This window comes from Zea mays, chromosome 5, assembly GCF_902167145.1.
Source record: "Zea mays cultivar B73 chromosome 5, Zm-B73-REFERENCE-NAM-5.0, whole genome shotgun sequence".
Lineage (NCBI taxonomy): Eukaryota > Viridiplantae > Streptophyta > Magnoliopsida > Poales > Poaceae > Zea > Zea mays.
Genome location: NC_050100.1, coordinates 163,863,662 through 163,934,718, shown reverse-complemented (window position 1 = coordinate 163,934,718; position 71,057 = coordinate 163,863,662). Strand labels below are relative to the sequence as shown.

The window sequence follows — 71,057 nt, the reverse complement described above, 5'->3', positions numbered from 1 at the left end:
GGGCACGCCCACTTGGCGCGGTTGCATGCCGCCTGCATGGCTGCCCGCCCTTTCGCCCGCTGGTCTGGGCGAAAGCGGAGGAATGCTCGTAACCGCCGGGCGATTGCATGCACCGCGCGCGGCGGTTTGGCTTCTTCTGCTCTGGGCCAGCTTGCATGACGCGTGGGACCCAGCCCCCGCGCCGTAGGGGGAGGACCTTGGAGCGCGTTGGAGAAGACTCAGGCCACGATGGCTGGGGACGCAAGTAGGGAGAGTCGCCTTTAAAAGGAGGGTGACCCCCTTGAAAGGCGACCATGTCTTCGCGCTCCCTTATGCATCGTGTCTTTCCACCTTCCGAGCCCCCGGATGGGGGACACCCGCAATCCTTCCGCCTTGTCGTTGGAGGAACGCGACTCCGTGGGAGTTGGTACCTTTCAGCCATCGTTCGGCTTCAAGGATTTTCATCAGGCAGCCCGGCTGCACCCCTTCGCCGGCGGTCACCCGAGACGGTGACCACCAGCCCCTGGATGGGGAGAAGCAAGCCGGGCTGCGATCTTGGTCCCGCCCTCAGCTTCAAGGATGTTCATCATCCTCGCTGGGGCGGGGGCCGGGCTGAGCCGGAGCTCTACCTCCCATGCGGGTTCGTGGGTCAGCCTCTCCCTCATCATTCAAGGGAGAGGGCGCTCACCGGCCTAGTGGGAGGATCGGACTCCGATAACGCGGGGCCGATCGACGACGAGCGTCGTCAGCTTCAGCGCGTTGGGCTCGCTGGCTCAGCTGGCTCTGGCTCGGCTCCCGGTGCCCCCTCTCCTCGCGAGGGCAGTTGTCGCGCCGTGCGCACCGGAGGACCGCCCAAGACGTCGCGCGCTGCTAGGACGACGTTCGTGTTCTGGGGCTGTCCTGCCTTTGAACCGATACGACGCCTCCACGCGGAGGTCGGTGCCCCACTCGTTCGGGAGGATCTGAGTGGGGATCTGTCGGAGGGCTGACGGCTCCTGTCGTCGGTGCCGAGGTGGGGGCGGCTCGAGAAGTCCTCGTCGCCGACGGGATCACCGCCACCATCCGTGCTTCGGGCCTCCGGCTCTTTGTACTTGTCCTCGCCCCTCGAGCGTCGGCGTGGGCGAGGGCAAGGTTGCAGCGGCGTCCGCCCTGAGGCCATCGCTGCTGCAGTTCGGCCACCCGTAGAGGGGGTCGTTGTCGCCGCTGCTGGAGCGGGCGACGGTGAGCCGTCCGTCGGCCTTCTATTGCTCCGCAGGTCCCCCCATCGGGTGGGGTTGTTCGTACCTGCGGAGGTGGAACCGGGGTTCCGTTTGTAATGGCACCTTGAATGCCGGTCTTTTGTTCATTGTGGCTGTCGGGGCCTGAACGTGTATGTATTTTTGGCGCGGAGCCGTGTTTTTTCCTCATTTTTGAGCACTAAGACTCGCCTGTCGGTTGTCTGAACCGCTTCACCAAGCGTGAGTCGCCCCGTGCAAAGGTGACGAGTGAGGTATCTGTATCCCGGAGGCGTAGGAGTCCCTCGGCTCGGTTGGCCTTGCTGTCCGAGGCTTCTCTAGCTTAGTTAAAGGGACCCATCGACCGCTCTTCGATGAGCCGAAGCCAGGGGTAGCGGTGTCAGCACGGACAGAGGCAGAGTTGGCTCGAAAAGAAGACTTGGTCGGCCGGAGCCTGGCCGGGTCGTCCGTTAGCGGGACCGACGCCGGAGTTGATCTGCCGAGGCCTCGGGCCGGGCTGATGTCTTCGGGGGACAGCCGGCCGAGGCCTCGGGGTGACCAGCCGAGCCGCCTGCTCGAGCCGGATTCTTGGAGAAGACCATGGCGGCGATGGCCCGGGCGTGATGATGACGTCGTCCTTCAGAGTGGAGATCCTCGGACCGCGTCGCCGTCCGAGGCAAGGTCGGACCTCGCCGAAGGTGTAGTCGACGCCGAGGGTGCTGCTGCTCCCTTCAACTATCGAGATCCGAGCCTGCAGGATCGGATTATCTTGTAGCGTGTGTTTTCTGCGGCCGCCGAGGCCCAAACACGCCATCGTCGTGTTGTAAAGTTGCGCTTCTTTTCCTCTTGTTTCGAGTATCTGGACTTTTTCGTCGGTAACAGAATTGTTTGTGCGAGCGAGAGTTGCTTTTCACGGAAGGTGATGAGTGAGGTATCCGTATCCCGGAGGCATAGGAATCCCTCGGCTCGGTCGGCCTTGCCGCTTACGCGCACTCTTGCCCGTCCATAGGTTTCTGTCACCGACGCAGTCGAGAAGGCCTGAAGAATCGCTTCGGCAGAGGGGCTTTCGGGCGTGAAGACTTGTTCAGTCCGCGGAATCACTTATCCGAACGTGAGTTACTTATCGCAGAAGGTGATGAGTGAGGTATCCGTATCCCAGAGGCGTAGGAGTCCCTCGGCTCGGTCAGCCTTGGCTGCTTACGTGTACTCCGTCGTTTTCAGGATCCACTTTCGAAGTAGTCGAAAAGCGCGAAAGACATTCTGGCAGAAAGGATCTTTTTTCGAGGAAAATTTCACGCAGAGGGGGTTCCCCCCTTTTAGCCCCCGAGGGAGGGTCGGGCTTTGCCGAGGCAAGGTCGACCCTTCCTTGATGACTAAACTTTGCGTGGGAACGAGGTATGCGAACAACTTGAAAGCATCTTAAGGGTAGAAGCGACGTAGCTGTTGGATGTTCCAAGCGTTGCTGTAGACCTCGCCTTGACTGTTGGCCAGCTTGTACGTTCCGGGCTTCAGAACTTTGGCGATGACGAACGACCCTTCCCAGGGAGGCATGAACTTGTGCCGCCCTCGGGCGTCTTGTCGCAGCTGAAGCACCAGGTCGCCCACCTGGAGGTCTCGGGACCGGACCTCTCGGGCGTGGTAGCGTCGCAGGGACTACTGGTACCGCGCCGAGTGTAGCAAGGCCATGTCCCGAGCCTCTTCCAGCTGGTCCAGCGAGTCTTCTTGATTAGCTTGGTTGCTTTGGTCGGCGTAGGCCCTCGTCCTCGGGGAACCGTATTCTAAGTCTGTGGGCAAGATAGCCTCGGCCCCATAGACTAGAAAGAACGGCGTGAAGCCCGTGGCTCGGCTCGGCGTTGTCCTCAGACTCCAGACCACCGAGGGGAGTTCCTTCATCCACCGCTTGCCGAACTTGTTGAGGTCGTTGTAGATCCGAGGCTTGAGTCCTTGTAGAATCATGCCGTTGGCACGCTCTACTTGCCCATTCGTCATGGGGTGAGCCACGGCGACCCAGTCCACCCGGATGTGGTGATCCTCGCAGAAGTCCAGGAACTTTCTGTCGGTGAACTGGGTGCCGTTGTCGGTGATGATGGAGTTCGGGACCCCAAAGCGATGGATGATGTTGGTGAAGAACGCCACCGCCTGTTCGGACCTGATGTTGTTTAGGGGTCGGACCTCGATCCACTTGGAGAATTTGTCGATGGCGACCAACAGGTGCGTGTAGCCCCCGGGTGCCTTCTGCAAGGGGCCGACGAGGTCCATACCCCACACAGCAAAAGGCCAGGTGATGGGTATCGTCTGCAGAGCCTGAGCGGGCAGGTGGGTCTGCCTTGCGTAGAACTGACACCCTTCGCAGGTGCGGACAATTCTAGTGGCGTCGGCCACCGCCGTCGGCTAGTAGAAACCTTGTCGGAAGGCATTTCCAACAAGGGCTCGAGGTGCTGTGTGATGGCCGCAAGCCCCCGAGTGTATCTCTTATAGGAGCTCCTGACCTTCGGCGATGGAAATGCATCGCTGGAGGATGCCTGAGGGGCTGCGGTGGTAGAGCTCCTTCCCATCTCCCAGCAAGACGAACGACTTGGCGCGCCGCGCCAACCGCCGAGCTTCGGCTCGGTCGAGGGGTAGCTCTCCTCGGTGGAGATATTGCAGGTACGGGGTCTGCCAGTTTTGATTAGGCGCGACCTCGCTTCGCTCCTCCTCGATGCGCAGTGCCTCACCCTCGGGGGCCGAGGGTGCCTCGGGCCGAACCGAGGGTGCCTCGGGCCGAACCGAGGGTGCCTCGGGCCGAGCCGAGGGTGCCTCGGACTGGGCCGAGGGTGCCTCGGGCTCGAGCGCGTCGTCGGTCTTGACGGAGGGTTGATGCAGGTCTCGGGAGAAACGTCCGGGGGAACCGTTGTTCGCCCCGAGGCTATTTTAGCCAGCTCGTCCGCAATCTCGTTGTAGCGTCGGGCGATGTGGTTGAGCTCGAGCCCGTAGAACTTGTCTTCCAGGCGCCGAACCTCATCGCAGTAGGCTTCCATCTTCGGGTCGCGGTAGTGGGAGTTCTTCATGACTTGGTCGATGACGAGTTGCGAGTCACCGCGAGCGTCGAGGCGTCGGACCCCTAGCTCGATGGCGATGCGCAACCCGTTGACCAGAGCCTCATACTCAGCCACATTGTTGGACGCCGGGAAGTGGAGGCGTAACACGTAGCGTAGGTGCTTTCCGAGGGGCGAGATGAAGAGCAGGCCCGCGCCTGCTCCTGTCTTCATCAGCGACCCATCGAAAAACATAGTCCAAAGTTCCGGCTGGATCGGAACTGTTGGGAGCTGGGTGTCGACCCATTCAGCCACGAAGTCCGCCAAGACCTGGGACTTGATGGCCTTCCGAGGGGCGAACGAGATCGCTTTGCCCATGATTTCCACCGCCCACTTTGCAATTCTACCCGAGGCCTCACGGCACTGGATGATCTCCCCCAGGGGGAGGATGACACCACAGTTACCGGATGAGACTCGAAGTAGTGTCGCAACTTCCGTCGCGTCAGGATCACCGCGTAGAGCAGCTTCTGAACTTGTGGGTAGCGGATCTTGGTCTCGGAAAGTACCTCGCTGATGAAGTAGACTGGCCTCTGGACGGGCAATGCATGCCCCTCTTCTCGTCTCTCAACCACAATCGCGGCGCTAACCACCTAAGTGGTCGCGGCGACGTAGATCAAGAGGGCTTCTCCGGCAGCGGGGGGCACCAAGATGGGCGCGTTCGTGAGGAGCGCCTTCAGGTTCCCGAGGGCTTCCTCGGCCTCAGGGGTCCAAGTGAAGCACTCGACCTTCCTTAAGAGGCGGTACAGAGGCAGGCCTCTTTCGCCGAGGCGCGAGATGAAGCGACTCAGAGCCGCAAGGCATCCCATGACTCTCTGTACGCCTTTCAAGTCCTTGATGGGCCCCATGCTGGCGATGGCCGCGATCTTCTCCGGGTTGGCCTCGATGCCCCGCTCGGAGACGATGAACCCCAAGAGCATGCCTCGGGGTACCCCAAAGACACACTTCTCGGGATTAAGCTTCACGCCTTTCGCCTTGAGACATCGGAATGTCACTTCAAGGTCGGAAAGGAGGTCGGAGGCTTTCCTCGTCTTGACTACGATGTCATCGACGTAGGCCTCGACCGTCCGGCCAATGTGTTCGCCGAACACATGGTTCATGCACCGCTGGTACGTCGCACCCGCATTCCTCAAGCCGAACGACATGGTGACATAGCAGTACATGCCGAAGGGTGTGATGAAAGAAGTCGCGAGCTGGTCGGACTCTTTCATCCTGATTTGGTGATACCCTGAGTAGGCTTCGAGGAAAGACAGGGTTTTGCACCCAGCAGTGGAATCCACGATTTGGTCGATGCGAGGCAGAGGGTAGGGAACCTTCGGACATGCTTTGTTTAGACCAGTGTAGTCTACACACATCCGCCATTTCCCTCCTTTCTTTCTCACAAGCACAGGGTTGGCAAGCCATTCAGGATGGAATACCTCTTTGATGAACCCTGCCGCCATTAGCTTGTGGATCTCCTCGCCTATGGCTCTGCGCTTTTCTTCGTCGAATCGGCGCAGAGGCTGCTTCACGGGTCGGGCTCCAGCTCGGATATCCAGCGAGTGCTCGGCGACATCCCTCGGTATGTCGGGCATGTCCGAGGGACTCCACGCAAAAACGTCGGCGTTTGCGCGGAGAAAGTCGACGATCACTGCTTCCTATTTGGGACCAAGCTCGGAGCCGATCCGGATCTGCTTGGAGGCGTCGCTGCTGGGGTCGAGGGGGACGGACTTAACCGTCTCCGCTGGCTCGAAGTTGCCGGCGTGGCGCTTCACGTCTGGCACCTCCTTAGAGAGGCTCTCCAGGTCGGCGATGAGGGCCTCGGATTCGGCGAGGGCCTCGGCATACTCCACGCACTCCACGTCGCATTCGAACGCGTGTCGGTACGTGGGGCCGACGGTGATGACCCCGTTGGGGGCCTGGCATCTTGAGCTTGAGGTAGGTGTAGTTGGGGACGACCATGAACTTCGCGTAGCATGGCCTCCCCAATACTGTGTGGTAGGTTCCTCGGAACCCGACCACCTCAAACGTGAGGGTCTCCCTTCGGAAGTTGGAGGGTGTTCCGAAGCAGACGAGAAGGTCGAGTTGTCCGAGGGGCTGGACGCGCTTCCCGGGGATGATCCCGTGGAAAGGCACAGCGCCTGCCCGGACCGAGGACAGATCAACACGCAGGAGCCCAAGGGTCTCGGCGTAGATGATGTTGAGGTTGCTGCCTCCATCCATGAGGACCTTGGTGAGCCTGACGTCGCCGATGACGGGGTCGACAACGAGCGGGTATTTCCCCGGGCTCGGCACGTGGTCGGGGTGGTCGGCTTGGTCGAAGGTGATGGGCTTGTTGGACCAGTCTAGGTAGATTGGTGCCGCCACCTTTACCGAACAGACCTCCCGACGCTCTTGCTTGCGGTGCCGAGCCGAGGCGTTCGCCGCTTGCCCACCGTAGATCATGAAGCAGTCGCGGACCTCGGGGAACTCTCCTGTCTGGTGATCTTCCTTCTTGTCGTCGTCGCGAGCCCTGCCACCCTCCGCGGGTGGCCCGGCCCTGTGGAAGTGGCGCTGAAGCATAGCGCACTCCTCAAGGGTGTGTTTGACGGGCCCCTGATGATAGGGGCACGGCTCCTTGAGCATCTTGTCGAAGAGGTTGGCACCTCCGGGGGGTTTCCGAGGGTTCTTGTACTCGGCGGCGGCGACAAGGTCCGCATCGGCGGCGTCGCGTTTCGCTTGCGACTTCTTCTTGCCTTTCTTCTTGGCGCCGCGCTGAGTTGACGCCTCGAGGGCATCTTCCGGTGGGCGGCCCTGGGGCTGCTTGTCCTTCCGGAAGATAGCCTCGCCCGCCTCCTGGCCAGAGGCGAACTTGGTGGCGATGTCCATCAGCTCGCTCGCCCTGGTGGGGGTATTGCGACCCAGCTTGCTCACCAGGTCGCGACAAGTGGTGCCGGCGAGGAACGCGCCGATGACATCTGAATCGGTGATGTTGGGCAGCTCGGTGCGCTGCTTCGAGAATCCCCGGATGTAGTCCCGGAGAGACTCTCCCGGCTGCTGTCGGCAGCTTCGGAGGTCCCAGGAGTTTCCAGGGCGCACGTACATGCCCTAGAAATTGCTGGCGAAGGCTTGGACCAGGTCGTCCCAGTTGGAGATCTACCTCGGAGGCAGGTGCTCCAACCAGGCGCGAGCAGTGTTGGAGAGGAACAGGGGGAGGTTGCGGATGATGAGGTTGTCATCGTCCGTTCCACCCAGTTGGCAGGCCAGCCGGTAGTCCGCGAGCCACAGTTCCGGTCTCGTCTCCCCCGAGTACTTTGTGATAGTAGTCGGGGGGTCGGAACCGGGTCGGGAACGGCGCCCGTCGTATAGCACGGCTGAAAGCCTGCGGACCAGGTGGTTCGGGCGAGGGACTCCGATCCTCCCCGCTGTCGTAGCGTCCCCCACGCCTGGGGTGGTAGCCTCGGCGCACCGTCTCATCGAGGTGGGCTCGACGGTCGCGGTGATGGTGCTCGTTGCCGAGGCGACCCGGGGCCGCAGGCGCTGTGTTGCGCGTGCGCCCGGTGTGGACCGAGGCTTCCCGCATGAATCGGGAAGTCGCGACGCGATGTTCCGAGGGGTAACCCTGCCTTCGGGAGGCGGAGCTTTCGGCCCGTCGGACCGCGGCGCCCTCCAGGAGATTCTTGAGCTCTCCCTGGATTCGCCGTCCCTCGGTGGTTGATGGCTCCGGCATCGCGCGGAGAAGCATTGCTGCTGCAGCCAGGTTCTCGCCGACTCCACTGGAAGCGGGTGGCGGCCTCACCCTGACATCGTCGGCGATGCGATGCTGGAAGCCCTGGGGTAGATGACGCATTTCTCCAGCCGGAGGTTGGCCCGCCCATTCCTGTCCGATGTCCCGACGGATCGGCTCAAGTGTTCCTGCTCCCTCGTCGAGCCTGGCCTGCACCCCGCGGATTTGCTCGAGCTGTGGGTCATGACCCCCTACCAGAACGGGGACCACAGCTAGCTCCCGTAGGATGTCAACGCGAGGCACAGGCCTAGGGAGATCACCGTTCTCCGGCATATCAAGATGGTTGCCTTCAGAGGGACCCCCTAGATCGACGTGGAAACATTCACGACTTGGGCCGCAGTCCTCGTCGCCGAGGCTCAGGCTACCGTTGGAACAGTCGGAAAGGCAGTAGTCGCGTGCGGTCATGAAGTCCCGCATGGCACTGGGGTTACCAAGTCCGGAGAAATCCCAACAGAAGTCGGGCACGTCATCTTCCTCGGACCCCGTGGGCCCGTAGGTCGAGACGTCCGTCAGTCGGTCCCAGGGTGACCGCATACGATACCCCAGAGGGTTTGGACTCACCTCTACGAGAGCGTCTGCCAAAGCGAAGTCGCTTGGCGGGTCGAGGCCGAATCCAAAAGGCGTGAGATGGGAATCGGTGGGTACCTCTTGGTCGACGGGCGGTGACACAGTCACGTCAGTGACTGACTGCACCGTCGTCTCAGGTACAAGGGTGACGCCTAGTAAGCCCTTCGCGAGCGTACTGGCATCGTCCGTTTGCTTGGGATTGGCGTGTTGCGGGGAGACGACGCTCGTCTTCGTCTTAGACATGAGGTCGATGCCCGACGTGCCCCCCGTTGGGGCACCGGCGCCGTCGACTCGCTCGACAGCCGACGAGGCGCTGCCTCCTGCTTGACCTTGGTTGTCCCGCCTCCTCCTCCGTCGGCGGGGGACAGGGCGGGGTGAGCTCGAATGTTGTTCTTCCACCGCGCGGGGAAGACGTCGTCGATTCCGCCGCCGGCGAGCGGGCTGTCGGCCGCCATTGTCGTTGTCGCACGGCGGGGGAAGGAGTATCATGTCGTAGCTGCCGTCGAGGGACATGAACTCGAGACTCCCGCAACGGAGCACCGTCCCGGGCTGGAAAGGTTGCTGAAGACTGCCCATCTGGAGCTTGACAGGAAGCTGTTCGTCAACACGCAGCAGGCCCTACCTGGTGCGCCAACTGTCAGCGTTTCGAGACCGGGGGGTCCCTGGACCGACGAGTGAAATGTCGCCGCGTGCCCCAGCCCAGATGGGTCGGCGCGAGACGGAGCGCGAAGGGGGGGGGGAAGGAGACGGGCGTGAGAGGTGGAAATCACGCGGCCTTCGTGTTTGTCCCGCGCCCAGGTCGGGTGCGCTTGCAGTAGGGGGTTACAAGCGTCCACGCGGGAGGGGGAGCGAGCGGCCTCACGCGAGCACCTGTCCCGTCCTCTTCCCCGCGCGGCCAACCCTCTGTAAGAGGGCCCTGGTCCTTCCTTTTATAGGCGCAAGGAGAGGATCCAGGTGTACAATGGGGGTGTAGCAAAGTGCTAATTTGTCTAGCGGAGGAGAGCTAGCGCCCTAAGTACATGCCATCGTGGCAGCCGGAGAGGTTTTGGCACCCGGTTCGTGTGGTGTCGTGGCCGTCGGAGGAGCGCTGGAGCCTGGCGGAAGGACAGCTGTCGGGGCTGTCGAGTCCTTGCTGACGTCCTCTTGCTTCCGTAAGGGGGCTGAGAGCCGCCGTCGTCATAGAGCGTGCGGGGCGCCATCATTGCTTGTCTGGCGGAGCGAGCCAGACGGGACGCCGGTCTTGTTTCCCGTAGCCTGAGTCAGCTTGGGGTAGGGTAATGATGGCGCCTGCTGTTGACGTGGTCGGTCCGTGCCCTAGGTTGGGCGATGTGGAGGCTCCTCCGAGGTCAATGTCAAGTCTGTCTTCAGAGGCCGAGGTCGAGTCCGAGCCCCTGGGTCGGGCGAGGCGGAGACCGTCGACTGAGGCCAGGGCTGAGTCCGAGCCCTGGGGTCGGGCGAAGCAGAGTTCGTTGTCTTCAGGGGCTGAGCCCGAGTCCGAGCCCTGGGTCGGGCGGAGCGGAGTTCGCCGTCTTCCGGGGCTGAGCCCGAGTCCGAGCCCTGGGTCGGGCGGAGCGGAGTTCGCCGTCTTCCGGGGCTGAGCCCGAGTCCGAGCCCTGGGTCGGGCGGAGCGGAGTTCGCCGTCTTCCGGGGCTGAGCCCGAGTCCGAGCCCTGGGTCGGGCGAAGCGGAGTTTTCCTATGGTGCCTGAGGCCGGGCCTGACTGCCTGTCAGCCTCACTCTGTCGAGTGGCACAGCAGTCGGAGCGGCGTAGGCGGCGCTGTCCTTCTGTCAGGCCGGTCAGTGGAGCGGCGAAGTGACTGCGGTCACTTCGGCTCTGTCGACTGGAGGACGTGCGTCAGGATCAAGGTGTCAGGCCACCTTTGCATTAAATGCCCCTGCGATTTGGTCGGTTGGTGTGGCGATTTGGCCAGGGTTGCTTCTTGGCGAAGACTGGGCCTCAGGCGAGCCGGAAGTATGTTCGTCGCTGGAGGGGGGCCTCGGGCGAGACGTAGATCCTCCGGGGTCGGCTGCCCTTGCCCGAGGCTGGGCTCGGGCGAGGCGTGATCGAGTCCCTCGAATGGACTGATCCTTGACTTAGTCGTACCCATCAGGCCTTTGCAGCTTTGTGCTGATGGGGGTTACCAGCTGAGAATTAGGAGCCTTGAGGGTACCCCTAATTATTGTCCCCGACAATATACCCTATATATGGGTACAATAAAGTGTAAAAATAAAATGGTCGTGTGCATCAAAATTTGTCATACTTATGTCTTAATAAGGTTTTTATCCATCGGTATTGGGTATCCATTGTCATCTCTATTTAGGTGTGGGTTTAAATTATTCCATCTACGTGCGAAACATGCCCCACGTACTCATTTTAGCCATGCTGCATTGTTCATCTTACAACAAATAGTGGATAAAAGGCATGCAAAATAAGCGCTCGATGAGATGGTACCCTATTTTACGACTTTTCTCTCTCCTCTATGAGTGTGAGTAGAGATGGCAGTGCGGAATTCTCCGTCGGGTTTTAGCTCCTCGTCCCCGTCCCCGCGACAAAAATGTTTCCCGACGGGGATCCTCACGAACGCTTGCGCGGGACATTTCTTCCCATCCCTGTTACCCGCGGGGATAAATCCTCATCAGGGATCCCCGTCCCCACTTAAATTATAATCATATCGTACTTCATTTGTTATTAATGTAAAATATTATCACTTATACACATTGTTAAATGTAAAAATCATTATGTGTACATTAAAATGAACGCATTTGTATAACGGGTGATCTCTTAGCAAGTTAATTATTTATTTTTATTATTGCTGGGACCAAGTCTCACACATATGATGAATCATGGTACAGAAACGAATGTCACATCTTTACTATACAATATGAGTTATGTACAAAATAAATAAATAATTACATCATAAGTGACAACGATCCAGCAACCCAAAGTTGACTCGGAGACGACGACCTAGACCTCTCACGAACTCATCACAACATCCTCCATGCGCCTCATCCTGCCGTTGCTGTTCTTGACCTGTGTGGGTGTGAGATAGCAAGAGTGAGCTCACATACGTTCATCGCTCAATAAGTTGTGGGGAATCTCTACTACTCCTTAAGTGTGTAGTGTAGGCGTCCACATTCCCAGTGGTGCACGGTTCTGCCGTCTTCCCACCGCGCGTCCGCGTTCGCAGCTCCCGTCATCGTAATCCGCGCCTCCACCGCCACAATCCACGCCCGCAATCTCCTGCCCCCCCCCCCCGCTCTCCAGCCCCTGCCCGCTGCGCGCACTGAAAGGGAATTAGGCTTACACCTATTTCCTAATCGATTTTGGTGGTTGAATTGCCCAACACAAATAATTGGACTAACTAGTTTGCTCTAGTCTATAAGTTATACAGGTGCCAAAGGTTCACACTAAGCCAATAAAAAGACCAAGAAAAGGGTTCAACAAAGAGAGCAAGGGATAACCGAAGGCTGCCCTGGTCTGGCGCACCGGACTGTCCGGTGTGCCACCGGACAGTGTCCGGTGCACCAGGGAACTCGACACCCAACTCTTCACCTTCGGGAATTTTCAGAGGGCTCCGCTATAATTCACCGGACTGTCCGGTGCACCACCGGACAGTGTCCGGTGCCCCAGAGGAGAGCGACTCTGAACTCGCCAGCTTCGGGAATCCGCTCCGCTATAATTCACCGGACATGTCCGGTGCACACCGGACTGTCCGGTGAGCCAGCGGAGCAACAGCTACTTCGCGCCAACGGTCGACTGCAACGCATTAAATGCGCACCTGCGCGCGCAGAGGAGCAGTGCACGCGCGGGTGGCACACCGGACAGTCTACAGGACTTGTCCGGTGCGCCACCGGACAGCCAGGCGGGCCCACAAGTCAGAGCTCCAATGGTCGAAACCCAGCGGCCAGGTGACGTGGTTGGCGCACCGGACACTGTCCGGTGCGTCATGCGACAGCAACCTCCACCAAACGGCTAGTTTGGTGGTTGGGGTTATAAATACCCCCAACCACCCCACATTCAAGTCATCCAAGTTTCCACCTTCCAACTACTTACAAGAGCTCTAGCATTCAATTCTAGACACACCCAAGTGATCAAATCCTCTCCCAATTCCACACAAAGCATTAGTGATTAGTGAGAGAGATTTGTTGTGTTCTTTTGAGCTCTTGCGCATTGCTTCTTTCTTTCATTCTTTCTTGCGAACAACTCAATTGTAACCGAGGCAAGAGACACCAATTGTGTGGTGGTCCTTGCGGGGAAGATTGTTCCCGTTTGATTGAGAAGAAGAAGCTCACTCGGTCCGAGGGACCGTTTGAGAGAGGGAAAGGGTTGAAAGAGACTCGGTCTTTGTGACCACCTCAACGGGGAGTAGGTTTGCGAGAACCGAACCTCGGTAAAACAAATCCGCGTGTCACACTCTTTATTCGCTTGCGATTTGTTTTGCGCCCTCTCTCTCGGACTCGTTTCTATTTCTAACGCTAACCCGGCTTGTAGTTGTGATTAATTTTGTAAATTTCAGTTTCGCCCTATTCACCCCCCTCTAGGCGACTTTCAATTGGTATCGGAGCTCGGTGCTTCATTAGAGCCTAACCGCTCGAAGTGATGTTGGGAGATCACGCCAAGAAGGAGATGGAGACCGGCGACAAGCCCACTACAAGCCACGGAAAGGCTTCATCGGAAGAGTCCCGCAACAAATGGAAGGGGAAGGAGAAGAAATCCTCTTCCCACAAGTCGCATCGGAGCGGGGACAAGAAAAAGAAGATGAGGAAGGTGGTCTACTACGAGACCGATACTTCACCTTCCACCTCCGGCTCCGACGCGCCGTCCGTCACTTCTAAGCACCATGAGCGCAAGAAGTTTAGTAAGATCCCCTTACGCTATCCTCGCATTCCTAAACATACGCCTTTACTTTCCGTCCCATTAGGCAAACCAACACCTTTTGATGGTGAAGATTATGCTAGGTGGAGTGATTTGATGCGATTTCATCTAACCTCACTCCACAAAAGTATATGGGATGTTGTTGAGTTTGGTGTATAGGTACCATCCGTAGGGGATGAAGATTATGATGAGGACGAAGTGGCCCAAATTCAACACTTCAACTCCCAAGCCTCAACTATACTCCTCGCCTCTCTAAGTCGTGAGGAGTATAATAAGGTGCAAGGGTTGAAAAATGCTAAGGAAATTTGGGACACGTTAAAGACCACGCACGAAGGAGATGAGGTGACCAAAATCACCAAGCGGGAAACGATCGAGGGGGAGCTCGGTCGCTTCCGACTTCGCCAAGGGGAGGAGCCACAAGACATGTACAACCGGCTCAAAACCTTGGTGAACCAAGTGCGCAACCTCGGGAGCAAAAAATGGGATGACCACGAAATGGTTAAGGTTATTTTAAGATCACTTGTTTTCCTTAACCCTACTCAAGTTCAATTAATTCGTGGAAATCCTAGATATACACTAATGACTCCCGAGGAAGTAATCGAGAATTTTGTGAGCTTTGAATTAATGATCAAAGGCTCAAAGAAGATCAACGAGCTTGACGGCCCCTCCACGTCCGAAGCACAACCGGTCGCATTCAAGGCGACGGAAGAAAAGAAGGAGGAATCTACTCCAAGTCGAACACCCATCGACGCCTCCAAGCTCGACAACGAGGAAATGGCGCTCGTCATCAAGAGCTTCCGCCAAATCCTCAAGCAAAGGAGGGGGAAAGATTACAAGCCCCGCTCCAAGAAAGTTTGTTACAAATGTGGTAAGCCCGGTCACTTTATAGCAAAATGTCCTATTTCTAGTGACAGTGACAGGGGCGACGACAAGAAGGGGAGAAGAAAGGAGAAGAAGAGGTACTACAAGAAGAAGGGCGGCGATGCCCATGTTTGCCGGGAATGGGACTCCGACGAGAGCTCCACCGACTCCTCCTCCGATGAGGATGCCGCAAACATCGCCGTCACCAAGGGTCTCCTCTTCCCCAACGTCGGCCACAAGTGCCTCATGGCAAAGGACGGCAAAAGAAGAAGGTTAAATCCAAATCCTCCACTAAATATGAGTCCTCTAGTGATGATAATGCTAGTGATGAGGAGGATAATTTGCGTACCCTTTTTGCCAACCTAAACATGCAACAAAAAGAAAAGTTAAATGAATTAATTAGTGCCATCCATGAGAAGGATGACCTCTTGGACACCCAAGAGAACTTCCTAATCAAGGAAAACAAAAGGCATGTTAAGGTTAAAAATGCTTATGCTCTAGAAGTTGAAAAATGTGAGAAATTAACTAGTGAGCTAAGCACATGCCATGATGTTATCAACAACCTTAGAAATGAAAATGCTAGTTTAATTGCTAAGGTTGATTCAAATGCTTGTAATGTTTCAATTCCCAATCTTAAACATGATAATGTTGATTTACTTGCTAAGATTGAAGAATTAAATGTTACTCTTGCTAGCCTTAGGATTGAGAATGAAAAATTGCTTGCTAAAGCTAAAGAACTAGATGTTTGCAATGTTACAATTTCCGATCTTAGAGATAAACATGATATATTGCGTGCTAAGATTGTCGAACTTAATTCTTGCAAACCCTCTACATCTACCACTGAGCATGTCACTATTTGCACTAGATGTAGAGATATTGATGTTAATGCTATACATGATCACCTTTCCATGATTAAACAACAAAATGATCATATAGCTAAATTAAATGCCAAAATTGCCGAGCATGAACTAGAAAATGAAAAATTTAAGTTTGCTCGTAGTATGCTTTATAATGGGAGACGCCCTGGCATTAAGGATGGCATTGGCTTCCAACAAGGAGGTAATGTCAAACTTAATGCCCCTTCTAAGAAATTGTCCAACTTTGTTAAGGGCAAGGCTCTCATGCCTCAGGATAACGAGGGTTACATTTTATACCCTGCCGGTTATCCCGAGAGCAAAATTAGGAGAATTCATTCTAGGAAGTCTCACTCTGGCCCTAACCATGCTTTTATGTATAAGGGTGAGACATCTAGTTCTAGGCAACCAACCCATGCTAAGTTGCCTAAGAAGAAAACTCCTAGTGCATCAAATGAACATAGCATTTCATTTTAAACTTTTGATGCATCTTATGTGTTAACTAACAAATCCGGCAAGGTAGTTGTCAAGTATGTTGGGGGCAAGCACAAGGGGTCAAAGACTTGTGTTTGGGTACCCAAAGTTCTTGTGTCTAATGCCAAAGGACCCAAAACCATTTGGGTACCTAAAGTCAAGAACTAAAATTGTTTTGTAGGTTTATGCATCCGGGGGCTCAAGTTGGATAATCGACAGCGGGTGCACAAACCACATGACAGGGGAGAAGAAGATGTTCTCCTCCTATGAGAAAAACCAAGATCCCCAAAGAGCGATCACATTCGGGGATGGAAACCAAGGTTTGGTCAAAGGATTGGGCAAAATTGCTATATCTCCTGACCATTCAATTTCCAATGTTTTTCTTGTAGATTCCCTAGATTACAATTTGCTTTCCGTTTCTCAATTATGTCAAATGGGCTACAACTGTCTATTTACTGATGTAGGTGTCACTGTCTTTAGAAGAAGTGATGATTCAGTAGCATTTAAGGGAGTGTTAGAGGGTCAGCTATACTTGGTAGATTTTGATAGAGCTGAACTCGACACTTGCTTAATTGCTAAGACTAACATGGGTTGGCTCTGGCACCGCCGACTAGCCCATGTTGGGATAAAGAATCTTCATAAGCTTCTAAAGGGAGAGCACATTTTAGGATTAACAAATGTTCATTTTGAGAAAGACAGGATTTGTAGTGCATGCCAAGCAGGGAAGCAAGTTGGTACCCATCATCCACACAAGAACATCATGACGACTCACAGGCCACTGGAGCTCCTACACATGGATCTATTCGGCCCGATAGCTTACATAAGCATCGGCGAGAGTAAGTACTGTCTAGTTATTGTGGATGATTATTCTCGCTTCACTTGGGTATTCTTTTTGCAGGAAAAATCTCATACCTAAGAGGCCTTAAAAGGATTCTTAAGACAAGCTCAAAATGAGTTCGGTTTAAGGATCAAGAAAATTAGAAGCGACAACGGGACGGAGTTCAAGAACTCTCAAATTGAAGGTTTCCTTGAGGAGGAGGGCATCAAGCATGAGTTCTCTTCTCCCTACACGCCACAACAAAATGGTGTAGTGGAGAGGAAGAATAGAACTCTATTGTACATGGCAAGAACCATGCTTGATGAGTACAAGACTTCGGATCGATTTTGGGCCAAGGCGGTCAACACCGCCTGCTACGCCATCAACCGGTTGTATCTACACCGAATCCTCAAGAAGACATCATACGAACTCCTTACCGGTAAAAAGCCCAATATTTCATATTTTAGAGTCTTTGGTAGCAAATGCTTTATTCTTGTTAAAAGAGGTAGAAAATCTAAATTTGCTCCTAAGACTGTAGAAGGCTTTTTACTAGGATATGATTCAAACACAAGGGCATATAGAGTCTTTAACAAGTCCTCTGGACAAGTTGAAGTTTCTTGTGACGTTGTGTTTGATGAGACTAACGGCTCTAAAGTAGAGCAAGTTGATCTTGATGAGATAGGTGATGAAGAGGCTCCATGCATCGCGCTAAGGAACATGTCCATTGGGGATGTGTGTCCTAAGGAATCCGAAGAGCCCCCAAATGCACAAGATCAACCATTCTCCTCCACGCAAGCATCTCCACCAACTCAAAACGAGGATGAGGCTCAAGTTGATGAAGGAGAAGATCAAGAAAATGAGCCACCTCAAGATGACGACAATGATCAAGGGGGAGATGAAAATAATCAAGACAAGGAGGATGAAGAACCAAGGCCGCCACACCCAAGAGTCCACCAAGCAATCCAACGAGATCACCCTGTCGACACCATCCTCGGCGACATTCATAAGGGGGTAACCACTAGATCTCGTGTTGCTCATTTTTGTCAACATTACTCTTTTGTTTCCTCTATTGAGCCACACAGGGTAGAGGAAGCACTTCAAGATTCGGATTGGGTGGTGGCGATGCAAGAGGAGCTCAACAACTTCACTAGGAACGAGGTATGGCATTTGGTTCCACGTCCTAATCAAAATGTTGTAGGAACCAAATGGGTCTTCCACAACAAGCAAGACGAGCATGGTGTGGTGACAAGGAACAAAGCTCGACTTGTGGCCAAAGGATATTCACAAGTCGAAGGTTTGGATTTCGGTGAAACCTATGCACCCGTAGCTAGGCTTGAGTCAATTCGTATATTATTAGCCTATGCTACTTACCATGGCTTCAAGCTTTATCAAATGGACGTGAAGAGTGCCTTCCTCAACGGACCAATCAAGGAAGAGGTCTATGTTGAGCAACCTCCCGGCTTTGAAGATAGTGAGTACCCTAACCATGTTTATAAGCTCTCTAAAGCGCTTTATGGGCTCAAGCAAGCCCCAAGAGCATGGTATGAATGCCTTAGAGACTTCCTTATCACTAATGGATTCAAAGTCAGAAAAGCCGATCCTACACTCTTTACCAAAACACTTGATAATGATTTGTTTGTATGCCAAATTTATGTTGATGATATTATATTTGGGTCTACTAACGAATCTACATGTGAAGAGTTTAGTAGGATCATGACACAGAAATTCGAGATGTCAATGATGGGGGAGTTGAAGTACTTCTTGGGATTTCAAGTAAAGCAACTCCAAGAGGGCACCTTCCTAAGCCAAACGAAGTATACTCAAGATATTCTAAGCAAGTTTGGGATGAAGGATGCCAAACCCATCAAGACACCCATGGGAACCAATGGGCATCTCGACTTCGACACGGAAGGTAAGTCCGTGGATCAAAAGGTATACTGGTCGATGATAGGCTCTTTACTCTATTTATGTGCATCTCGACCGGATATTATGCTTTCCGTATGCATGTGTGCAAGATTCCAAGCCGACCCTAAGGAAGCTCACCTTACGGCCGTAAAACGAATCTTGAGATATTTAGTTTATACTCCTAAGTTTGGGCTTTGGTATCCTAGGGGATCCACTTTTGATTTAATTGGTTATTCGGATGCCGATTGGGCGGGGTGTAAAATTAATAGGAAGAGCACATCGGGGACTTGCCAGTTCTTGGGAAGATCCTTGGTGTCTTGGGCTTCAAAGAAGCAAAATTTCGTAGCTCTTTCTACCGCCGAAGCCGAGTATATTGCCGCAGGCCACTGTTGCGCGCAATTGCTTTGGATGAGGCAAACCCTTAGGGACTACGGTTACAAATTAACCAAAGTTCCTCTTCTATGTGATAATGAGAGTGCAATCCGCATGGCGGATAATCCCCTTGAACATAGCCGCACTAAACACATAGCCATTCGGCATCATTTCTTAAGGGATCACCAACAAAAGGGAGATATCGAGATTGCATATATTAACACTAAAGATCAATTAGCCGATATCTTTACCAAGCCACTTGATGAACAAACTTTTAACAAACTTAGGCATGAGCTAAATATTCTTGATTCTAGGAATTTCTTTTGATGTCTTGCATGCATAGCTCATAAGTATACCTTTGATCATGTCTCTTTTATATATGCTATGACTAATGTGTTTTCAAGTCTATTTCAAACCAAGTCATAGGTGTATTGAAAGGGAATTGGAGTCTTCGGCGAAAACAAAGGCTTCCACTCTGTAACTCATCCTTCGTCGTCGCTCCGAGCAACTCTCCGTCTTTGGTATAATCTTCACTCATATGTTTTATTTGCCAAAGGGGAGAAAGTAGTTTTAACAAAGGGCTTATATTTCACTCAAGTATCCGTTTTTGGCGATTCATGCCAAAGGGGGAGAAAGTATTAGCCCAAAGCAAAAGGACCGCACCACCACCTAATTTTAAAAACTAATGATTTTCAATTGGTAAATTTCAAATTGGTACCTTATTGTGTTCAAAAAGGGGGAGAAAGTAGTATTTTCAAAATCGATATCTTAAAACCCTCTTGAACATGAAGAGGAGGATTTCATTAAGGGGGAGTTTTGTTTAGTCAAAGGAAAAGCATTTGAAACAGGGGGAGAAAATTTCAAATCTTGAAAATGCTTCGCAAAATCTTATTCATTTACCTTTGACTATTTGCAAAAGGACTTTGAAAAGAATTTACAAAAGAATTTGCAAAAACAAAACATGTGGTGCAAGTGTGGTCCAAAATGTCAAAAATCAAAGAAACAATCCATGCATATCTTATAAGTATTTATATTGGCTCAATTCTAAGTAACCTTTGCACTTACATTATGCAAACTAGTTCAATTATGCACTTCTATACTTGCTTTGGTTTGTGTTGGCATCAATCACCAAAAAGGGGGAGATTGAAAGGGAATTAGGCTTACACCTATTTCCTAATTGATTTTGGTGGTTGAATTGCCCAACACAAATAATTGGACTAACTAGTTTGCTCTAGTCTATAAGTTATACAGGTGCCAAAGGTTCACACTAAGCCAATAAAAAGACCAAGAAAAGGGTTCAACAAAGAGAGCAAGGGATAACCGAAGGCTGCCCTGGTCTGGCGCACCGGACTGTCCGGTGTGCCACCGGACAGTGTCCGGTGCACCACCGGACAGTGTCCGGTGCACCAGGGAACTCGACGCCCAACTCTTCACCTTCGGAAATTTTCAGAGGGCTCCGCTATAATTCACCGGACTATCCGGTGCACCACCGGACAGTGTCCGGTGCCCCAGAGGAGAGCGACTCTGAACTCGCCAGCTTCGGGAATCCGCTCCGCTATAATTCACCGGACATGTCCGGTGCACACCGGACTGTCCGGTGCACACCGGACTGTCCGGTGAGCCAGCGGAGCAACGACTACTTCGCGCCAACGGTCGACTGCAACGCATTAAATGCGCGCCTGTGCGCGCAGAGGAGCAGTGCACGCGCGGGTGGCACACCGGACAGTCTACAGGACTTGTCCGGTGCGCCACCGGACAGCCAGGCGGGCCCACAAGTCAGAGCTCCAACGGTCAGAACCCAACGGCCAGGTGACGTGGCTGGCGCACCGGACACTGTCCGGTGCGCCATGCGACAGTAGCCTCCACCAAACGGCTAGTTTGGTGGTTGGGGTTATAAATACCCCCAACCACCCCACATTCAAGTCATCCAAGTTTCCACCTTCCAACTACTTACAAGAGCTCTAGCATTCAATTCTAGACACACCCAAGTGATCAAATCCTCTCCCAATTCCACACAAAGCATTAGTGATTAGTGAGAGAGATTTGTTGTGTTCTTTTGAGCTCTTGCGCTTGGATTGCTTCTTTCTTTCATTCTTTCTTGCGAACAACTCAATTGTAACCGAGGCAAGAGACACCAATTGTGTGGTGGTCCTTGCGGGGAAGATTGTTCCCGTTTGATTGAGAAGAAGAAGCTCACTCGGTCCAAGGGACCGTTTGAGAGAGGGAAAGGGTTGAAAGAGACCCGGCCTTTGTGACCACCTCAACGGGGAGTAGGTTTACGAGAACCGAACCTCGGTAAAACAAATCCGCGTGTCACACTCTTTATTCGCTTGCGATTTGTTTTGCGCCCTCTCTCTCGGACTCGTTTCTATTTCTAACGCTAACCCGGCTTGTAGTTGTGATTAATTTTGTAAATTTTAGTTTCGCCCTATTCACCCCCCCTCTAGGCGACTTTCACGCACGACGGAAGGAGGCCTTCCATGGTAGGCGAGATCTCCGGACATGGTAAGCGAGATTCCTTCCATATTTGTTGAGTGTGTGAGATCCGTGGCAGCCATGGCCCTATTCCTTACCTTGTGATCCCTCTCATCCTGACTCCGCCCCCACCGCCGCGAGCGCCCGGTTCGGATCCAGCACCCCCTACACCTCCACCGGTCCTCAGGTGCCCCCGCCTCACCGCCGTTCGTCGTCACCCGTCGGCGCGACGTCGGTCCGGTACGCTGTGCCCTGCAGGGAGAAAGGAGCAGGCATTGGCAACATTCGTCCGCCACCGCCGCTTCCGTCTCTAGCGATCTCGAGACCTCCCGCGCCACCACCGACACCGAGCTCCACATCGACGGGCTTCCCCATTCCGAGCACAGCTGATTTGCTCCCCATGTCCTCTTTCTCACCACCACTGTCGTCCCCAGGTCCTCCGCAAGTGAGTTGAACCGGCGTCGGTGCCGGTGCCTGGGTCCCTCGCTTCAGCTTCCGCTTCCGGCTCCGGCCTCACTGTTGTTCCTCCCTGCAGTCCGCGGAGTTGAGCAGGTTGTGGTAGCTCGCCGAGTACGACCGTCCCAGCGGTGGTGAGTCGTGTTGGGTCTTGAAAACTGATGTTGCTGTTAGCTCCCTCCCTGCAGGTTCATCGACAAGTCTGGGACTCATGTCATCGACGGGGTCAAGATGGGAGGCAAGGACGTGGTGTGTGCGTGAAGCATCTCAAGGGCTCTAGCCTTATGTAGAGCGACGTGTAGCCCTGCTCAAGGAGCTCGCCGGCGACAGGTTCTTGGAGGATTCCACGACAAAATGGCAAGTTCTGATATTCCTCCTCTGAAATCCCAAGCCCCAGTTGATGACAGTAAAAACAGTCAAATTTTAACATCTAAGAGTTGTTGTACAAAACAATTTCCCATGCACATGAAAATTCAATCAACCAAGGATAAGTTGTAAAATCAATTAAAGTATTCCACTGATTAAAGCTTAATCTTCTTCCTGTTTCTTATTTCCTTAGAAGAATGCAATCTCTAACCTGAATACAGACGCACTCATCATGGATTGAGCCTGCCTTGCACGAGTTTCTTTGTCCCCATTGACAATCTATAAAACAATAAGAGAAACTAAGTGTTAAGTCATGGTGTGTGTGCTGTGGAAAAGAACAACCCACATACACTTAATTACATATTTGTTTAGAAGTACATTTGTAATTGTATCAGAACCAAACAGCTATGCAGTTTTGTTTGAATGGATTGTGTAGCATTAGAATTATCCTATTCCTTGCTATGAGAACTTATGCAGACTGTACACAAAGTCACAAAATATATTTAATTAAAATGCAAATACTGCTCGACAGGTTTCATGACAAGTGAAATTGTGTGAAACAAAGTACAGAGGAAATGGACTGAAAAGTGAGGCATCTTCATGAAAAGTGTGGAACCTATTAAACATACTAAAACCCTATATTGTCTTTTAGATGCAAGCTTTTAACAAAAACGTCTTCTATTGGCCCCTGCCAAGTGATGATGCCTCCCTGGTGCTGCAGTGTTGTGCATCACTGGCGCTATTGGGCACTAGCTAGCCAACCAGAAATAGACATCATTCCCTTTTGTTCTGTCATCACATCTTAGGAGCTGGATATTGATTACTATCTTCATGTGATGACAGCTGGGTATGATCTTATGTCTGATAGATACCACTTGAGGCAAGTTTTAGTGGTTCTTTGGTTCAATTAAGATGGTAATAACTCATAGTTTTAGTGGTTATGATACAATGATTTCAGGCCCTTAACAAGATGATAACTCACAGTTCTGCACCTAGAAATAATGTGTTTGTGGGATTTGGAGTGCGGCTGGCGGGCGGGCGCGGCGATAGGTCAGCTGGCGGGCGGGCGGGTGCGGCATGCAAGGAGCGGATGGGTCCAGGATGCGTGGAGCGCGATTGGGCATCGGGTCGGTGCACGTTAAAACATAATGCAAATCTGAGTAAACAATTTATCTTATAAGCATACTAACTTGGACCCTATTGATTCGAACCTTAGACGCCTATATTGGTTTCTCGATTTATAAATCATTTGGAAATTCTCGATTTATAACCGAGGAAATGGTTTCTTAGCAAGCTGATAGAGATGTATATTGGTTGCTCCAGAATATTTTTCTTACAGCTGCATATCAGTTGCATTGTGACATGTTGGCAGGATATCAGTTTTCCCTTCAACTTGGCTCTCGTTTGCTTTCTATGTGATTATTGTATATCCATTCCTGTGATGAACATTTTAGTAATCTGAGTGCCCATTCAGTTGGTGCTCCTTCCTCATCACTTTGATGGGAGATTGAAGGAACCAATATACGTGAGTACACTGTAGGTCATATTGATTGCTCTTAAAATTCAAGACCTTTATATTTTTTCGCTATAAAAATTTCTTGTGTTTTGTTTTTTGGGGAGGGAGGGGGACCCTGTAGTTTAAAGTTTAAACAAATCTTTTGGTGCTTATTTTGGTCATGTAGTATACCTCAAAGATGACTTTCTTGATTAAAGTGTGCCCTATAATCTATATGTATAGTCAGGCCGCATGTGTGCAATTAGGTGCCTGATCATTTGCCTACTTTTTTTCTGTTATGTTTGTCAATAACAGCATTAGAAAGACCTAAAAATATGACTTCCTTTTCTCTTGTTCTCACATAACTGAACTGTTCTGTTAAACTTTTATTCTGGCATAGAAATGCAAAGGTTATATATCGAATTTGATATTTGTCGAAAGACTTTGGCTTTATCACATCTTGTAAAATTATCACTTTTCTTTGGACTACTTGCTATCTGGTTTAGAAGATCCTTTTACCTTGCAAGAGCTGCACATGCACTACTGTGTAGTGACTACAAACTGGTGAATCAACAAAATCTACCACTTGAAGGTTCAGATATTAGTTCTGTCAATGAATCCATTTGTGCATGAACTCACTACATATTGTGATTATAAATATGTAACCATGCGTGTAATGATTCTTGGCTTCTTGATTTATGTTTTGCATTTGTGTCCTGAATTACAATGACTGGTTTTGATTCAACTTATCATGCTCTACTAATACTTTGATATAGGTTGTGACAGCGAGCAGGGGGTGAGGGAGCGAACAGAGTGGTTGTCCCCTCATTCGAGATGTAAAGTCGGCCCTCTCCTCCTTACCTCAATGTATTGCTCGTAAGTTTTATAACTCAGAAGAATCATGCTAAATAGCCCAATGATGATACATGTAAACTATTTTCTTGTCGTGAACCTTGAAGCCAGGATGGAAAGACCTCTTCGAATTATAAATCTCAACCTAATTTGAGCTTGAGTCTGATGACATGTTTTGCACCGCAGGATTATCTCCTAAAATCTGCATTTTTATTTTCTAACAATATGTTAAGTCTTGAGCACTTAAATTCATTTAATCTGAATTAGTTAGGTCTACACAAGATGTGAAGTTTATACAATTCCAACTAACGGTCAACGTCGTAGCTCTGATAATCAATGTAGTTGCTGCTGTCAGTTCTGGAAACGTGCTGTTGAATGTTGTTCAGGTTTGAGTTCAGCTCTGAGATCTATTGGTAGTTGCATTATTTATCATCATTTAACTTGTAAAAGCTGCAATTTCTTCAGTTTTGTGCATGTCCAGACAATATTTCTAAAAAATGTGTTTGGTGGAATTCTAATTTTTGCTCCCTTGGCTGACAGTTGCTGTGGGTTAACCTAATTATGGATACTTTGGGTGCCCTTGCATTAGCAACAGAACCACCTACAAACCATCTTATGGAGAGACCCCCAGTAGGGAGAAGGTAGTGAATCACCATCTATCTTGTAGCATTGTTTAAACTGTATATGTTCGGAAATTGTACACACTACTTTCTCTAATCACAAATCCATTGGACATAGAATTAGGATTTTAGAAGCTCGATGATTTTGTTTTGCCTTCAAAGAAGTATGCTGACGTGATCATTCCTCGAGGTGGTGATAACCGTGTAACAGTTGATCTGATTGTTCAACACATCCGTACAAAACTTGGTCAGCATGACTTGTGCAAAATCTATCCAAATGTTCATGTTGTTCAATCAACTTTTCAGGTAAATCTAGAAATCTTTATCAATGGTTTCTTATTTTGCCAATTTTGTAATTTCTTGCCTTTTGTAATGATGAATTTGACAGATCCGAGGAATGCATACTCTTATCCGTGATAGGGACATCACCACACCTGACTTTGTATTTTATTCAGATCGATTGATCCGTTTGGTACTACTTTATTTCATTGTCTTTATTTCCCTTCTCAACTTCAAGGCCGAGATTTAATTCATTTAGTTGATTTATGGATTTGTTGTTTAAGGTAGTGGAGCATGGCCTTGGACATTTGCCATTTACAGAAAAGCAGGTTATTACCCCAACAGGTATTTTGCAAGTGGCACCTTATATCTTGTAGCTGCTTAGCTGTGCACCTTATGAGTATTTTTCCCCTATTTTGTTCCATCCAGAATGTTTGACTTGCAGGTTTAGGTTCCGAGGAATATCTTCTGTAACTGTCTAGAATAAGTTAATACTTTGTGCCATCTTGTTGCTGAGAAACTTAGCCACCTCAACAGTAATGGATATTGTGCCACAATGTTATGTAGCAAGCTGACTTTCATTCTTGTTTCCTGATAACATCAGTACCTCATTGAAATGGCAATATGTGGCTGGCTATAAAACAAGTATCTAGATAAGGTTTGATTTTATTATGTTTGAAATATCTTTGGAAAGGCAAAGTAAAAAAACTTATTGATGATCCTTCTCATTTCAGACAGTTTTATCTCTTCTTTTTGTCATTTTTTGCTTAGGTGTATCTTTACATTGAGAATTAAAAATACTATGCTTGTGGTTGAACATTATCTCATGTCATGTTTGTCTGGGTTCAGGATCTGTTTATATGGGAGTTGACTTCTGTAAGAAGCTCTATGGAGTCTCTATTGTGCGAAGGTATGCAAAATAAAGTTGTTGTCTACACAAACACACAAGCACAAACATTTGAGGAAGCAGGGATCTTAATGATGGACAGTTGGACACACTCTGAATTAACTATGGCTCATGATAGATGTTAAACAAGAATGTACAGGAAGATTTGTTATGTATAGAATTTCGCATTATGTCTTGGCATGTAGAAGCTTTTGCTTTTTGTATTTTCCATGCTCTTGCAACATAGTTTTGGAAATAAAACAGACTAACTATGTGGAACATTTCCTCCTGCTTTGTTTGTATACTCTTCTTTTATGAGTACTTCATTCCTTTTAGCATTCATACTTTACCATCATGAATCATTATGACTACTTACTCATTATTTTCTTGTTTAACTTCTGCGCAAGCAACTTGTTCTAAAATTTCATGTTATTGTTTAAAAAAATCATGTTAGGATCCTTCATATGCATCATGTCCCAAATTCCCTCCCCTGAATGTATGCATTTTTGCAGTCAATCTTGTGCACAATTTTAATATATTAATAGATGTATGGAGTGATTTTAGCTTTATTTATACCTCATCTCATTGCAATGGTGAGAGTATGGAGAACGCATTGCGTGCTTGTTGTAAAGGAATAAAAATTGGGAAAATTCTAATTCATCGTGTTGGAGACAATGGACAGCAGGTAAGCATTCAGATCTTATGATAAACAAATTCCTTAATAGGTACTCCCTTCGTCCAAAATGTAAGGTGCTTCAGCTTTGTTCTAAGTCAAATTTCTCTGTAAACAAGCCCTCAGGTCCCCGGATAGATGGTCCAGTTACCTTCATCACAAATGTAAGGTACAGTTATTGATTGGTGAATTATGGCCACCAAAATATTCATCCAAGTTAGTTGTAATTGCACTCTTAGATGTGCCTCCACTGCACCATCCACTACTACTCTGTAAGCAAGCCCTTAGGTCCCCGTATCCCATCTGTGAGTGTGGTTTTCCTTTATTTCCATACGAATTGATGCTCAGATGCTATGAATGGCGTCTTGATGATTCTTGTAGTTCCATTTTAACAGTTTGCTAACAATCTCTTGATAATCTTTGAGCTTCCATTTTTAATTACAAGATAGTTGTGCACTAATAGTCGCAACGCACTAGCATTGTACTATTATATATAAACTACCACTGTAACTTAGTGTAGCATGTGTGTGGGTGCTTGTTTTCTTTGTAGTGGCAATTAGTTTTTCTTTTTTGCTACCATGTTAGTATTTTGTAGTTGATTGTCAAGTATAAACCTATCTCTTTTGTTTGTCTAATCATTTGTGAAATAAACTTGCGACCAAAGTAGATCCACGAGATCAAGGGCTTCCTTCTCACAGCGAGGAGGAATGATGCCCATTCCGTGAAGATCAAGAGGAGCAAGGATGTTGTCAAGTTCAAGGTGCGCTGCTCCAAGTACTTGTACACCCTCTGTGTCTTTAATGTTGAGAAGACAAACAAGTTGAAGTAATCTCTTCCCCCAGGTAAGCACAACTTTAATTGACATTTGTTTCTGTCCTGGTAACATGAAAACTACATTCTGGTAGTATTGCCTTGAATCATCATCCACACCGCTGGTGGTCTATTCGATTATGTATTTTAGTTGGATTGATGCCATTTTCTTGGTTTTAAGTATCCAATCGTTTTTCCAGGTCCTTCCCCCGCGACGGCGCCGAGCCGGGCAGAGTGCTCCGTCGACCTCAAGCTCGGTGAGCTAGGCGAGTTTGAGGCAGCGGACGGCACGACCACGAAGGAGCCGGCGGCTGCAACCGCAGTGTCGTCCGCCAGCCCGATGAAGCGCCTGCACTCGGGGCCCGGCAGCGCCGGCGGGGCGCAGTGCCCGTCGTGCGCGGTGGACGGCTGCAAGGCAGACCTAAGCAAGTGTCGCGACGACCACCACCGCCACAAGGTCTGCGAGGCGCAATCCAAGACACCTGTCATCGTCGTCGCCGGCCGCGAGATGCGCTTCTGCCAGCAGTGCAGCAGGTATATTCTTCCACTCAAGCTAGCTCTTGCAGCAGCTGGTCTCATCTCTCCCTCTAGCTGGCAGTTTATTTCTCTCCTCCCTATCAGGCTAAGCTCAGCTAAGCCCACCTCCCTGCTGGTCTGCGGCATTTGACCTGCCCCCGTGCTTGATTTGTTCATTTCTATGCGCGGTGGTGCCCGGGCAATAACTTCCCTTGGTGCCTGGTTGGCTCGTTGCCACCCTCCCCGCAGCAGAGCGGCCTATAGGATGAGAGGGACGGGGGAGGAACCCAAAATTTAGAAATGACATGTAATTCAGAAATGTTGAATGTTTCGCGGCGCTCTCAAATGTTGAATGTTTTGTAGAGAGCATATATAAAGCATTCAGTTCAGTCAGATGTGTTCAATAGCTTATTAATTTTCTGTTGTTTGAATTGTTATAACAGCTTTTCATGTGTATAATATAATATCAGTGATGTATAATATATCTTAAAACTTGATTATTGCAGGATCTATCTGAACTATTCACACCTCTAAGTGACAAAGACGAAAGAGAAGTCAATGCTCTGTTGTGTAGTAGTGATGACAAATTTACTTAGCATATCCTCTGTTGTGCAGTAGTGATGACAGGTATAATATATCTGAAGAGTTGTTCCTTCTTTATAGTTTTGTTTTTAACAAAGTAAGTTTGATTAATTTTGTTAATGTAAAGTATAATACGATTTGAAATGTATAAAGGAACTCTCCCATGCAGAACGGAAATAGCTGTGGTGGTTTCTACAACGGTAGCTTTATGCAGGAGGTTAGTACGCTAGAGCTGAAGCACACTTCATGAATAAGGTATAAATTTGGTCATTCTATTCCATTCTATTTCCAAAATTGTAAGGTATTGGGTTTTTTACTTGCTTTCTAGGTTGAAGCCTTACGAACCTTGGGCGGACGGGATGTGGCCTGCGCGGAAGCCAGATGCACCCGAGGTTCCAGAAGCTCCACGCGCGACCGGTCGGAGGACGCGGATGGTACGTCGAGGGGGAAGCTAAGCTCACAGTATAACTTTCCAGCCTTAGCACGGGAATCCGATGCGCAGGTGGGAGGGAAGCTAGGAACAAGCACGCTCGGCAGAGGAAGCGGAAGGTCATATCGCGGATGGCGTTGAGGGCCAGAACGCGACGCCGGGGCTTCTTTCGTGCTTGAGCGACAGGAGCGAGGTCCATGAGATGGAGCAGGGGCGGGGTCACGGATAGTGTGGATGCCCTCGTCCACTCTTATGCTATTTTATATCTCAGAATGTGAATACTTATGTTTTCTATAATAATCATGGGTCATTTTTACTATCCTGGGAAATTTGGATCTATGTTCGCCTCAATTCCTGAACCCATCTTTGCAGCTCTATAGCTGTTTCGGACCACAATATCTGTTTCAGACCATGTTAGGTTATTATGTGTTTCTGTTGCAACGCACGGACACTCACCTAGTAATGTACATAAACTCGCTAAAGGTGGGAGCTCGTGTGAAGTGTAAGGCTTACCAAAGAGGATAGTTAAAGCTGAGCATTGCTTTTAAAGTTGGTCAAAATTTTATTAGTAGTTACTAAGTGTAAGTAGATACCAACCCAAATAAGTAATAGATCAAAATTGATAACAACACCTGTGATGCAATGCATATAACAAATTAAGTTTAGTTCCATAAATTACTCATGTGAGTGTCTGAGCCGCTCATGACCGTGAGCACAGCTGATATACCAGTTTTACACTCTGCAGAGGTTGCACATCTTTACCCACAAGTCATGTTACCCATCTGTCAAGGGGTCATGAATCTCATACACCTCTACCAACGAAGCGAGGCAGGGTATCACTACGAGGCCTTTACAAAGTTCCACTAGCTTCAGAAACTCGCTACAATTTCTAGGAAGCTCCAATGCAGGGATCCCTCCTGACCGCCATCGCAGCAAAATCAACCCAAGGACCTCCCTACACTGACCACTCTCCTACTGCCTTTGCCCCTTTCGGGTAAGGTAGTCCTCCACTAGCTTTCCTAATTAGTCAGCAAAGTGCGTCTCATACCACCCTTGTGGTAGCACTGTTTTTCTGGGTGGTTCTCCATGTTCCAATTAATAATATGATCTTATCATGAATAATAATTAAAGAATAACATAATTGGAACATGATCATAGTGAAACATTAGTTTTCCGAAACCAAGTAGAGCAATAGCAAAACTACCCAATAATTCATGTGCTTGCAAGGTGACGAATAAAAAATGCTAGGGAAACCTATTAGGTCCCATCAAATTAACCTGAGCATGTCACAGTGATTAATAGTGAGCATTATTAGGTAAAAAGGAGTGATCAAGGACACAACTTGCCTGGGACTTGAGATTCCAGGTACCAGGATGATCTTCAAGATTCTCGGACCTCACTGCTATTCGTAGCAATACAAACAAACATGGTATAGGCAGAATTAACATCACACCAAACATAAACACAAACTGCATAATAATAATCTACGCGTTGCTACGAGATCGTAGGTTCGAGAACCGCTAAATTCAGAGCTACGGTTATAAAGTTATGGTTTTCCGAAGATCCACGTGGTTAAATATAGAATAGACTAATGGGGTGTTTGGATCCCTTCGTTTTAGAGGAATTGGAATTCACTCAATAAAGTAACTTATTTAATTTGGAATTTAACATTCCACCACTTTTCAAAGTTCAGATATAAGCCTATCTCAAATTCATGGGGTGTAGGATGGAAAATGATTTTATGCATTAGTAGAATTTGTTTCTACTCTGTAACTTACATGACACACTTCGTCTCACTCCTCTATAGTAAAAATCTAGCACATAAATATCTCCGACATCTTTCTAATAATAGTATACAAATATATTTTGCATAAAACCGAATTAGCTTAATTGATATATGTCTAAATTACTATTATTAGAATGGAATTCATTTCCAATGATCCAAACAGGACGTAAGTGAAAAATTTTAACCCATATTTCATGACAAAACAAAGTTACCAGATGATAAAACAATATTATTGTGAGACTAATGCAACTAGAATGAATAAAAAGGAGTTATAATGATTTAAATATGAATTAAACAAGTTTCTGTATTTATTTTTATACAAGAAAATCCATTTTAAATATCAATTAACCATTTTCTGGTAGTCTATGGACTGTGGATACTAAATCTGAAGAGTTGAGGGGGTTCTACGTTAATTCTAGGACCTTACCGTAATGCTTTTAATATAATTCTGGACGACAGGTTGAATCTAGTGTTCTACGGGGTCCCTTTTGCAAAACGCGCCGGCCGAAGGGGAACGAGCCAAATCTGGTCGTGCGATCTAACTTCGATGGTCACGATTAGATCCAGATGTTTTTAAGCGAACCGATGTCCATAATATAATCCTGGTCGTGCGGTCGAGGATCAATGGCCCAGGGTTCAACTCAATCTGGGTCGTCCGATCAACGATCCACGTACATGTTTCAAGTGGCGAAGGGGTATTTATAGATCTATTCAGAATTGCCCGATACCGATCCGATGGCTACCACGCTCATCTAATCTCCAACGCTTGATCTCACATCAGCGGTCTACTTTCAATACACGAAGGGGTATGGGATGGTTCAATCGGGTCCACTCCTCGTGTATCCGACGGCCGTGGCCGAATCACCTTCCCACCGACTCGAGCCTGGCGGCGCCGCCCGACATCCACAACGGGCCATGGCCGACGGAGGCCCGGTTTGTATTCCAGTGCTCTGATTACCAAATTAACATGCACTACACTATGCTAGGGTTGCGACGAACGAATGGGTGACCTTACTCACCGGATTTGGCGACTACGGGACCCCGGCTACGGCGAGGTGTGGATCGCGACAAACAAGATAATCCAGTGAGCAATTCCTCGAGCCTTGTGCACCAATTGGACACAACGAGCACCCGGTTAAGTGCGGTGGGTATTGGCGAAGGTCCCTGGCTCCCCAATCGAGCACCAAGCAGTGGCATGGCGAGTAGTGCCGGTGACAGCGGTAGATCTCCTCCCACACTGCTTCTTTCTTGGCGACGAATTCCCAGTTGCGACTCACGGCAACACGAGTTGATGGTGAGATGATCATGAAGTTCGCGCATATTTACACGCCTAGGATCCGGCCACATCGTGTTTGGTTGGCAAAATCCGAGCGGATTTCACGGCTCGGTTGCGAATCCTTCGGAACCGGAGGGGAGAGGAGCTCCTGCTAGGGCGGGTCCACCAGCCATCGACTTGGAGCAGCGCAGGTGAGCGGCATCCACGTGGAAGAGGCTGACATGGGTGGCCCACATGGCGATGGCAGTGACTTCACGTGAGCGCGAGAGCGACTGACACCGCGGGTCCATGTGTCGGCGCAGTGGCGCGGGCAACGTGGACGCGGATTTGGGCCAGTTTGGGCCGAAAACAATACAGTGGCGCCCGAATTCTTTCTCTTTTCTTTTTTGTTATTTCTTTTCTATTCTATTTTCTTTTCCAAACTCAAATATTCAAATCAAATTTCTATCTTGAATTTCAAATTCCCAAACCCAATTATATAATCCAAATTCTACTATATTCAATATTTTACTCTCCTTCCATTATTTGATTCTATCCATAATAGATAGGTTCAATATAAGCTTCTTTTCTCACTTTATGTTCTAATTTATAATTTGAGGTCGAATTTATCTTATGATTCCTTACTTCGATAAAATGTATCACCTCCAATTTATAAATATGAGACCCCCATTCTTTTACTCATTTATTGGTTACATGAATGATTTAATATTCCTGATTGATTATAAAAGAAAGGGTCCCAATAATTTCCAAAGGTAAAAAAATATCTCAAACCTTATTATAAATATATTTATTTATTTATTTTATTTTTTTTCTTATGCCAATTCCGGGCTCTACAGTACTAGAGGGAACTCGGCTCACGATGTTTTAGCTGGAAGCTCAATAATGAAGATGACGGGGAGCATCCAAGAAAGGCCGGAAGTAGAGCACCACTTGCATGTAGAGAAGGCCCACTACTATCTACGAAGTTACTCGACCAGGTACTTGGCTCTCACGGGACATCCCTACGGACATCAACGAGGATTAGTAAGAACCTTGTGTGGTTCTTCATACCTCAGTAAAAGTATCGGCGTGTCAACGGGCGTATGCATCTGCATCTTATTTAACTTTTTGTATTTATATTGTTTCCTTTGGTTATATGCTTTACCTTTCCTAGCTTAGATTATAGGCTAGTTGGTACGATTGGAATCTAGGTTGTATAACTCTGTTTTATAATAAAGATAGCAACACTTTAACAAAACTTTAGCTGCACTTGCTTGCTTGGTTATCCGTATAAGTTTTATTTAAGAGATAAAATTAGAGGCCTAGTTTAGAAGAGAAAAATAGAAGTCCTAACTCACCTCCTAGGTTCCACGTTCCTTTCAGTAACTTTTGTGTGGTGAAGTGTTTTAGCTAGCAACTAACCTCTACTATACTTGTGTAGAGTGTACCAGAGTTAATGTGTGTAGCTACTATTAGGGTCACCTTTTTGCTCTAGTGCATTGTGCTTTGTAGAAGAATTTTTTTATAGGCTATTACCTTTTCTCTCGTCATCTACATCCTTACACCTAGTACTAAAAAATCTACCGATGTCACAAATACATTGCTCCTTGAATCGACTTTGGGGCTTATATGCACCTTCAACATGGATTGGGTGATGGATGATATGATATTAGTAAAAGTATTGCTCTCCGTTTAATGACTTGTCCGAGTCAGCGACGTTCATAGATTTATAGAATGTTCGGTTTGAGGAATAAGTTAGCTCATTATCTTCTCATTCCTTTTTTGTTTGGTTTGTGGAATGGAATCAATTGATCTATCATCATCTCATTTCTCATAGTTAGTTAGTTAGTATTAATATGAGGTGGTGCACACCATCCTGGATTGGAGAGCAGCGAGCATGAAAAGTGATCAAAACATGGTCTCCGCCACTCCACCAGTATGATGGGGTGATCCACTATTCCACTTAGCAAAATCATGTGCAAGTATATGATACACGTGTGGGACAAAGGGACTGACAAACAGTATTTGTGGTTTGCCAGGGAATCATCATTACGAAACAGATCAGCGCTGGTGCTAGAACAGTGGGGCAGCAGTAGTGCTGCTGGACAACCTCACCAGAACTCGATGGTGATATACATATGAAACTAAATATTGCGTGGTAAGGTAAAATGGATGTATGATAGGTTAAGGGGCTCTCTCACTTTGGGTTTAACGGCAGCTGATGTAGGACCAACGACAACCTTTGTACGTGGGCAGCGGATGCGACAGTGTAGCGGGCTTGAGAAGACAGCCAGGCATGCTGGGGAAACGTCCTCATGGCGTTGCTGCAGTATGTTACAGGCTTGACTGTTTCTGAGTGCACGGACCAAACTGGTTTTAGCCTAATTCAAGATTGGTTTGTATCAAGAGAGAAGAAAAAAGCTCAGCCCCATAAATTCAGCGAGGCGTAATCAGGGTTTTAGAATCCAGCACTTAAGGGAAAAAAAGGAAAGGAAATTGAGACTGTTACGAATTTAGGATATGACTAATTAGGGCTTTAGACTTTTGGAGAATTTTTTAAAAAGGAAACCCCCAGTATGTGCTGGTGCGCTGCAGGATTGAATGCTTATTCGAGTGAGCTCTTCAGAAAATATCAGCTTTGCAGTCTTTATCGCGGTACGTCTGTACTCTGTACTCGTCCAGTGCTCTTTCCGACACTATTAATAAATTTGAACTCTCCAAATCCGCGTTTTTATGCCACTCTCATCACAGGATTTTTGTTCTACAACATGCAAATCTCTATGCACACTGGGACATCAACATCGTTGGCCCAGCACTTCTGAATTCTCTGGTTCAAGCAAAGAATCGATCCGCCAAGTTATAACCTCTTGACGAATACGTCTCCCTGCGGCACCGGTGCTGTACTTGTATTTTGTGCCGTCTCCCAGCTGTCGAGTCCACTCTGGTTACTGTAACCAATAGCGTTGCAACCTTCTCTTGCGCAGCTCCAGAACTGTCCCCTGAAGTCCCAGTAAGATAATCTTGACTTCGTATTTGTCCATGTTGCAACGTCACTTCAACAGATTGTCTGGGAGAAATTATACCGACTGCCGGAGAAACCTGTGGTTATCGCGTGCTCTTTCAGTTCTCTATCAATTAAGCTCATGGCATCGAACAAATCTTAAATAGCAAAGCAATCTTATAGTATTAGTATCTATTACCATTTCAGTCATAATCTAGATATGTAATTGAAAAAATAAATAGAATAAGACTTGAAGATTCACATTCAGTAAACTTAAAATTTCCATCATCTTAGTTGAGCATAGCTAACTTTTGACTTAAAAAAACTGGTCTGTGTATATTTCATGCCCCAGGCTATAGATAAACTATGTTCAAATGGACTGGAATACCTTAGCATAGGATAAGGAGAGAAGACAGAGCAGTAACCTACCTTCAGCCAAGAAGGGAAACCTGAGAAAGGTGTGCCAGATGACTTTGGTGTCTGACCAATGATCTCAAAACAAGCCAACTCTTTTGTACTTCTGTTGTGCAGTTTCACAACAAAAGGGTTTTGATCTTGCAGAATGATGTCATTCGTGCTGATATCTACTTCAGGCAAAGCCTCCAAGCCCTGAAGTGAGTCAAGCACTTCCTTATTTGAACCCATTATTTCTCCATACTTCTGCCTCATTGTTTGTTTGTCCACATGAGCAATATCTAAATTGAACACACATTTGACAGGTTTATGATCACTGTCTGTTGCTTCCATACAAGAGTCGTACCTAAAAAAATGGAATAACAGCCATTGCAAATTAATTAAAAGCATTATATAAGATAAGCAAACAACGAACTACTTACAGTGATATCGAACAGACTACAGGACATTCCAAAGAACACTCAATCTGTGAACTAGTTCGGCTGTCTCGATATAGAACTCTGTCACACCAGGCTGGAATGCGCCTTTTCTCACTATTATCATAACCTATAAGTCAAATTAAAGTTAACTAGATAAAATAACCAAAATAAGTGCTTCAAGAGATCATTAAAAGAAGTGCATACAAATTATTGCCATGTAGCTTATGCTAATGTAATCAATCCAGTACAGTAACTAAGAATTTAAACAGAGTTTTGATACCAGATAAGCCTGCTATGTGCTTCTCAAATTTATAAGTAGGGGGGAACTTAAATTCTCCTTCACGTAATCCCTGGAAGACTCTCCCAGATTTCATTTCTGCTCGCAGCTGATCATTCTCTCTCAACCAGTCAAAGCATCGCCGGGAAACCAAGCCCATTGCCTCATCGAAAGAAATGTTATAAAGCCGGTAATTGAAGTCACCAAGAAACACGATCAAGTCAGTATCTGACAACTCAGGCAGTCTTGATCCCTGCGGTAGCACCATGTTAGCCAGTTTACAATCACACAATCTAGATACACAATGACTATACAAACTGAAAAATAAATGAAGATGACTAACAGCATACATTTGTTCCTCGAAGAAGCTGAGCAGCAGAACCAGAAACTGTAACAACACAAGTGTACATAAGTTCAAATTTTCACTTCCACAATAATTGTTGAATGATATTAGCAAAAGTTTGGGCGAAATCTTTTCAGATTTGCATGTCCATAAGAAAATGCAAATAAGTTTGGCTTTGTTTGGGTACTCTAGTATTTGACCCCAACTCACATGTGTTGAGGTGGATTGGGGTGCAAATTAAACTAATTTACACCTCAATCCACCTCAACACACGTGGATTGGGGTCAATACTAGAGTACCCAAACAAAGCCTTAATGGGAGAAGATGGATTACCTGATGTTGTCAATAATCCATTTGAAGGAGAAGAAAATGTCATTGATCTAAAGACATGGTCAAAGTCTTCATTCCGTCTGCTCACAGCTTCCATATGTGCAGAAAAATGACAATTTACAAAGCAAATGTTTCTACCATGTATTCTCATTCTCAAGCCTACTGCACCCTGAAATAATCAGATACATTAAAGATAAAGTTAGTCCATTGATCTGCAGGAAAACCTGCTGGTATGATCAAACAAGGTGGAGAAACAAATGGTATTTTTCCATTTATATACAAGAAAGTTAGTCCATTGATCTGCAAAAAAACAGACTCTTATAGAGGGTTGAATCATGTTTTATTAATTAGGAAGCATTTACAGTGCTAACCCATATCTTAGTGGAATAACACAAGCTTGAAGCATCCAACCCTTGGATGAAGGATATATGCATAAGAACACAGAATGTAATGGGGCACTAACATCATGTTATCGATCATGTGATGTTAAGATCCTATCAAGTTCAATCCATTGCAGTGTTTTCAAGTCGGACGACTTGCTGGTCGTTCTGGCTGACCGACTTGGGCGATTAATCATGATTAGTCGGACGACTTGACGATTAATCGTGGACGACTTGAAAACATTCCATTTACCCGCCATTCAAACATAACCTTGAAAACTTGCATGATAACAACAAGATTAAGAAAGGCCTCAATTCATTGATCATCCTGGTTGCTTGGGAGTTATGGAAAGTTGGAAACACAGGAATGTCTGTGTCTTTGATGGTGCAAGGCCCTGTTTCCAGGTTGTTATGCAGGCTGTGTCCAATTCCAGCAACCTCTGGTGTGGGGCTGGAGCTTCAGCGCTGCATAATTTGCTCCTGCAGCTGCAGTCCATGAGTTAAGTTGTGGCACTGAGCCAGGGTTGAGTTTCTTTGTTGTTTTTTGACACGTCTGTAAAGGCTATTATGTTGGGAATGGGTGCTGTCCCTCTCCCTTTCTGTTCCCCTATTTCTTGCTTAATGAAATGACACACAGCTCTCCAGTGTAGTTCGAGAAAAAAAAATTGATGTATGTTGAAGTGTATAAGTGGATTGCCTACCTTCTTCTAACAGCTTAAGTTTTTGGGTTGAATTGGTTAATGTGTCCAATCTAACATAGTATCAGAGCCAGAGGTCTCGAGTTCGAATCCCGACAGTATTTGTACCTCCGCCCCTTTATTTCCACGTTTGCATCTTTCCCTCTGGATGCATGTGAGTGGTGGTGTCAAAGGTATAAGTGGATTGTCTACCTTCTCCTAACACTATAATGCTACCCTCATTCTAGAATGAGAAACAAGAATTATCTTCTTCCCCTCAACCGAATTGGCCATGTGAAATCTTACCGGAATCAATAATGCTCCGTTTGGATGTCGATATTGGAGAGGATGGAATTGAATTGGATTGAATAAGAAATCAGGCATGGTATTGAAATGAGTGTAATTCTAATTTTTTGTTTGACTTGATTCTCAATGTTATCAGCGCGTATGCTCCTCAAGTAGGCCTTAATGAGAACTCAAAGAGGGAGTTCTGGGAAGGCCTGGAGGACATGGTTAGTAGTGTGCCAGTTGGCGAGAAGCTCTTCATAGGAGGAGATCTCAATGGCCATGTGGGTACATCTAGCACCAGTTTCGAGGGTGTAAATGGAGGCTTAGGCTTTGGGACTAGGAATCAAGAAGGAGAGGGAATCCTGAACTTTTCCCTAGCCTATGACATGTTTATAGCAAACACTTTCTTTAGGAAGAGGAAATCCCACCTGGTGACCTTCAGTAGTGGCCAACACACTAGCCAGATTGATTTCGTCCTCTTGAGAAAAGAGGACAGGCATGCCTGCTTAGATTGCAAGGTCTAAGCAAGGTTATACCTGGAGAGTGTGTGGTAACCCAACATAAGCTTGTCGTAGCTGACTTCTGTTTTAAGATTCGTTTACAACGGAATAAGCATAACAAGGTCACTAGAACAAAGTGGTGGAAGCTTAAAGGGGATGTGGCCCAAACTTTCAAGGAGAGAGTTATCGAGGACGAGGAGGGCCCTTGGGCAGAAGAGGGAGACACAAACATCATGTGGAGGAAGATGGCGACATGCATCCGAAAGATAGCTTCAGAAGAGTTTGGGTTGAGTCAAGGAAACAGAAGGGAAGTTAAAGACACTTGGTGATGGAACAAAGATGTCCAAAAGGCTATCAAGGAGAAGAAAGATTGCTACAAACGCTTACATCATGACAAGTGTGCAGACAACATAGAGAAGTACAGGATAGCGAAGAAGTCTGCAAAGCGAGCGGTTAGTAGAGCCCGGGGTCAAGCCTATGACGACCTTTATCAACGGTTGGACACAAAGCAGGGAGAAAGGGATATCTATAGGATGCCCAAGATTCGTGAAAGGAAGACAAGGGATGTCAACCAAGTCAAATGCATCAAGGATGAAGCAAACCAACTATTAGTGAAGAATGAAGAGATCAAGAATAGATGGAAGGAGTACTTCAACAAATTGTTCAATGGAGGGAATGAGAGTTCTACAATAGAATTGGACGAACCATTCGATGACAACAACAGGGGTTTTGTACAAAAAATACAAGAATATGAAGTTAAGGAGGCGCTAAAAAGGATGAAGGTAGGAAAGGCGATGGGCCCTGATGGTATCCCTATCGAGGTATGGAGATGCCTTGGAGACATAGCGATAGTATGGCTGACTAAGCTTTTCAACACCATCTTTCGGACAAACAGAATGTCCGACGAGTGGCGGCGGAGTACGTTAGTACCAATCTTCAAGAACAAAGGAGATGTTCAAAGTTGTACTAATTACCGTGGAATTAAGCTCATGAGCCATACAATAAAGCTATGGGAGAGAGTCATTGAACACCGCCTGCGAAAGATGACGAGCGTGACCCAAAATCAGTTTGGTTTCATGCCTGGGAGATCAACTATGGAGGCCATTTTCTTACTAAGACAACTTATGGAGAGATTCAGAGAACAAAAGAAAGACCTGCATATGGTCTTCATAGACTTGGAGAAGGCTTATGACAAAGTACCTAGGAGTGTAATGTGGTGGGCCTTGGGAAAACACAAAGTATCAACAAAGTACATTAATCTTATTAAAGATATGTACACTAATGTTGTGACAAGTGTCCGAACAAGTGATGGAGACACCGATGACTTTCCAATTAACATAGGACTACATCAAGGGTCGACTTTGAACCCTTATCTTTTCGCTTTGGTGATAGATGAGGTCACAAGGGACATACAAAGAGATATACCGTGGTGTATGCTTTTTGCCGATGATGTGGTACTTATTGAGGAGAGTAGGAGTGGTGTTTCGCAAAAGTTGGAATTGTGGAGGCAGACGCTGGAAGCAAAAGGTTTTAGGCTTAGTAGGTCTAAAACAGAGTATATGAAGTGTGATTTCAGTGCCATGGGGTATGAGGATGGCGATGTTAGTCTTGATGGGCAAGTGGTACCCAAGAAAGACACTTTCCGTTACTTAGGATCAATGCTTCAGAAGGAGGGAGACATCGATGAGGATGTCAGTCATAGAATTAAAGCTGGATGGTTGAAGTGGCGGCAAGCTGCGGGTGTCTTATGCGACCCCCGGGTGCCACACAAACTAAAAGGCAAATTCTACAGGACAGCAATCCGGCCGGCTATGTTGTATGGAGCAGAATGTTGGCCCACTAAAAGACAACATGTCCAACAACTAAGTGTGACAGAGATGCGTATGTTGCGCTGGATATGTGGCCACACAAGGAGAGATCGAGTCCGGAATGATGATATACGAGAGAGAGTAGGAGTGGCGCCAATTGAGGAGAAGCTTATGCAACATCGTTTGAGATGGTTTGGACATATCCAACGAAGACCTGAAGAGGCACCAATGCATATCGGAATAATTAGGCGTCCCGAGAATGTGAAGAGAGGTAGAGGTCGACCAACCTTGACGTGGACAGATGCTGTGAAGAGGGACCTGAAGGAGTGGAATATTGATAAAGAGCTCGCCGTGGATAGGAAGGGGTGGAAGTGTGCAATTCACGTGCCAGAACCCTGATTTGTAGTTTCGCTTTTCCTCCTTAATCGTTTGACCTTTTCTTGTGCCCTTTAGATCTTGCTGGTTCTTGTGGGTTTTATCTCTTTTTATGTGTTTCCCCGTTTCGTCGTTTTTCGGTTCTCCTTTGCCTTTGTCTCCCTTTTCTTTTCTTTGGGGGTTGAGCTCTGAGGTTTTCATATGGAGTTTCATCTCTAGCCTAACCCAACGTGCTTGGGACAAAAAGGCTTTGTTGTTGTTGTTGTGGATGTCACTGAATTGGAGTTTGGAATTGTGTGATCTAATTCCACACAATACCGAGGGGTGAGGGTGTGAGGCTTTGTATTGGGAGAGGGGGTTTCTAGTTATAGACTTATAGTTCAATTCCATGGAACTGGGCCTCTGATTCCAAACCTCAATTCCACATGCAACCAAACAACAAAATTTAGGAAAGCTGATTCCAATTCCCAATTTTGTGCTCTAATATCTACATCCAAATGGGGTATTTTAGGTTCTCAGCTAAATTAAGACGTGCAGCTCAGCACAGCAACCGCAAATATATTGAACTATTTAAACTGAAGTTCATTCTTTCACAAAAAGGATGATCAAGAAAGAAGTGCCTGAACATGGAATGCATGAAAGAGGATTCACATCAACATGTTTCTTAGACCTCAGATTTCGGCACCCAAGAAACAAAGGATATCATATAGCATGAGCAGCTTCACTACAGACTATTGACATTAGTGGGGGGGGTGGGTGGGGGGTGGGGTGGGGGTGATGCATGAGAACCTTATTGCCGATTGCTCGCCCTAATCCACATGGCACTGCCGCATTCTCAATGTCTCCAATGAACTGCTTAAGATTTATTCTCACCCTGAAAAACAAAAGAATCTAAATAATTCCCGTGATAACAGGATCCAACAAAAAAATGATCACACCCTACTCAGATTACCATACAGCAATGAGTAATCCAGCCATCTGTCTTGAACCAACACGCACAAAGGAATGAACCTTTAAAATCTGGCCAATTACATCCAACCACCACTCTCCATTTGTACTTCCCTCTAGTCCTACCTAAAGTCAATAGAAATTTTACAAGGAATTCAACATTACAAATAGTAAACAATTAAAAATGGTAGCCATTTTTCAATATTTATGTTGGGTAGTATTCTAAAAAAATTTCAAGGGATGAATTAGAAACAGGTAATAAACAAAAATCCTCTTTGCAACAACTTCATCACAGAGAATTTGTGAAATTCTGAAAACTGAAAAGCAAGCCATAATTCTAAGAAAAATCTGCAGCCATGAAGGTAAAATTTACTCCAAGCCCAAAACATTGAACAATGAGGCAATGACATGTAACCATAAAAAGAATTCAACTAACTAGATGTTAACCAAAATTCAAACTGCATTTCACAGTATTTTGATCCAGCACTACAAGTTTCTAGGAGTTGGTCGACCCAGCATATAGGACATATCTTCAATGAATAGCATAAATAACCATTATATAAGAAGTAATAAAAAAAACTAAATTTCTGAATGTGACATCTGTACCGTTTCTTTGGCTGCAGACATTGCAAGAAAACCAGCACCCATGTCCACCTCCTGCAATCCAAGTACAACCAACCCAACTTCTGGCGATGGGAGTTTTAGCCAAGCTCTTAAAGACTCGTAGGATGCCTTTTCTTGCCCAACATTCCAAGAACCCACTAATACTTTCATGTATTCAAAACTTTTGTATGATGAATCTTTCTCCATCAACTCTGAGCGCAAAATGTTGTCAAGAGGCCCTGGTGATGCCAAGTTCCATCCACGGATTCCTCCATGACCAGCCAGTGTAAAGATATATGAACCTCCAACAGCCATACTCAGAATTGGACTACTATGTGCAATCCATCCTCCTAACAAGTTGCCTTCAAGGTCCAACAGCTGGATGTTGCCATCCATGTAACCCACCCATATTCTTGTTCCAAAATTGTAAATGCATTGGACAGATGACGAATGATGCAGGAACTCTTGCAAACGATTACCACTGCCATCCCATTGGGCAAGAGAGCCATTTGCCGATCCTGTCCAGATCATCCCATCCGTTGACATTGTAAATGCTTCAATTCTACGAGTGTCATCACCAAAACCTGCTTTAACAGCAACTCTCCGGACTGCATCAGCTGCTCCCAACAAAGCATTCCGTGATCTCTGCAAGAAACCAACAGGACTGCGAGCTTTCTCTTTCCTCGGAGAGAACAGAGTTTGCTTTGTCTCATAGCTATATGAATCCTGAGCAGATAAGATGTCGAAACGGGTATCAACTTGGCCATCAATGTTTACCACTTTTAGAAGGCCTTTAGTGCGAGAATCCCTGCATAGCAGAATAGATAACAGTATTACACATATAGAAATAGCTGGAGTGATGTCATTCAAATGCAACAAGATAAATGAACACATGAAGTGTACCAGAGTGCAAATGAGAGGTAACCAGCACTCCATACTTTTGATCTAGAATTGTCAGACAACAGAAGTTTTACATCTACAGCAGGCAAAGGACAGGCCCCTCCATCACTGACCATGTCCCTAAGATCAATAGATGATCTTTCAACTAAAAGGGTCTTATGTTTTTCTTCTGTTTGTGAAACAAGTGACTTCTGAATCAGTTCTGCATACCATACTTTGATTGCTCCCCCCTCAGACCCAGACCACAAATCACCTATAAGACATCCAAGAAACATCAGTATTTCATGGGTGCATATGGTTTGATTGAAGATGTAGGTTACTGCTGATAAGACTACTTCCTGCATTCCATAATAGTACCCCAAGTTCCATGTAAATGATCGATTTGCAAACTAATTGTGAATGATCTGATTCAATTCTCAATAAAACCAGCAGCTAAATATATTCACTGAACCAATGATAGAGACAACAACATGGTCTAGAACATTTGCAGCGCGTGGCTACTTTTCAGCTGATAGTTAGTAGGCACACAATAGGCATCAAACTGTCTTGTACATATGCTCGATAGGACCCAGAATTAGGCAAGGACATACAACTAGCTTCTGGAATGCTGAGATGAAAGATCATTTGGAAAATCCAGAATAATTTATTTAACATCACAAAAGGATAGACCCAGTGCCGAAGGCTACCATGAGTGGGGACTGGGGAAGGAATAACAAGCCTTCCCCCACAAATACGGAGAGGCTGTTTCGAACCCACGACCTGGTGACTCAGTGAGACAGTTAGCACCACAGCACCATACCTGCCCTTCTTATTTAACATCACAGTATGCCATATTTCATCACACTGGTCAAATAAAGGGACAGCAAATGTTACTGCAGAAGAAGAATGTAAACAAGTAACAGAATGTCTGTAATTTTTAGGAAGCAGTCACAAGGCTGGCCTAGAGAAAGTTCTTGGAATTTAGGGGGAAAATGCAGTGGTTCAGCTGCAGTTAGAAAGGTTTTTTTTTGGCACTTACATTATTTTCTCAGAGTCACCTTAGTTGCAAGGACAAAATGAAATTTTGAACCAACTATGCTTGTACGTTATGTTTTTCTTACAGTAGTTGAGGGGACAAAGCTCAACCAAAAGTTGCAATCAAATTTGTTGGCATCTCTTTAGAACTAGTGATTAGATATTGGATTATTCCTACCCACAATTAAGTGTATATTTTGAACACTCAACATCTTTCACATCATTCAGAGCACAAGCAAGGGCTCATGATAACCTCAATGGACATGCTGTCATGCAACAGAGCATTGGAGTGTTACTAGTATGAGTGACATGTGGATGGCTGTTGCCCTGCTCCTGCTTGTCAGAGAAATGGTATCCTTGATCAGTGCCGCCAAACTTCTAACTGACAAAGCACCATAAAGGGTGCAGCAGCTGGTCATGAGTTGAGGAGATGCCGAGATGGTGGCACTCGACGATTGCAATAAACCGCATTTGGGCTCAAATTTACATGATCCACCAACTTACTCATTGACGACCGCACCACAAACCAACACGAGGAAGTTGTGTCAGTTGCCAATCAGAGAAGGGCAATGAAAGACACTGGTTGATTAAGAAGGACAAGAAATGAAGTCAGAGGCTCAGCAAAGGAAGGGACATGGGGTGATGGTGCTATTTGTTGCCAATAGCTTACCACTAATACATGAAGAAGGGGAAGACGTTAATCAACTGGGCGAACAGAGATGTCAATGAAGTTGAGGCAGTACTGACAGAAACTGGGGGAGTTTGGAGGCAAGGAGAAGAAGAATTGGGAAAGAATGCATGGGAACTAAACTAACTTATGAGAGGGGTATTTAAGGGTATTCCACATATGTCAAGAAAAAAATTATCCCAAAATGTTAGATTGGAAAAAAAAATACAGTGGTGGCATGACAGGGAAAACTTTTGGTTCCATGTACTGCAAAAATCAGTGGCATCTTGCTGTAGTGAAAGATCCTTGAGTGCTATAGTACCACATTTCCTTATTTAAAAAACGGTAGACACCACACTTCATTTGATGATTCTCGTGGCCAGTTCTGGACAATTCGATTAAAAGCAGTTCCAAATGCTCCCAATAAGTGATTCTTACTTATTACTTCACAGATTCGGTTATGAAAAACATAGCAGCTAAATATATTTTTACTTGATCTTCTACAAAGTTTGCAGTTAGCAGTCATTTTTCTTTTTTTTAGAAGGTGGTCATTTTTCAGTTGATAAATTATATATATCTGCTGATACAGTTAGTAGGTATCTATTCATTCAACTGTCTTGTTCAAATATGGTCTGCAGAACCTACAATTAGCCAAGGTACATACATCTAGCTTCTTGGCTGCAATAAGGTCATTTGGGAAAGCAAGCAAAATAGTTTCAAGGACATAACAGTAAACCATGTTTAATCACATTGGTACAATAATGGGCCAACAAAAGGTATTGTCAACTAGAATGTAGGAGTAAGCAAATAATTGAACATGTATAACCATAGGTAGCACAAAACAAGACTGACCTGGAGAAAGTTCTTGGAATGCAGGATAACTACAGGGGGAATTTATAGCTCTACTTTCGTGGTTACTATATCCATACCTCCCCTGAGGCTTCCTAAACGTTGAAGGACTATTTGGAACGCAGGAATTTCACAGGATTTGCACACGAATTAGTTCAATTTCATATGAAAAAACGCAGGAACAGGAAAAATCATGTGTTCCAAACAGGGCCCAAAGGCAAAATCATTTACAATTATCCAAGAATCAGGAACGGTAGTGCTACATTGTATCTGGATACGTGCAAAACTGGCACTGATCGCCAGAAAATGGAGGGAATGGGACCTACCATAGGAAGAGACGGCCAACGCGAACACTGGCCCACGGTGTGCCTCCCACGAGAGGCACTCCCCCGCCTCCGGTCCAGGATCCGCGGTCCATCCCATGATCCGGCCGTCCGCATGGCCGCTCCACACCACGCTGCGAGCGGGGTCCGCCGCGAGGCAGAGCGCCGGGGGCGTCCTGCGCGACTCCCTAAAGGGCGCAGACGACTCGTCGCCCCAACGCTGCTGAGACGGCGACCGGAAGGCGTCTGCGAGGTCCCATGCCCTGACGCCGGCCTCGCCCGCTGCCCAGAGACGGGCGGCGGCGCCGGCCTCGGACCGGGAAGCATCGCAGCAGCAGGCGAGAACGCGAAGCGCCGCACCGGCCTGGGACTCCCTGGGCGGGCGCGGGCGCAGATCGAGCGGGGGCGGGCGGTCGGCGCGCACCGCGGTGCGCGCGGGCGGGAGGTGTGCGCTGGAGGCCGGAGCGGCGGCGAACTCCGGGATTGAGCCCGAGTGGTGGGGCCCCGGGGGCGGTGGCCATACTTGTGCTGCGGCGGCCGGGGAGCGGGAGGCCGCGGCGGGGAAGGCGGGGAGTGAGTGGCTGGGATGGAGGAGCTGGGGCTGATGCTGATGCTGATGCGATGCCGGAGCGGCGCGGGGGCGCGGGTCGGAGAAGGAAGCGGAGACGGAGACGGAGGCGGAGGTAGCAGCGGAGGGAGTGGAGGCGGGCGGGAGGGAGGTGGATCGGTGGGGCGTGGCGTGACGGGGCGAGGTGGATGGGATGGGGGGCGGGATAGGGGGTGGGGACGGGGACGGGGAGGTGATGGAAGTGGAGAGGAAGAAGTCGTCGGGGAGGTCGTCCCACGGCGATGAGGCGGCGTCGGCGGGGGAAGCGAAGGGGTTGGTGCCGCCGGGATTCGCCATTGCTGAGGTCGAGTCGAAGAGAAGCGAAGGGGCTGGCAGCTGCAGTGTAGGCCGGCGTGAATGCCGCGCTTCGGTCGTGCTAGATAGTGGGCCGGCATTTACGGTTTGCACATGTTGCGCGGGCTGCGCTGGTCGGTCAAGTTTATGTCAAATACAGGACACAGGCAGCAGAGAGCCCATGCCGGTCTCATGCTCCTGCAGTCTTCGTCCGGCCTAGTCTAGGTCTACTCTACTAAAATCTATCTATCTATCTATCTTCTACTCTATTAAAGCACGAGTTTTCTATAATTAATCATCTACTCAAACGTTATCTTAACCACCCCAACCGAATACCCTTAGATCCGAGCCTGGTTAGGGCTTGTTCGGTTATTTTCAATCCATATGGATTGGAGGGGATTGATACGGATTGAGAGGGATTTTGACTTACTAGGGATTAAAACCCCCTCAATCCCCCTCAATCCATATGGATTGGGGTAAAACCGAACAAGCCCTTAGATGGCAGCATTGTAGTTCCACCGTTTAGCCGTCTGAGTATTACGACAACCGCATTCCTCGCTCGTTTTCTCACCGCGCTTTGTAGTTTTGTACCCACCCTCACGAGCTCAACCCACCTCCCCCGCGCGCGCAGCTCGACCTGCCACCCGCCCGCGCCGCCACCCCTCACGCGCCGAGTTTATTGGAGCTGTGGTATCCCGAACGGCGGGCTTCGAAAGTTAGGTACCTCGAACCTTGCAATTGGAATCTTAGTATTATAATAGGCTTCCGTTTAAAAATTTGTCATCGTGGGCACTTTTAACCGTCGCGCTACGTATTAACTTGTACCGGCTGCTGTTACCGTGCGTGTGCCCTTCTTTTACGCTGAAGAGGTGGATTTCCCGTTCGTTAAAACGGATCGGCCTTCCTCTATTCTTCAGAACGGATCGCGAGCTCACTCCTTTCTTCCTCTCCCTCTCTGTCCGGCTCCCCGAGTGATTCCGGCGCTTGTCGAGCTCTTTCTTCATCCCAATGCAACCTCCGGCAGTCCCCTCGCCGGACCTCGCAGTCGACGCAGCCGGCGAGTTATCCTCGTCGTTGCCTCCAGGCGAGGTCGTTGGCAGCGACACAGGGCTGGCCCTCAATCCGTCGTCGTTGGTCGATGCTGCTCTGACGATCGACGATGTTGACAACTCTTGGTTGGAGGCACCACCAGATTGTCGTGAAGATCCGGTTGAAACGGTAACTGATTTGGACCCCCCTTTTCCCAGTTCCCACCAAGGTTGGCACCATTCTGTGTCAACTTGACTGGGCCAAAATTATATCACATCTACCTCAGATTTTCTAGTAGTGCGCAACCACTGTCGTGGCTTATCAATATCATCGCTTGTTGTTTTTGGTACATGCCAGCTTCCATCTTCAGTCGTCGTGTCTTATTGTTGCCTCCCTGTTTGTGAAGGGACTACACTTGTGTATTGTTGCCTATGCACGTAGAAATGAGTTGATGTTTCTCATTTGTACTGCTCCTCATAATTTTTGTAGGGCGATGTTAATTTAACTGCTCATAATTGTTGCCTCCCTGTCAATTTTTTGTAGGGCACTGTCAATTTTCAGTTAACAGTGTTTGACCCATCGCAAGTATTTGATTTTGAGGGTGTTGGACCTGATCTTCGATGGGATGAAGAAGGGCCTCAACATGTACCCAGTGAGTTAGCTATGTATTCGAAACTTGGATTGGCGGCTGAAGATGAACGAGAAAACAAAGAGAGAGAGGAGGCTTCTAATCATTGTGGTCATTCAAATAATCCAAATGATTTTGGAGTTGATTCTTCATCCTCCATGCCCTGTGTTGATTTTTTGCCAAACGAGAGTAGAGTTTTGTATGATTCTAACCATCCAGTGATGGCGGTTGGCTGCATGTATCCATCTATGGCTGAATTCAGACTTGCTATGAGACAGTATGCCATAGAAAAAGAGTTTGAGTTAGGCATTGAGGCTAGTACCCCGAAGAAATACAGAGGATTTTGTCGAGGTGGTGATTGTCCTTGGAGCATACATGCAAGAATTGAGAGGGATGGGTCACCTACCATAATTGTATGGTTTTGTCAAAGTTTTAATTTTGTTGAAGTTTTTTTATGCCTTAGTAGTAATGTGCATTTCATTTATACTTCTGTAGGTGACTGTGATGAATGATCATCACACTTGCACTTCTAGTGGCCGGAGGAGGACAAGCACACCAACCAGTGCTTGGGTTGCTGCTAAAGCTTTACCTATCCTTGCGAAGAAACCACACACAGGTGCAAAGGATTTACAAACTTTCCTTCAAGATACGTACAAGTGCACCATTTCTTATGATACAGTTTGGTATGGAAAAGAGAAAGCCTTGAAGGAGTTGTTTGGGACTTGGGAAGAGAGTTTCCAACTTCTATTCTCTTGGAAGGAGGCTGTATTGCAGAGGTCACCTGATAGTGTCATTGAAATTGATGTACGTGTTGAGGATGGCAGAGTTTATTTTAGTAGGTTCTTCTGTGCACTTGGCCCTTGTATCAGTGGTTTCTTACATGGATGCAGACCTTACTTGAGTGTTGATTCGACAGCTTTGAATGGTAGATGGAATGGTCACCTACCATCTGCAACAGCCGTCGACGGCCACAACTGGATGTTCCCTGTTGCATATGGATTCTTTGAGTCCGAAACAGAGGACAACTGGCATTGGTTCCTTCTACAGTTACGCAAGGCCATCGGGGATTTACCTAACCTAGCATTGTGTTCTGATGCTTGCAAAGGGCTAACAAATGCAATGAAGGATGTTTTTCCAGAAGCTGAGAAAAGAGAGTGTTTTCGGCACCTAATGAACAATTATGTCAAGCAATATGCTGGATCAGAATACATGTACCCTGCTGCCAGGGCGTACAAGGCAGAAGTATATGACATGTACATTGCAAATGTCAGAAGCAATCCTGATATTGCTGCTTGGTTAGATAGGTTCCATTCCTTGTTGTGGTACCGAAGTGCATTCAACCCTACTATCAAATGCGACTATGTAACAAATAACATTGCTGAGGTGTTCAATAACTGGATAAAGGACTACAAGGACCTCCCTGTTTGTGACCTGGCTGACAAAATTAGGATAATGATCATGCAACTATTATACAAGAGGAGGCGGATAGGAAGGAGGTTGGAGGGAAAGATTTTACCTTCTATCATAGCACAACTCAATGCAAGAACTAGAGGACTTGGACACTTGGAGGTCATAAAAGGCGATGACTATGTTGCATAGGTGAGAGACAATGGTGATTGTTTTTCTAGATATGTGGTGAAGGCTCATCTTAGAGAATGTTCATGTAAGGAATGGCAACATACAGGGAAGCCCTGCCACCATGCATTATGTCTAATTACTGCACAGCAATATAGAAATGTAATGATGGAGGAGTTTGTCGTCGATTACTACTCAGTTGACATGTTTAGGAAAGCTTATGAGAGATTGGTGGAGCTAATTGAAAGCAAATTATTTTGGCCAAAGGTGGATTTTGCAAAGGAGGTTGGTGCTCCACTAGGCAAGAGAGGCATGGGACGTCAAAGGAAAAATAGGTTCAAGAGTTGTCTAGAAGGTGGGAGTAGTAAGAAAAAGCCTGCCAACGAAAGTGAGAAAGCTAAGAAGATTATTCGAGGCAAATTCAAGTGCCCTAATTGTGGGGAGTTAGGGCATAGGAAGACTAGCTACAAATGCCCCCTAAATGGAACGAAGAAAAGGTACTCTTATAATCTCATATCTGTTTTTATACATTAATTTAGGTTGTTTATCTAATAATCATCTGCACAGGAAAAGGAAACCAAGAAAGAACTCAACAAAGAAATGGTTTCCTAAGGAGCCAGCTGAAGCTTCTTCATCACAGCCAGAACTAGGGGATTCTGGTCAACACCAACTTGTCTCCATTGATGTTCCAGAAGAAATAGTTGGTACTACCCCACAGAGGAGAGTGAGGCGTGCTGTCAAAAAACTAACTCCAAAGAAGAAGATGAACGGTGTCTAGAAAATAAGGACAGATGCCCAACTGTTATTGTGATGTAATGTATTGAAGTCATGTGTTAAACTAGTTTCCCAGCTGTTAGTGTCATGTGTTAAACTAGTTTCCCAGTTGTTATTGTACCATCAGTTCACAGTTGAATTATGGTCACCTTTAGTTCAGTTATCTTCAGTTTTCAAAATTATGGTCAGTTACCATCAGTTGACAGAATTATTGCCTGTGGGTCTGTTTGTCTGGGCAATGATTTCAGAGGGCGTCCAACCAAATGAATTTGCGTTCTCAAACGGTCTTAGGGCCTGTGGGTCTGTTTGTCTGGGGCATCAAATTCACTGCTCAGCCATCAAGCGTGACTTAATGACTGACATCCGGGTCTGTTTACTCTCTATGTATGGTAGGAGAGGTTTTGTTTCAGAACTCGAGGCTGTGCTTGGCAAGATTGAAATCCTGATCTTGTTAGCTAGACAGCTGCCATTTCTGCGAACTCGAGGCTGTAGCATTGCTTCTTCAGATGCATTCAGAGGGTTTTACACCGAATGACTATGCCTTCTCTAGTGGTCTGAGTTCTTGTGCAGACCTGGCATTGCTGCATCAAGGAAGGCAGCTTCATTGCCTGGCACTGAAACTGGGGTCTGACTTCAAAGTTTGTACTGGGAACACACTAATTAACATGTACTCCAAGTGTGGTAGAATTGGATCTGTAAGGCTTGCATTTGACAACAAAATAGAGAAATAAGGATGTTGATATTAGTAACAGCAGAGAAATTGGAACTGAGACTCAAACTGAAAATTAGAAATTGGAACTGAGACTGAAACTGAACTTAAAACCTTAAAATAGAGACTGAAAACTGAAACTGAAAAGAACACAGACTGAAAACAGAACTGAAATTGGGCACACATTAGTTCCAATCACACTTAAACTGGTTTTCAGTGAACTGGTTGACATTAGTTCGAATTACACATTACACAACAACACATTACACCTAAGTCGTAGTACAAGCTGGGCACACATACTACAAATTGGGCACACATAGTACAAGCTGGAATCATGGCCAAAACAATATTGGGCACACATATTACAAACTGGGCACACATAGTAATAGCTCAGATAGGCTCACTTCATACGGCGATCAGGGATATCATCGAAGTCACAGACAAATAGCTCAGATAGGCTCACTTCATATAGGACCCTTCATACGGCGATCAGGAATCTCATCGGAGTCAAAAGAAGAGTTGTCCTCATCCGAACCACACTGCTCAGTACAATCACAATGAACATCAGTTTTGAAATCATCGTACATTCCAAGGGCTTCATAATCCTCAAGTAGAGGCTGAGGACCAATAAGAACTTCCTCCAAATCCCTGCTCATAGTGTTTAGTGAAAGGGAAATGTGCCCTTGGGCCATTTCTAAGTATTTTGGTGATTGAGTGCCAACGCAAGTGCTTTTGTGTTAATCTATGCAAAGTGGTGGACAAAGTGTAAATCAAGTCAAAAGGTATGTTTCTCAGACTTAGTACATTGTTTTGAAGACTAATGTATTGTGTCTAAGTGCTGGAAACAGGAGAAAACAAATTGGAGAGAGATAGCTTTGTTTCAGCCAAAGCCAGCTCTGTCTGGGTGCACCGGACTGTCCGGTGGTGCACCAGACAGTGTCCGGTGCGCCAGGCTGGCTCAGGCGAACTTGCTGCTCTCGGGAAGGAATTAACGGCGTACGGCTATAATTCACCGGACTGTCCGGTGAGCCAACGGTCGGCCGGGCCAACAGTCGGCCGCGCGATCCGCGCGAGACACGTGGCCGAGCCAACGATCGGGAGGGGGCACCGGACTGTCCGGTGTGCACCGGACAGTGTCCGGTGCGCCAACGGCTCCCAGGCGCCAACGGTCGGCTTCGCCAAATAAGGAAGGAGATCCGCACCGGACAGTGTCCGGTGGTGTACCGGACTGTCCGGTGCGCCAGACGACAGAAGGCAAGAATTGCCTTCCCGGATTGCTCTCAACAACTCCTAGTTGCCTTGGGGCTATAAAAGGGACCCCTAGGCGCATGAAGGAACAGACCAAGCATCCTTTGAGCACTCTTGATCACTCACACTCCATTCCCGCACACTTGTTCGACATTCTAGTGATTTGAGCTCCGTTCTAGTGTGCTAGTCTTTTGAGCTTAAGTCTGGGTCTTGTGTGTGCGTATTTGCTGTGATCTTTGTGTCTTGTGTGAATTGCTAATCCCTCCCTTACTCTGTGCTTCTTTGTGAACATCTTTGTAAGGGCGAGAGGCTCCAAGTTGTGGAGATTCCTCGCAAACAGGATTAAGAAAAGCAAAGCAAAACACCATGGTATTCAAGTAGGTCTTTGGACCGCTTGAGAGGGGTTGATTGCAACCCTCGTCCGTTGGGACGCCACAACGTGGAGTAGGCAAGCGTTGGTCTTGGCCGAACCACGGGATAACCACCGTGCCATCTCTGTGATTGATATCTTTGTGGTTACTGTGTTTTGTTGAAACTCCTCTCTAGCCACTTGGCGATTATTGTGCTAACACTTAACCAAGTTTTTGTGGCTTAAGTTTCAAGTTTTACAGGATCACCTATTCACCCCCCCTCTAGGTGCTCTCAATTGGTATCGGAGTCGTTCTCTTCACTAAAGGGACTAACCGCCCGAAGAGATGGATCCTAAGGGCAAGGGGATTGTGATCAATGACAAGGAGAAGGAGTCATTCGTCAACGAGCCCAAGGATGACAAGCCCACCGACTCGGGCTCGGGCCACAAACGCAAAGATGGGAAGAAGAAGAAGACAAGACACATCAAGGAGATCGTCTACTACGACGACAGCGATGAGTCCACTTCTTCCCAAAAGGACAACGACGACCACGACTACGAGAGAAGGAAACCGGTTAATTCGAACTTTTCTTTTGACTACTCTCGTATTCCGCAAAATACAAATGCTCATTTGCTCTCCATTCCACTTGGCAAACCTCCTCACTTTGATGGAGAGGACTACGGATTTTGGAGCCACAAAATGCGTAGTCACCTATTCTCTCTCCATTCGAGCATATGGGAGATTGTGGAAAGTGGAATGAAATTTGATAGCTCGGATAGCCCTATGTTTATCAATGAACAAATTCATAGAAATGCACAAGCTACTACTATGTTGTTAGCCTCTTTGTGCAGGGACGAGTATCATAAGGTGAGCGGCTTGGACAACGCCAAGCAGATCTGGGACACCCTCAGGATCTCACATGAGGGGAACGACGTCACCTTACTCACCAAAATGGAGTTGGTGGAAGACAAGCTTGGAAGATTTGCAATGATCAGGGGAGAGGAGCCAAACCAAACATACAACCGGCTCAAGACCCTCATCAACAAGATAAGGAGCTACGGAAGCACACGATGGACGGACCACGACGTCGTTCGTCTAATGCTAAGGTCCTTTACTGTACTTGATCCACACTTGGTGAACAATATCCGTGAAAATCCTAGGTATACCAAGATGTCGCCCGAAGAAGTTCTTGGAAAATTTGTAAGCGGGCGAATGATGATCAAGGAGGCAAGATATGTCGACGACGCGTTGAACGATCCAATTCATGAGCCTCAACCCATTGCTCTCAAGGCAACAAGGAGCAAGGAGACGCTACCTAGCAGGGTGGCACAAGTTGAGGCAGCCAGGCTCAATGATGAAGAGATGGCCCTCATCATCAAGCGCTTCAAGACGGCGCTAAAGGGTCGCAAGGGGCAGCCAAGCAAGACCAAGACAAAGGGGAAGCGCTCATGCTTCAAATGTGGTAAGATTGGTCATTTTATCGCTAAATGCCCCGATAATGATAGGACCAGGAACAGGGGAACAAGAGGGAGAAGAAGAAGGCATACAAGAAGGCTAAGGGCGAGGCACACCTTGGAAAGGAGTGGGACTCGGATTGTTCGTCATCCGACTCCGACAATGAAGGACTCGCCGCCACCGCCTTCAACAAGTCATCTCTCTTCCCCAAGGAGCGTCACACATGCCTCATGGCGAAGGAGAAGAAGGTATGTAATCAAAACAATGCCACTTATGATTCTTCTAGTGATGATGAGTCTAGTGATGAAGAAATAGATTACTCTAGTTTGTTCAAGGGATTGGATAGAACTAAAATAGATAAGATTAATGAATTGATTGATGCCTTGAATGAAAAGGATAGACTTTTAGAGAAACAAGAGGACCTTTTATATGAAGAGCATGACAAATTTGTAGAAGCACAAAAATCTCATGCTTTAGAAGTTAAAAGAAATGAAATGCTTTCTTGTGAACTATCTTCTTGCCATGAGACAATTTCTAGCTTAAGGAGCATAAATGATGATTTGAATGCTAAGTTAGAGATAACTAGTAAATCTAACTCTTGTGTAGAACATGTTACGATTTGCAATAGGTGTAAAGATTTTGACACTGATGCTTGTAATGAACACCTTGTTACAATTTCCAAATTGAATGATGAATTGACTAGTCTTAATGCCCAACTTAAGACTAGCAAGAGTGATTTTGATAAACTAAAATTTGCAAGGGATGCCTACACGATTGGTAGACACCCCTCAATTAAGGATGGACTTGGCTTCAAGAAGGAAGCCAAGGACTTAACGAGCCATAAGGCACCCATCTCCATCAAGGAGAAAGGGAAGGCCCCTATGGCAAATAATGCTAAAAAGAACCATGCTTTTATGTACCATGATAAAAGACAGTCTTTTAAGAGTTGTAATGCTTATGATGCTTTTGACTCTCATGCCATGTTCGCTTCTAGTTCTTCCTATAGGCATGGTAAAGATATAACTAGGAGATATTTTGTTCATATGCCTAGAAGAAATGTTGTTAATGTTCCTAGGAAAGTTAATGAACCTTCTACAATATACCATGCTTTAAATGCTTCCTTTGCTATTTGTAGAAAGGATAGGAAGATAGTTGCTAGAAAATTAGGGGCAAAATGCAAGGGAGACAAAACTTGCATTTGGGTCCCTAAAGCAATTGTGACTAACCTTGTAGGACCCAACAAGAGTTGGGTACCTAAGACCCAAGCCTAAATTTGCCTTGCAGGTTTATGCATCCGGGGGTTCAAGCTGGATTATCGACAGCGGATGCACAAACCATATGACGGGGGAAGAGAAGATGTTCACCTCCTACGTCAAAAACAAGGATTCCCAAGATTCAATAATATTCGGTGATGGAAATCAAGGCAAGGTAAAAGGGTTAGGTAAAATTGCTATTTCATCCGAGCACTCTATATCTAATGTGTTTTTAGTTGAGTCTCTTGGATATAATTTGTTATCTGTTAGTCAATTATGCAATATGGGATATAATTGTCTATTCACAAATGTAGATGTGTCTGTCTTTAGAAGAAGTGATGGTTCACTAGCTTTTTAGGGTGTATTAGACGGCAAACTTTACTTAGTTGATTTTGCAAAAGAGGAGGCCGGTCTAGATGCATGCTTAATTGCTAAGACTAGCATGAGCTGGTTGTGGCATTGCCGCTTAGCACATGTGGGAATGAAGAACCTTCACAGGCTTCTAAAGGGAGAACACGTGATAGGTTCAACTAATGTGCAATTCGAAAAAGATAGACCTTGTGCAGCTTGTCAAGCAGGCAAACAGGTGGGAAGCTCTCATCACACCAAAAATGTGATGACCACATCAAGACCCTTGGAGATGCTTCATATGGACCTCTTTGGACCCGTCGCCTATCTAAGTATAGGAGGAAGTAAGTATGGTCTTGTTATAGTTGATGATTTTTCCTGCTTCACTTGGGTATTCTTTTTGCAGGATAAATCTGAAACCCAAGGGACCCTCAAGCGCTTCCTCAGGAGAGCTCAAAATGAGTTTGAGCTCAACGTGAAGAAGATAATGAGCGACAACGGGTCCGAGTTCAAGAACCTTCAAGTGGAGGAGTTCCTTGAGGAGGAAGGGATCAAGCACAAGTTCTCCGCTCCCTACACACCACAACAAAATGGTGTGGTAGAGAGGAAGAACAGGACGCTCATCGATATGGCGAGGACTATGCTTGGAGAGTTCAAGACCCCCGAGCGGTTTTGGTCGGAAGCTGTGAACACGGCTTGCCACACCATCAACCGGGTCTACCTTCACCGCCTCCTCAAGAAGACTTCATATGAGCTACTTACTGGTAACAAACCCAATGTGTCTTATTTTCGTGTATTTGGGAGCAAGTGTTATATTCTTGTGAAGAAAGGTAGAACTTCTAAATTTGCTCCCAAAGCTGTAGAAGGGTTTTTATTAGGTTATGACTCAAATACAAAGGCATTTAGAGTCTTCAAGAAATCATCGAGTTTGGTTGAAGTCTCTAGCGACGTTGTATTTGATGAGACTAATGGCTCTCCAAGAGAGCAAGTTGTTGATCTTGATGATGTAGATGAAGAAGACGTTCCAATGGCCGCAATGCGCACCATGGCGATTGGTGATGTGCGACCACAGGAACAATTGGAGCAAGATCAACCTTCTTCCTCAACAATGGTGCATCCCCCAACTCAAGACGATGAACAGGTTCATCAGGAGGAGGCGCATGATCAAGGGGGAGCACAGGATGTTCAAGTTGAAGAGGAAGAAGCACCTCAGGCACCTCCAACCCAAGTTCGAGCGACGATTCAAAGAAATCATCCCGTCGACCAAATTTTGGGTGATATTAGCAAGGGAGTAACTACTCGTTCTAGATTGGTGAATTTTTGTGAGCATTACTCCTTTGTCTCTTCTATTGAGCCTTTCAGGGTAGAAGAGGCCATGCTAGATCCGTACTGGGTGCTGGCCATGCAGGAAGAGCTCAACAACTTTGAAAGGATCACAATGCCCAAGAGGGGGGGGGGTGAATTGGGCTTCTCTAAAAATCAACACTAATTAAAACCTAAGCAAGAGCTAAGCAAGAGCCCAACTTCACCCCAACTACTAGCACTAAGAATATAATACTAGAAATGCAACAATGCTAAGACAATACTTCAAATACTTGCTAAACAAATACACAATGTAAAGTGCTTGAATTAAGTGCGGAATGTAAAGCAAGGTTTAGAAGACTCCTCCAATTTTTTCCCGAGGTATCGAAGAGTCGACACTCTCCACTAGTCCTCGTTGGATCACCCGCGCAAGGGTATCGCTCCCCCTTGGTCCTTGCAAGAACCAAGTGCTCACTATGAGATGATCCTTTGCCACTCCGGCGCGGTGGATCCCTCGAGACCGCTTACAAACTTGAGTCGGGTCACCAACAAGATCTTCACGGTGATCACCGAGCTCCCAACGCCACCAAGCCATCTAGGTGATGCCGATCACCAAGAGTAACAAGCCGTAGACTTTCGCTTGACCAAGAGAAGCCTAATGCAAGTGATGTGTGCTCTAGGTGGCTCTCACTAGCGCTAATGAGGAACAAACGCGGATTATGATTCTCTAATCTCCTCACTAGGCTTTTGGTGCTTGCAATGCTCTAGCAATGTGCTGGAATAAATGTGGAGTGCAAGACATTGAATATGGTGGGTGGAAGGGGTATAAATAGCCCTCACCCACCAACTAGCCGTTACAGGCATCTCACTGCGCAATGGCGCACCAGACAGTCCAGTGCGCCACCGGTGCGCCAACGGTCGTTTCCAACGGCTAGTTCTGACAGCTAGCCGTTGGACTCATGGCACACCAGACAGTGAACAGTCACTGTCCGGTGCACACCGGACAGTCCGGTGCGATGTCCGGTGCGCCACTAAAATTCAACTCTGAAACCTGCGCTCTCGGGTTTCTGCGGAGGGAAAGCCTCTGCCCCGGACCAGCCTGGCCCCACCTGGCAGAGGGTGCACCGGACAGTCCGGTGCACACCGGACAGTCCGGTGCCCCAGGGCCAGAAACACTAACTCTTGATTTTCAGCTGATTTTCAAATCGGTTTTCGTTCTAACTTGTGAGTGAGTTCTAGAGTGACACCTAGCACTGTATATGAGTGTGATTGTGCACCAACACTACACTAGAACTCTCTTGGTCAAACTACTCATCGACAACCCCTCTTTATAGTACGGCTAAAAGAGAATAAAAGACCTAACTAAATCGCGAGTGTCCACATCTCCTTGACACTCGGACTCCGTAGACCTTTGCCTTTTGTTTCGTCGTTTTAGCCGTCGCTTCGAGTTCTTATCTCTGGGATTGTTTTCACCGTTGTAGTACTTCTACCTGTCATGCGACCTAACTTACCATTTGTCTCTGCAAAACACACGTTAGTCACATATAATATTACGTTGTCATTAATCACTAAAACCAACTAGGGGCCTAGATGCTTTCAATCTCCCCCTTTTTGGTGATTGATGACAACCCTACAAGTTGTGTGAGAGTAGTTTGTTTTGAAGTTTCTGTCAATAGAAAGAATGATTAGTTATACTCAGTAATCTTTGACAGAAAGAACATGTACTATAATAATAAGAGTGAGCGCATACACATCATAAGATTCTTGTTCATATAAAAGTGAAGTTAAATCAATGAAACAAGAACTAGAAGAGTGGTGATAAAATATAAGGTGAAAACATAATACACACAGTCAATCATAAGCAACGAGAGTATATGTCGAGTTTGTGAGCCAAAAAACATCAAGCTAGTACAGAGAGTAGCAAGCACACATATTACATCAAAATGACTCTCTACTAACTCTCTAACTCTCCCTAGCTCTCACAACTCATATCTCTCCCCCTTTGGCGTCAAACACCAAAAGGGCACCCGAACCTAAACATCTGAAGCAGGAGGAGGCGGCGGGGGCGCATCCGGTCGCGGTCGAGGCAGCAGAGCGAACGCCGGCGGAGGGTCAGAGTCAGTCTCGGATCTAGGATCTGTGGTAGAAGCTGGAGCTGGTAATGACTCGGACTGAGGTCGCGCTGCAGGAGCTACCGGAACAGAAGTGGTCACAGATACTGCCACAGCAGTAGTGGTAACAGCAGATGCTGGTGGCACTGGCGGCTGCGGGCAGACAGAGCTGAGAACCGGAGAGGTGAACGCCAAAGTGACCGGCCGGAGCGGAGAGGTACCAACAGGGGGTCCTGACAAAATTGATGGCACAACTGGAGCGTGAAGCGGAGGAGGTGGAGCAGACTGAACCGGAGGTACTGAGACACCAGACTGCTGAAGCATAAGAGCCATAATGCCCTACTCTCAGCCCGATCCTGAAGTAGCTGCTGCTGAAGTACATCCTGCCTGTCCTACATGTTCTGAAACATCGAGAGCATCCTCTCGGATAACCGGGCCTGCTCGGCTGCCAGGTGAGCCTGCTGCTGAGAGAGAGTCTGGAGAATCGAAGCAAGAGCAGGGTCCATAGCCTGAGGAGTAGCAGGGGCAGCACTAGAACTCCCAGCCTCATGATCATGTGAGCGTGGAGGCATAGGAGGCGGAGGCGGAGGAGGAACCCCAAAATCATCATCATCATCATCATCATCATCGGCTGTTGTAACCTGAGTGTCGAACTGACGAAGAGCTGCATCCTCGGCCTGAGAGTCAAAAACAGGAGCAGAAGCTGGCACAGGAATCTCAGGCGCAGGACGGTAGGATCCAAAAACGAGGTGTGAGGCCTCAAGGGTGCCCTGAAACCGAGGAGGTTGAATCAGCTGCGCAAAGATGTGGCACAAGTAGTGAGCATAGGGCAACTGCCGACGAGCACGAATCCCATCCAAAACGGTTTCCTCGATCTCACAAATCAGAAAGTCCACAACGTCGAACTCAGAGTGAGAGACCAGGGCACCAAGGAGCCAAAGCTGAATATGTGTGGTAGCCTCCCTGTATCCCATCCTCGGCAGAAGAGTCCGTCTGATAAGCTCATATAAATACTTTGCTGCTGTAGTAAAATCTGCCGGTGAACGTCGCAACCCATCTGTGAAGGGCGGGCGAAACAGAGCCGCGACGTGAGCTGTACCCGGAGCCACACCGTCGTGAGGGCGACAAGGAGGGTCAGAAGTGCCGTAGCAGAGGCTGTGAAGACGAGTCGTCGACTCGGGAAATCCAAAGAGCTGGCGGATCTGAGTGGCAGTAATGGTGACATCCTCGCGCTCAAAACGAAACCTCATCCAGTGATGATCCGGGTCAATCCATACAGATGCGTAGAAGACTCGTACCCACTCCTTAACATACCTGCCGCTGGTAGTCAGAAGGGTCTGAAGGCCAGGCAGATAGGTGAGGTGCACCTCAGAGTCAGCACCGGCTGCAAGCAGAAAGGCTGGAAGATCCAAAAGCTGGTGCACTCGCAGAGCTATCTGAGCAGACATCTGAGCTCTAAAAAACGACTCATGAACTCGAGTGCTGAACAGGTCAACTACTGCAGGGTCCCTCTGAGCTGGTAACCAGGACTCCACGGGTACGTATCTGAACCTACGTACCCGTGCCGCTGTAGCACGCTGAAGGTCAAACAGTCTAGGATCCGCATCAAGTGGTTGTACCTCAGTCTCATCGCGCTCCCGGAAACGAGGTGGAGGGACAGGAGGAGCTGAAGCGGGAGCGGGAGGAGGAGGAGCAGTGGAAGCTGGCATAGTGGAGGTAGCAGGTATGGCTGTGGTGGTGGTGGATGGAGCAATAGGAGTGACGGGAGCAGGCAGAGTGGGTGGCGGAGTAGAAGCGGATGTGTGAGTGGAGGAGCGAGGCCGGGAGGCGAGACGACGAACACGATATGCGATCTGATCTGACGGAGTCTGCGGCTGATCTCCAAGTTCGGCCTGCGCAGCGGCTGTTGCAGCCGCTGCCGCTGCACGGGCTGCTCTGTCCGTACGCCGCTTCTTGCGGCCTTCCTGCTGCTCCAAGTAAACGGTCTTGCCCTTGACCTGCCTGAAGGGGCGACGAGGATCCTCATCATCGCCTCCCCCTGGCGCCGACACATTCTTCGTGCGCGGCATCCTGAACTGATGTCTGCAAATGAGAGAGAGTGACTAAGCACAGAGCGAAAATGTCCGATAGATTAGCAAAAGATGAGATGACTACCTGGAAAGCGCACACGAGAGGTGACAATCCAGGCAGGACAGGAGACGGCACACGGGCAATCAAGGTCACTGAAATGACAGAAGAGGTGAGCACGTATTAGTCACATAGTCATAAGTGTATGAAATGTGAACAAATACATACACAGAGAAATATGGCACAGAAAACATGAGACGAGACGATCGATAGGTCAAACGACGTGAAAACGACGTTTGAACGATAAATAGTGCCATAGGAGGTTTGGAATTTGAATTGAGGCAAGAAACGACATGGAATTGAGCCGATACTTCACAAATAGGTTTATATAGGTGAATATGAGTGAAGAGTGTGCTTGGTTTGAATTTAGGCGAAGAAAAAGAGATTTGGGCACTCGGCTCGGAAACGATCGCTCGAAACGGGGAATTGAGTGAAATTGAAGCCTGGAAACTCGGATTGGCGTGAAATTTGGCAAGAGTGTTACTAGAAGTGTTGTGAAGGTGCCTGAAAAATTTGGGTTCAATTGGAGCATTTTTTTGCTGGTTTGGGCATTTCACCGAGCACGTGGCGTGCAGGGAATTAGGTTTTCGGTGAAATGGCCATTTGAGGTGTGAAAACCCTCCCGAAGGAGCTAAGAACCTGCAGGAGTGTTCAAGGCACACATAGGAACACATTCCACCATTTGGATTCATTGGATTTGACAGGAATTTGAAAAATGGACAAAGGGTGGAGAAAGAGTGCCTCACTGCCTCACAGACCGAGAGAAAGAGATAGAGGAAAGGAGAGGGGGAAGTGCTGCTCACCGGAGAAGGAATGAGAGGGGCACGAGGTCGCCGGAGAGTCGCCAGTGGGGGGGAGGTCGCCGGCGGAGAGAGGAGACGCTAGGGGCAGAGGGAAATCGCTGGCAGGGGAGGAGAACTAGGAGCCTCTGGCTCGGTCTCGGGCTGGAGGCCTTTTTTAAAACGCGATATGGGCGCACCGGACAGTCTATAGTGCCTGTCCGGTGCACACCGGACAGCGCACAGTAGCTGTCCGGTGAACTACCGGACAGCGCACAGGAAAAAGGATTTTTAGCGTGCGGCTGCCGGTGCACCGGACATTGCACAGTGCAGTGTCCGGTGCACACCGGACTGTCCGGTGAGCCCAGATAGAGGGAAGATTGGAAAATTTTGAATTTTTCTATCTAATTTCCAACCAAACCAAATCCCACTTGTTGGGACAGGTATTGGCACCCTCATATACTTTTCAAAATATTTTGCCATAGGCTAGATAATTTTTAGAGAAAATAGGCAAATGGTGAAATTTGCATTTTGGCTTGCACTAGGGGTTTTCATGAGTGATTTGAGTTTTGAATACTCCCCCTAAGTGCAGTACCTCATGCATATTTCAAGAACCAACAATTGCATAAAAAGTAAGAATTTAAGTGCTAAAAGCTAAGACTTGTCAAGTTTGACCCGAGTTAAGCTTTTTCACTCGCTTTGTTGGCGGTTATCTCAACTAGGTTAGACAAGCCCTAGATGCAATACAAGAAATTTAAACATGCAATGCAAGCTTGACAACACCATTTGACATTTTACATAAAATTTCTGAGATCAAGAATATTTAGTTCATTCCTCAACATGCAAAAGCGGGTCTTATCAAGAGGCTTAGTGAAAATATCCGCTAATTGATCTTCCGACCTCACTCCTTCTAAAATGATATCTCCTTTAGCAACATGATCTCTAAGGAAGTGATGACGGATATCAATGTGCTTGGTGCGAGAGTGTTGTACAGGATTATTAGCAATTTTAACAGCACTCTCATTATCACACAACAAAGGTACCTTTTCTAGAACTACGCCATAGTCTAGAAGAGCTTGTTTCATATATAAAATTTGTGTGCAACAAGCACCTGCGGCAATGTATTCCGCTTCGGCAGTTGACAAGGCAACACTATTTTGCTTTTTGGATGACCATGAAACTAGTGATCTACCAAGCAGATGGCATCCCCCAGAAGTACTTTTCCTATCAATTTTGCAACCGGCATAATCCGAATCGGAATAGCCAATTAAATCAAAAGTAGCTCCTTTGGGATACCACAGACCAACACTTGTGGTGTGCCTGAGATACCTAAGAATTCTCTTAACAGCGCGAAGATGAGCTTTCTTAGGATTAGATTGAAATCTAGCACACATGCAGACACTAAACATAATATCGGGCCTAGATGCGGTAAGGTACAATAAACTACCAATCATAGAACGGTAGAGAGTTTGATTAACCGGGTTACCTCCCTCATCTAAGTCGAGATGTCCATTTGTAGGCATGGGGGTCTTGATTGGTTTGCACTTCTCCATGTTGAACCTTTTCAACAAGTCTTTGGTATACTTCTCTTGTGAGAGAAAGTTACCATCTTTCATTTGCTTGACTTGAAAGCCGAGGAAGTATGTTAGCTCACCAATCATTGACATCTCGAACTCCTTCGACATCAACTCACCAAATTCCTTGCAATGATAGTCATTTGTCGAGCCAAAGATTATATCATCAACATATACTTGACAAATGAAAATATCACCGTTATGTTTCTTTGTGAAGAGAGTTGTGTCGACGGTCCCGATCTTGAAGCCCTTTTCGATGAGGAAGTCGCGAAGGCGCTCATACCAAGCCCTTGGAGCCTGCTTTAGCCCATATAGCGCCTTGGACAACCTGTAAGCATGGTTAGGATATCTAGGGTCTTCAAATCCAGGCGGTTGCTCAACATATACAAGTTCATTTATGAAGCCATTTAAAAATGCACTTTTTACATCCATTTGATAAAGTTTTATATCATAGCATGATGCATATGCAAGTAGGATACGGATGGCTTCCAGTCGAGCAACCGGTGCAAAGGTCTCTCCAAAATCTAAGCCTTCAACTTGAGAGAATCCCTTTGCAACAAGTCTTGCCTTGTTTCTTACAATCACACCTTGATCATCCTGTTTGTTTCTGAACACCCACTTTGTTCCAATGATTCTTGCATCTTGTGGGGGCTTCTCCAGGGTCCAAACTTCGTTACGGGTGAAGTTGTTAAGTTCTTCATGCATGGCATTCACCCAGTCCGGATCCTGTAGCGCCTCATCTATACAAGTAGGCTCAACACAAGAAACAAAAGAGTGATGTTCAATAAAAGAGGCATGTTTATGTGATCGAGTAATAACCCCTTGTGAAGGACTCCCGATGATTTGGTTTTGAGGATGAGCTTGAAGTAGTGATGAGTTTCTCCTGTCAATCACTTGGGAAGAAGATCCTGGAGCATCAACATCTTTGGCTTGTACCCTTGCTTGTTCATGAGAGACAAATGTATCTTCATTTGCATGCCTCTCATCTTTTTCATCATCTTGTGGTACATTTGATGAAGAAGGTCTGTCAATGATTTGCACCTCTTCTTCATCTTCTTTTGGTTTGATAGCTCCAATAGGCATGTTCTTCATTGCTTCCCTAAGTGGCTCATCGCCTACATCATCAAGATTTTCAAGTGCTCCTTGGGAGCCATTAGTCTCATCAAATTCCACATCATATGTTTCTTCTACCACGCCAGTGGCATGGTTGAATACTCAATATGCTTTGGACTTTAATGAATAACCCAAAAGAAAACCAATATCACAACGTCTTTGAAACTTCCCTAGGTGATGGCGTTTCTTGTAGATGTAGCATTTGCACCCAAACACCTGGAAGAAGGAGACGTCTGGCTTTTTCCCATTTAGCAGTTCATAAGGAGTCTTCGCAAGTAGCCGGTGAGGAAATAGCCTGTTTGATGCATAACAAGCAGTGTTGACAGCTTCGGCCCAAAACCTCTCCGGTGTGTTATACTCATCAATCATTGTTCTTGCAAGAGTGATCAAGGTCCTATTTTTCCTTTCAACAACTCCATTTTGTTGAGGTGTGTATGTGGCAGATACTTCATGCTTGATCCCAATTTCATCACAGTACTCATGAATGTTGGTGTTGTCAAATTCTTTGCCATTGTCACTTCTAATCTTCTTGATCTTGCAATCAAATTCATTTTGTGCTTTCTTGGCAAACTTCTTGAATATAGATGCAACTTCAGATTTGTCATGGAGAAAGAACACCCAAGTGTATCTTGAGAAGTCATCAACAATCACTAGACAGTAGAGGTTGCCACCGGCACTGACATAATTTGTAGGTCCAAATAAATCCATATGAAGTAGTTCCAGTGGCCTTGATGTTGACATGAAAGCTTTAGTAGGATGTGTATTAGCAACTTGCTTTCCAGCTTGACATGCACTGCATGGCTTGTCTTTTTCAAACACCACATCCTTTAATCCTCTAACCATATCTTTCTTTAATACCTTCTTGAGTGTGCTCATCCCAACATGTGCAAGCCTCCTATGCCAAAGCCATCCAAGAGAAGCTTTGGTGAAGAGACAAGTTCTTAAGTTTGCATCTTCTGAAGTGAAATCCACTAAGTAGAGGTTGTTGTATCTAAATCCCTTGAATACCATTGATTCACCATCCATCTTTGTCACAATAACCTCTGTTGGAGTGAATAAGCATTGAAGTCCAAGATCACAGAGTTGACCCACTGATAATAAATTGAAGCTTAAAGGTGCAACTAAGAGAACATTTGATATTGATAAATCATTTGAGATTGCCACCTTGCCAAGTCCTTGCACTTTTCCTTTTGAATTATCTCCAAATGTGATTTTATCTTGACCATCAACATTTTCATCTAGTGAGGTGAATATCCGTGGGTTGCCTGTCATATGTTGTGTGCATCCACTGTCAATAACCCAATGGCTCCCACCGGTCTTGTAGTTCACCTACATCCACAAACAATTCAAGCTTGAGTTTTGAGGGCCCTATATTGCATAGGACCAGTGACTCTCTCAATTAATGACTTTGCCACCCAGATTTGTCTAGGTCTACTCTTGTTTGGTGGACCTAGGAATGTAACCTTAACCTTTCCATTTGCAACCTTTCTTAGAACATAGTGAGCATTGAAAGCAAATGGTCTTGAGTGCTTAGGCAAGGGAGTTGGTGGTTTGGCTTTGCAGTTGTGGGCAAAATGACCTTCATTTCCACACTCAAAGCATTTGATAGGCTTGTGAGTCTGCTTTGGCTTGTATTGAGTGGTAGCTTTCTTTTGCACAAAAGCATTGTATCCAATACCACTCTTGTTGTTTTTCATAACAGTGTTCATAAGCAGCTCATTTTGGAGGTATTGACCCTTGTTGAACTTTTGCACACTTGTTGCAAGATGTTCATTTTCACTTTTTAGTTTCTTGACCTCATTTTTAAGCCTTTGATTATCCACTGCCAACTCATTGTTGAAATCATTGTTCTCAATAGCAACTTTTCCTCTAGTAGTTGCATCAGTCAAATAATTCTTCAATTTTTGGTTGTCTAAAGTCAGGACTTCAACTTTTTCAGTCAATTCAGCATGTAGACTAGTTTGCTCTTCTTGACTCAAATCATCACATGAGGTTGCTACATCAAACTTAACAACAGGGTTAATAGCCTCATGTGTTTTGCAAGATAAAAGTTCATTTTCAACAAGAAGATTGTCATGATCAAATTTAATTTGAGTATAGTCTTCCTTGATCTTTACTAGTCTATTTTGCAACTCCCTATTAGCTTCATTTAATTTGTCATATTTTTCCTTAACATCTTTTAGGGAGTTTGTGAGCTCATTTATAGTCGATGACATAGTTTTATTCTCTTCTTTTATTTCATCACTAGCCTTTATAACTATGTCATATTTGGCATTTAAAGATTCATTTTCATTTTTCAACCTATCACATTTAGCTTTTGACTTTCTAATGATTTGAGTATATTCTTTAAGCAAGTCAGCTAACTCATCATATGAAGGTGAAGCAAATTCCTCATCACTATCACTATCACTATCATCAGCAATATTAATATCATTTTGTACCTTCCGTTCACCCCTAGCCATGAGGCATAGGTGAGAAGTTGATGATGGCGATGGTGGTGGTGAAGAGAAGTCCCCGGCAATGGCGGCAACTTTTTCATCATTCTCTTCTTCACTTGAAGAAGACCCACTTGATGATTCAATGTCGGTGAGCCAGTCGTCAACAATATATGCCTTTCCATTCTTCTTCTTGTGGAACCTTTTTTGCTTCCCATCCTTCCTCTTGAAGAATTTCTTTTCCTTCTTTTCATCATCGCTGTCATCTTCTTTCTTGCCCTTGAACTTATTCTTCTTGGGCTTGTTGCATTGATGAGCAAGATGACCAAGCTCACCACAGTTGTAGCAGTCCATCTCAGAAATGGGCTTTCTTTTGTTGGAAAAGACTTTCTTCTTTCTTGAATCAAATTTGATGCCTTCTCTATTTAGCTTCTTCAACATCTTGGTGGTCTTCCTTACCATCAAGGCAATGTTTGCATCAAGGTCATCATCACTTGAGGATTCTTCCTCAACTTGTATTTTTGCTTTTCCTTTTCTTTCATGATTTGCTTTGAGAGCCAAATCCTTTCTTTTGGAAGATGATTCTTCTTTGTCGTTGATGTGCATGTACATTTCATGGGCATTGATCTTTCCCAAAATTTGTGTAGGTGTGGTAACTGAAAGATCCATTTGATGTAGCACAGTGACAATGTGTCCATATTTGTCTATTGGGAGGACACTGAGAATCTTCCTCACAACATCCGGTTGTGAGATTTGAGTAAGCCCTAATCCATTAACTTCCTCTACAAGAATATTGAGACGTGAGTACATAGCATTTGCATTTTCATTAGTAAGCATTTCAAAAGAATTTAACTTTCTCATGGCTATGTGATATCTTTCCTCACGTTCACTTCTAGTTCCTTCGTGTAGAGCACAAATGTCCATCCACAAATCATGAGCATTTTTATGATTTCTTACTCTATTGAACACATCTTTGCAAAGGCCTCTAAAAAGGGTGTTTTTGGCCTTAGCATTCCATTTATCATAATTGAACTCATCACCTACAAGATTTGTGGGATCTCTAGGTTCGGGGAATCCTTGTGTGGCGGCTTTATAGACACCAATGTCTATAGCCTCTAAGTATGCTTTCATACGAATTTTCCAATAAGGAAAATCGTCACCATCAAAAACGGGAGGAGGTCCATCCCCACCGGACATCGTAACTCTAGCGGTTAAGCTAATCTATGAGCAACAAGGCTCTGATACCAATTGAAAGGATCACGATTCCCAAGAGGGGGGGGGTGAATTGGGCTTCTCTAAAAATCAACACTAATTAAAACCTAAGCAAGAGCTAAGCAAGAGCCCAACTTCACCCCAACTACTAGCACTAAGAATATAATACTAGAAATGCAACAATGCTAAGACAATACTTCAAATACTTGCTAAACAAATACACAATGTAAAGTGCTTGAATTAAGTGTCGAATGTAAAGCAAGGTTTAGAAGACTCCTCCAATTTTTTCCCGAGGTATCGAAGAGTCGGCACTCTCCACTAGTCCTCGTTGGAGCACCCGCGCAAGGGTATCGCTCCCCCTTGGTCCTCGCAAGAACCAAGTGCTCACTATGAGATGATCCTTTGCCACTCCGGCGCGGTGGATCCCTCGAGACCGCTTACAAACTTGAGTCGGGTCACCAACAAGATCTTCACGGTGATCACCGAGCTCCCAACGCCACCAAGCCGTCTAGGTGATGCCGATCACCAAGAGTAACAAGCCGTAGACTTTCGCTTGACCAAGAGAAGCCTAATGCAAGTGGTGTGTGCTCTAGGTGGCTCTCACTAGCGCTAATGAGGAACAAACGCAGATTATGATTCTCTAATCTTCTCACTAGGCTTTTGGTGCTTGCAATGCTCTAGCAATGTGCTGGAATAAATGTGGAGTGCAAGACATTGAATATGGTGGGTGGAAGGGGTATAAATAGCCCTCACCCACCAACTAGCCGTTACAGGCATCTCACTGCGCAATGGCGCACCGGACAGTCCGGTGCGCCAACGGTGCGCCACCGGTGCGACAACGGTCGTTTCCAATGGCTAGTTCTGACAGCTAGCCGTTGGACTCATGGCACACCGGACAGTCCGGTGCGATGTCCGGTGCGCCACTAAAATTCAACTCTGAAACCTGCGCTCTCGGGTTTCTACGGAGGGAAAGCCTCTGCCCCGGACCAGCCTGGCCCCACCTGGCAGAGGGTGCACCGGACAGTCCGGTGCACACCGGACAGTCCGGTGCCCCAGGGCCAGAAACACTAACTCTTGATTTTCAGCTGATTTTCAAATCGGTTTTCGTTCTAACTTGTGAGTGAGTTCTAGAGTGACACCTAGCACTGTATATGAGTGTGATTGTGCACCAACACTACACTAGAACTCTCTTGGTCAAACTACTCATCGACAACCCCTCTTTATAGTATGGCTAAAAGAGAATAAAAGACCTAACTAAATCGCGAGTGTCCACATCTCCTTGACACTCGGACTCCGTAGACCTTTGCCTTTTGTTTCGTCGTTTTAGCTGTCGCTTAGAGTTCTTATCTCCGGGATTTTTTTCACCGTTGTAGTACTTCTACCTGTCATGCGACCTAACTTACCATTTGTCTCTGCAAAACACACGTTAGTCACATATAATATTACGTTGTCATTAATCACTAAAACCAACCAGGGGCCTAGATGCTTTCAAACTTCAAGCGCAATGAAGTTTGGACACTGGTGCCTCGTCCCAAGCAAAACGTTGTGGGAACCAAGTGGGTGTTCCGCAACAAACAGGACAAGCACGGGGTGGTGACGAGGAACAAGGCTCGACTTGTGGCAAAAGGTTATGCCCAAGTCGTAGGTTTGGACTTTGAGGAGACTTTTGCTCCTGTGGCTAGGCTAGAATCTATTCATATTTTGCTAGCATATGCCGCTCACCATTCTTTCAGGTTGTACCAAATGGATGTTAAGAGCGCTTTCCTCAATGGGCCGATCAAGGAGGAGGTGTACGTGGAGCAA

The 71,057-nt window shown here is 46.8% G+C and overlaps 3 protein-coding genes and 1 long non-coding RNA gene across 4 annotated transcripts; 3 read left to right on the top strand and 1 right to left on the bottom strand.

The window, feature by feature from the left end:
* The first annotated feature begins 25,194 nt into the window (after positions 1 to 25,194).
* Positions 25,195 to 27,678, top strand: LOC103627156 (uridine kinase-like protein 3). Its single transcript, XM_020538525.3, has 7 exons — positions 25,195 to 25,304; positions 25,387 to 25,470; positions 25,562 to 25,622; positions 26,127 to 26,187; positions 26,755 to 26,848; positions 26,956 to 27,005; positions 27,504 to 27,678. The coding sequence occupies exons 2-7, from the start codon at positions 25,396 to 25,398 to the stop codon at positions 27,559 to 27,561; spliced, it is 399 nt and encodes a 132-aa protein (XP_020394114.1). The 5' UTR covers positions 25,195 to 25,304; positions 25,387 to 25,395; the 3' UTR covers positions 27,562 to 27,678.
* Positions 27,679 to 28,585: 907 nt separating this feature from the next.
* LOC109939957 (uncharacterized) lies at positions 28,586 to 29,502 on the top strand. Its single transcript, XR_002262413.3, has 3 exons — positions 28,586 to 28,789; positions 28,914 to 28,999; positions 29,073 to 29,502. It is a non-coding gene; the product is annotated as an uncharacterized lncRNA (long non-coding RNA).
* A 5,396-nt stretch (positions 29,503 to 34,898) lies between these two features.
* Positions 34,899 to 37,162, bottom strand: LOC100194149 (uncharacterized). Its single transcript, NM_001139199.1, has 5 exons — positions 37,003 to 37,162; positions 36,677 to 36,714; positions 36,330 to 36,579; positions 35,646 to 36,176; positions 34,899 to 35,314 (listed from the first exon to the last, which is right to left on the bottom strand). The coding sequence occupies exons 4-5, from the start codon at positions 36,018 to 36,020 to the stop codon at positions 35,048 to 35,050; spliced, it is 642 nt and encodes a 213-aa protein (NP_001132671.1). The 5' UTR covers positions 36,021 to 36,176; positions 36,330 to 36,579; positions 36,677 to 36,714; positions 37,003 to 37,162; the 3' UTR covers positions 34,899 to 35,047.
* An 11,955-nt stretch (positions 37,163 to 49,117) lies between these two features.
* LOC109939561 (uncharacterized) lies at positions 49,118 to 50,601 on the top strand. The gene is made up of 2 exons (XM_020537745.1): positions 49,118 to 49,302; positions 49,385 to 50,601. Exons 1-2 carry the CDS (start codon positions 49,126 to 49,128, stop codon positions 50,486 to 50,488), a joined length of 1,281 nt encoding a protein of 426 aa, XP_020393334.1. The 5' UTR covers positions 49,118 to 49,125; the 3' UTR covers positions 50,489 to 50,601.
* Positions 50,602 to 71,057: the final 20,456 nt, after the last annotated feature.

What these genes read in the sequence shown, in the direction of transcription:
- LOC109939561 (XM_020537745.1), top strand. Translation starts at nt 49,126, where the DNA reads ATGTATCCATCTATGGCTGAATTCAGACTTGCTATGAGACAGTATGCC. An exon ending in ATGGGTCACCTACCATAATT is followed by an intron (nt 49,303 to 49,384) that starts GTATGGTTTTGT and finishes ATACTTCTGTAG; the next exon opens with GTGACTGTGATGAATGATCA.
- LOC100194149 (NM_001139199.1), bottom strand. Translation starts at nt 36,020, where the DNA reads ATGCTTTTAATTAATTTGCAATGGCTGTTATTCCATTTTTTTAGGTAC. An exon ending in GTTTCCCTTCTTGGCTGAAG is followed by an intron (nt 35,315 to 35,645) that starts GTAGGTTACTGC and finishes CGATAACCACAG; the next exon opens with GTTTCTCCGGCAGTCGGTAT.
- LOC103627156 (XM_020538525.3), top strand. Translation starts at nt 25,396, where the DNA reads ATGCATACTCTTATCCGTGATAGGGACATCACCACACCTGACTTTGTA. An exon ending in GCAGGTTATTACCCCAACAG is followed by an intron (nt 25,623 to 26,126) that starts GTATTTTGCAAG and finishes GTCTGGGTTCAG; the next exon opens with GATCTGTTTATATGGGAGTT. An exon ending in ACCTTCATCACAAATGTAAG is followed by an intron (nt 27,006 to 27,503) that starts GTACAGTTATTG and finishes CGACCAAAGTAG; the next exon opens with ATCCACGAGATCAAGGGCTT.